Below are 51,809 nucleotides of genomic sequence, written 5' to 3'. Positions count from 1 at the left end.
TATGCACTCAGAGAACAAAGAGAAATGCATTGCACCGATATTTTATCAAATTTAAGAAAATAAACTTAACCTTAACGATTGAATGTACTATAAAAATACGACAATTCCCAAACTGTCCAAACAAACAATTCTAGATCCAATGCAATGACTAATGCAAACTGTCTGTAAGAATCATTGTATTCAATCTCAAATCGGATTCTAAGGTTCACACATCATGAACATAACTTGCATATAAATCAATACTCATTAATCACAGTCAACAAGTAATAAAAAAGTCAATTGACTAACTTACCAAGAATTGCAGCAACAAACTAGTGTGAAGCTGGGTTGGAGTGGGAGCAACAAAATCATAGATCACCAATCCAATTAATCCTTGAAAATTCACAAAGCCAATCCAATTAATCCATGACATTCACAAATCATTTGTTGCTTTTGTTGTCCTTTTTAACACGTAAAAAAGAACCCAACTCGAAGAGATTAGCTAACAATAAGCTGTATAAGCTAACAATAACATTAATTGTATAGGCTATTCCAAGAACAGTGACACTTGATAGGAAAATTGGTAGCAACTTACTTGAATGGCCTATAGCAGAGGTACAAACTTTGACACTCAGAAGCGATGAATTTCAAAATTTCAAGGTCAGGCCAAAAAAGTTATGCCACTATAAATTGGAATAGTTGCATAGGTTATATCTGAAGAAAAAAAATATATATATAAACAAATCACCAATCCAATTAATCCATGACATTCGCAAATCATTTGTTGCTTTTGTTGTCCTTCCCAACATGTAAAAAAGAACCCAACTCAAAGAGATTAGCTAACAATAAGCTAACAATAACATTAATTGTATAGGGTATTCCAAGAACAGTGACACTTGATAAGAAAATTGGTAGCAACTTACTTGAATGGCCTGTAGCAGAGGTACAAACTTTGACACTCAGAAGCAATGAATTTCAAAATTTCAAGGTCAGGCCAAAAAAGTCATGCCACTACAAATTGAAATAGCTGCATAGGTTAGTTATACTTCATTTTATTTTTTATTTAATTGGATAGTATAGTTAGGACAATATCAAGTTGTATTAAATTAAGGGAAGCTGATTCAATGACATGAAATTCAACTTGCCAATGCAAGAGTTGGACATTGTACCTGAGTTTGAGATAGATAGGGAAGCCTTGGAAAAGACAGCCCAATCCAATAAGGAGTACAAGTTGACCTGCAAAGTTTCAAAACAAAAACAAATTTTAGAAAATACAAAATTAAAGCTTATGTTTAGTTCACCACATCATTTACTTTCAGACTTGAGATGCAATAACATAAATGTAGGCCACAAAAGACCTAAATGTTAGAGTTGGTTATGACCTTATCAAATAGAACAATACAAAAACCAATGCCAGATGGCATAAACAAGATAGATTAACATAGATACTTTCTATTATATTAGAGCATAACAATTGAAGATTTGCCAAATTTATCATCATATAACATTGTTTCTGATCAAAAGCAGAAATATTGCTACTACAATAAGTCTAGCACATCAACCTGGTTAACTACATAGAACCAGGCAGTGAGAAATCTTCTTATTATGAAAAGTGAGAACTACAAATTTGTATTGTCCAACCATATATAAATTATTAAAATTAAAAGTTCCACTAAAAGATTTCATGCTTTTTTTCTTAAAAACAACATTCAAATATGATCTATTAGTCTATCTTTATGGTTTTCATTTCTCACAATAAGAAGAGTTCTCATTTGATATGCTCCATGTATATATATAACCCCTAATTACCCTTTAAAGTTTTCAATAAATATATAGTATTTGTTCTATGTTTCTCTTTGGATGATGACATGTGCTAGCTAAAAATGGCATGAACTTGGACAAGTTCACCTTGAAGAAAAAATAGTCTCTCCACTGGCCTTTTTTTAGCATGTAGAAATAGGTATGATATATGAGTTTGATCTTGAATGGGATGCTCAAGATTATTGTGAAGTTAGTTAAGGCTGAAGACAATCTTGTGTGGAACAAGCAAAGACTCAATATTAATGAAGAAGAAAATGGATGCAAAAGGGGAAAAAAATTAAACTTTGATTAATTGGTCTCAACATTACTAGGAAAAATACATTATCTTGTTAAATTCAAGGTCCATTTTCCTTCATTAGTTGGCTACAAAGTTCTGAAAAAAGAGTCAAGAGGGAGTGAAGGAAAGATTGATAACATTTGGGAAAGAAAAGGAGGAGGAGCAAGGAAATGAAAAAAATCCATAAAACTATACTTGTGTTCAAGCTAAATTATAGATAATGTATGTAGTGTTCTCTCTCTCTCCTCCTTTCTCTCTAACACTTGTGCATTGGATAGGGGTTTGTAAAAAATTGATTGAGCCAGTATTTAGATATAATACTAAACTGGCTGAGTGCTACACTACATTGTTTTTTTTTTGTAACATGGCACTATAACTCACTCAATGTCATCACCTTCAATGTGATATTGGAAATTTGCCAATAGCCAAATTAGTACCTAAAAGATATAGGATTGGTTACTCCTAAAACATTATGGAAATTCTTAATGTGTAGTTTTTATTCAAATTAATCCCATGTTTCAAATTTTGGAGACTAATTTGTTAGATGGTATGCATATTCAAATATTAAATTGACAATTAAATGCATATTTAAAGAGATTCATAGATTTGATAATACTTTTTTTTTATAATTAAGTTAGCATATAGCTGCTTAGGGAAACATGAATGATAAAAACATACAACAAATGCAAAAAGTGAGTTTCTATTAGCTTGAATATCTTTTGTTTTTAGTCAAAATGATGTCATATTAATTTGTGTGCTAACAAACATTAAAGGGGGAGGGGGGTTGAGTTTATTAGTTTAAGTAATGAGTCATTAAATTCCAAGTCACAAAACCAATTACACCTGAGTTAATGACGATTAAGTGTCATCAGTTTGGTTTAATTTTTTTACACATATAAATTAAACCAAATCCACTTGATTTGATTTAGTATTTAGGTTTATTCAATTGATCCAAATTGATACACAACCCCAGTTTCTAAACATAATTTTAGTGCATACCAAATTTTTTAAAACCAAAACTTGAACTAGGAATGAAATGATGACATTCTAAGACGGTGTCAGAATTCTAAGACGGTTTTAAGTAAACATTGTCATAGAATACCATTATTCAAAGTTGGTTTTTAAGTAAAAACTGTCGTTGAATGGTACCTTTCTAGGATGGTGTTTAATTAAAAACCATCATAGAATGGTCTCATTCAAAGATAATCTTTAGATAAAAAAAACATCTCAGAATTGTTGACTATTCTAAGAGGGTTGTTAATTGACTATCGTCGAAAGTCTTTGCTTTCAACGACGGCTTCAAAGACAGTGCACAACCGACATAGAAAGTTAGTAATAACCGACGTAGAATGCGATTTCTGCACTAGTGTTATTAAGTAGGGTCTAGAGAAGAAAGACGTCTACGACCAACCGTACTCATGTAAGAAGAGAACATTTGAATTGAGCTATAGTTCAATTTGAAAACAATTTAAGACTTGTTAGATGAAAAAAATAGTTTAGTTTAATAAAAAATTTACATCAACTAATTTAATTATCAAAGCTCAAATAGGGTGGTTGCAAATGTTTCAATTTTTGTTTTTTGAATATAAACTTCAAAACAAAACGTGTTTGACCAAAGTGAAGTAAATTTGTTTTTATTTTTTTAACCCAATTTTAAAAACCTTTAACTTAATTTTTTTTTTAAAAACTCATTTTGATTATTTAGTCATAAAGATAACTTATTTGGCTCCCCTATATCTTTAAAACGACCTATTGGTTATCATCACTATCATTGTCATTACCTTTAGTCACCACTATTATGATTATTCAACTATTGTTGCCACCACCATATATAGTCTTCTACACCACTATCACCATTGGTTGCCACCGTCATCATTGTCACTACCACCACTATCGTGACTAAACATTTTTGCAATTATCATCATTGCTTCCATTATTTCCTTTGTCCTCGTTATTGCCATATCATTACCATGCCCCAATCAATTATTACCATCATTGTCATTAGGGGTAAAACTAAAATAGGTTAGGCTTTAATAGGGTTAAGACTAACCTTCATTAAGAAGACAAAGCTTAAGCCTGATCTCTTTAGATGTCGTAGGTCTTGTTTAAAGTCCTGACCTAGCCTATAGATGAATTTGGCCTAGCCAGTAACCCTTTACCTATATGAATGACCATTTTTCCATTTTATTTATTTCAAGGACTAATTTCAATGCCCATTACAAAATCAAGGACTAAATTGATTTAGGGATTATTTTTTCATTTTATTAATTTTGGGAACCAATTTTACTTATCATTATAATTTCAGAAACTAAATTGGTTATTTACTTTTAAATATTGGGTGAAAGACTGACAAACAAACCAAAACCAAATAATTACAATGCCTAATTTGCGTAGTTGAAGCCTATGGGATCAAAATTGCGCAATTGTGATACCTTAGGGATCAAAAGTACAATTAAGTCTAACTAATATAGTTTCATTTCTCATTTAAAATTCATAATAAATAAATGTTTTTAATATATAAATCCTCTATCTATATTGTTTTTGAAAGGCAATCCTGTATCTGTGTAAATTAGAATAAATATCTTGAATAGGAATGTTCTTAGGAGTTATTCTTTAATAATAGTATTTTTGGAATTTTTCTTTGATGAGTATTTTTAGGATTTTATTAATTTTTTTTATCTCTTTTAATCTATAATTTCTATCTATATTTTTTAAAAATTAGCAATAGTTAAAAGTAACCATGTGTCACAATTTAAGTTGTTTTATCATAAATCTAAAATCTAACTTATATGTTCAAAAATATTTATTTATTACAAATTTTATTTATAAGATATATATATATATATATATATATATATATATATATATATATATTCAAAATCACTTATTTATGATAAATTTAGTTATATAAATAAAATTTATCTTGTGTATTATAAATTAAATTACTAGCTATATTATAATTATTAGAATTCATAAAAAATACATATATTCAATTATATAAAAATTATATTTAAAATTTATAATGAACAGTTTAAATTGTGATATAAGATTATTTTTTAATTATTGGCTGATTCTTTTTTTAAAAAAAAAACTATTGAAATTCAGTTTAAACATATAAATAATAAAAAAAGGATTGAAAGTAATAAATAGTTAGGAAGATCACATATAGATGGCGAGAAAGTAATTTGATATAGCTGAGATGGGAAATTTTGTCTACTTATAAAGGCAACATATGAAGGATGAAAATCACCTATCATTTTCCTGTATCACTTCCTTGTCTCCTTACTCATGTTGATGTGTATTTCTTAATTGACTTGTCGTATTTTAATTGGGGGACAAGGGAGTGGGATAGGAAAATGGGACAAATGATTTTTATCCGTATATGAAATGCACATTAGAAAAAGAGAAGAGAGAAAGAATCAAGAGAGAGAGAAAGAGAAAGAGAAAAGAAAAAATATTAAAATTATTTAATTGAAAATAACTTTTCAATTTGTGTATTTTAATTTATAGTATAAAAGTACATTGTCACAATCTTTGTATGCTGAATGTGACCCAGTACTTGTTGCAAAGTGGATGACTATTCCCGACATGGGTTATGTTATTTCTAGAAGACATAATGTTGTATTGGTTCACTTATTTAGGCTGCAAAGTGTTGTAGTTTGAAGGATATCACAAAGGCCAAGTTCCACATTGCTTAGGATAGTTTTGGCTCATGTGTTTATGTGCAATTTTGTGATATGTGCTTCCAAAGTGGCTAACAAGAGACAAAAGTCTTGTGTGCATGATCTCAGGCCACGTGGGCTTATTGTAGTCCAAGTCCACCGTTTCGCCCCCCTCTGCCCGTGCAATAATGGGCTATGTTTTTGGTTAATTAAATAAATTCCTTCTGAGAAAATATCTTTTTAGCTTACCTTAAATATATTTTTGTAGTGAGATATAAATCGATTTGGCATCTGTGACACCCTCTACCTTGACATACATATTTATATAATATCATACATGAAAATGCAGAATTAATTAAAGAGATTTTATTTAATAAACATAAAAGAGTTCACATGGATAAAAGGTTCACATCCATGTTAATCATCAATTTAAAAAGTTATCAAATAAGGGTATGAAAACATTTTCAGCTCAAAACAAAGCCGTTGAAGTTTACAAAAAAAATCAAGTTAAGTAGTAGAATAAAGTAAAGTAAAGTGACATGTTTTAAATATCATGCAATTAAAATAGAAACACATACCCCAATATCACACCCTATCAAAGCATTATGTCCTGATGTCCTTTAGCATGAGGTTCCTTAAAGCAATCCACTTAGTCATCTGCTCCCACGAACACAATATTTGAGATCATCATAGGATCCAAACACAACCAACACACGAGGAGTGAGTTATCACATTCCTAAACAAGTAGACAGGCAGAAATGAAGGCACATATATATAGTATAAGTATAACAAGATCAACTTAGCATAACTCACATCATTTTACCACTCCTTGTGTAACATCACTTGTCCCAAGGAATGTTGGATCAAGTGGCCTCGGAATAATTAAGAAGGGGGAGGGGGCTTGAATTAATTATGAACGTGTCTTGACTAATTAAAAATTTATCCTTCTTAATGTTACTAGATTCAATTAGGCTTTTACTACTAAGTTAACCAAGTAAAGAACAAAAATAGAAACTTAACCAAAAGTAAAAGCGATAGTTAAAAATACACAGCGGAAATTAAAGAGTGTAGGGAAGAAGAAGACAAACACAAGATTTATACTGGTTCGGTCACAAATCGTGCCTACATCCTGTCCCCAAGCAACCTGCGGTTCTTGAGATTTCTTTCAACCTTGTAAAAACCTTTACAAGCCAAAGATCCACAAGGGATGTACCCTCCCTTGTTCTCTTTGAAAAACAAAGTGGATGTACCCTCCACTTGAACTGATCCACAAGAGATGTACCCTCTCTTGTTCTCAGTATAATAATCCCCAAGTAGATGTACCCTCTACTTGTACCATAAAGGACATACCCTCCAATGTGTTGGGACAAAGAATTCTTAGGCGGTTAGTCCTTTGAATCTTTGTAAGGGGAAACAAAAGATATCTCAGGCGGTTAGTCCTTTGAAATCTTTTGCTTAAGGGGAAGGAAAGAATCAAAAGAATTCTCAGGTGGTTAGTCCTTTAAATCTTTTGTAAGGGAGAAGAGAGACACAAAAGAATTCAGGCGGTTGGTCCTTCTGTTCTTTTGGCAAAGGGAGAAGAGAGACACAAAAGAATTCAGGCGGTTAGTCCTTCTATTCTTTTGGCAAAGGAAGAAGAGAATGAAAAAGATGAATAACACAAGTTTTTGAACAAAGAACTTTTCTTGGAAGAGAAAGTGTTGAACAAAAACTTTTTAGAAAGATGAAGAGAAATGAATTGGAACGTTCTGTTGAAAGTGTTGAAAGAGATGAAAGAAGATATTGAAAGATTTTTTTAAAAAATTCATGTCATGGTCACATATTTATAATCTCTTGATGACTCAAGTTAAAGTTTGTGACTCTTGACAATTTCTTTAAAACTAGTCACCTTTTAAAAATTGTGACTCTTTTGAAAACTAGTCACTTAAAAAGTTGTGACTTTTGAAAAAATCTTCAGAAACAAGTCACTTGAAGAATTGTGACTTTTGGAAATTTATTTTTCGAAATCAGTCATTGATAATCGATTACCATTAAGATGTAATCGATTACACATCAACAGACATGACTCCTCAGTTTAAATTTTGAAAATCAAAATATTTAGAAGCTCTGGTAATCGATTACACAAGTTTAAAATGATTTGAAAATGTTTAAACACAAGTTGTGACTCTTGAAATTTGAAATCTAACGTTTTTAAACACTGGTAATCGATTACTACCTTCTGGTAATCGATTACCAGAGAGTAAAACTCTTTGGTAATGATTTTGTGAAAACTTCTTATGCTACTCAATGTTTTGGAAAACTTTTTTAGTACTTATCTTGATTGAGTCTTCTCTTGATTCTTGAATCTTGAGTCTTGAATCTTGAATCTTGATTTTGATTATTCTTGAATCTTTGGATCTTGATTCTTGAAACTTGTTTGACTCTTGATTCTTTGGTATCATCAAAATAATCTTGGAAGGCATTGCTTCCACAATCTCCCCCTTTTTGATAATGACAATCCTGAAATCAAGAGAATACATACTAGTTTTGTTCTATCATTTACTCATCTTTTTCTCCTTCTTTCTTTTTGAATTTATGCTTAATTTTAAAGCTTTGAAAATATAATCTTGATTTCTAAAATACCCATTTTCTCTCCCCCTTTGGCAACATCAAAAAGGCCAAAGTTCGTTGTAACATAAAATTATACATAAATGGATAAACATACAAGAAATGTATTCATACAAGAAAAAAGGAGAAACTAAACTAAAAAAAAACCAAACAAGATAATAAATTGTCCACAAATCATAATAAAAGCATATGTATCAAATAAGTCATAAGACATCATAACATAAAATAAATCATTTGTCTAAGTCACTAACATCTAGAAGTCTTAATTCTCTTCTAATGGTGTAGAAAGAATCTTTGGGTAGTGGTTTTGTGAAGATGCCTGCGAGTTGATTTTTGGTATCTACAAATTCTAGAACACAGTCACCTTTTAGGACATGATCTCTAAGAAAATGATGCCTAATTTCTATGTGCTTGGTTCTAGAGTGGAGGACTGGGTTCTTAGATATATTTATGGCACTTGTGTTGTCACATTTTATGGGAATATGGTCTAATACAATCCCATAATTAGAAAGTCATTGTTTCATATCAATCATGTAAACATTATTTTCTCTTAAACCTATATGCTCAATATCTTTATCATGCTTATGCTTGATAACACATTTTTTAGAATAAAAAAAACTTTATATCTGAAAAATTTACATAAAAATAAATATATATAACATAATGGATTTAAAAAAAAAACTTCATGAATGACTCTTAAGCAAGTAATTCACATATCATATTAAAAATCATGCAAGAATCATAGACATCATCAAATATTTGTTTTATAAAAATAAATTTCTTTAAGAAAGAAAATAACTCAATCAAACATATAAGCACATACTCATAATAGCAATCAATCAAGACAAACAAATAAAATTTCGTTAGTCATCATACAACAAGTTAATTGAGAAGAAAATTTCAACCAACTTAATTTAAAAGAGAATGGTTTTGATGTTACCTTTTTCATGATTCAAGTGCCTAGATCTTTGAAGATGGAAGTCAATCTTTTGTTTTTCTTACTTAAACTTCTTGAGATATGTTTTCATCACTTTCATAGTCCTTAGATAGAAGGTTGATCTCCTTCTCCGAACCATCGGATGAGTCATTGTCATCCCAAACAATATACGCCTTCTTGGATCTTCTTTCTTCATGGCTTTTCTTTTCATTTTTTTCTGTCCATGATTCATTTGTGGGGCAGTGTACCTTTATGTGACCGGGTCGATTACACTTATAGAATTTAAGTGTTGGGGAACCTTCTTGACATTTCTTCCCATTGTCGAAGTTATTGCGTCTCTCCATTCTTCTACTTTTGACAAATTTATGAAACTTCTTCACAAAGAGTGAGAAGTCCTCTTCATCATCAGATTCTTCTTCTTCTTCTTGCATTGAGGAGGAGGCTTTGAGTGCTATGCTTCTTTTCCTTTTGTCGGTCTCTTCATTTTGTTTGAGACGTTGAAGTTCCATTTCATGTTCCTACAGTTTGCCAAAAAGAGTGGCAAGAGACATAGAAGAAAGATCTTTACTTTCAGAAATGGCGGTTACCTTGGGCTGCCATTCCCTACTTAAGCATCTCAAAACTTTATTAATTAAATCTTCATTAGGAAAGGTTTTTCCTAAGGACGTAAGGTGATTGACTATTGATCGAGGTCGTACCCAAATCAAATAAACATTAGAATGCAGTAACTAGGAAATGATCCTAGGTCGTTTCCCAACGAGCAATGACTAACCAAATGTTCATAATATGCTTCGTTATAATAGTAACTATTGAGGGGGGGGGGGGGTGTTTGTTTTGTGAAATTAAGAACAAGCATATTGAAATACAAAATTAATAGTATTAAAAACGTGTTGTTTCCTCTGATTCAGAAGCCATTCTCTTATCCTAGGTTATGAGGATTTTACCCCTAGCAGTTAACCACTTAATCCAATCCTAATTTAATTTACTAAGCGAAAATCAACTTAGGGTTGTCAATATGTGATTAAGCAACACATACACCAATTAACCACTTGTTCATTAAGCACGAACGTAATTTAAGCACAGTAGCAATTAATCGAACACGAAGCGTGCACAGATTAACAAAACGCATGTGGGTTAATTGGTGAAGGAAAAACCGATAGGAGAGCAACATCAAAAACAGAACCTCAAAGAGAGTTATGCTTCATCCTCAGAGGGGAACAACACTAGAAATTTAGCCTTCCATAAGTTCAACAAAAGCAGATAACATAAATGAAACTAGAGGCAGGAACGTAAATGAAGCTAAAGGCATAAAACGTAAATGAAGCTAAAGGCAGAAGAAGGAACAAAAATGAAATTGCAATTAGAAGCAGAAAATGGAAACTGCATTCACGTGAACAGTAATACAAAAAGTAAAAACGTAAAACCCTAAAACTCCATGCACTCCGCTTGGGTATTTTCTCCTCCAGAAATAGAATAATCTCCTCACGAATCCCAAGGCTGCTATTTATAAAGGTCACTCAAAGTCACTAGGCCTAATTACATTATTCTGGCCCAAAACGAAATAAAGACTGAACAACATAAAATAAAATTGCAATCTCCTAATTAGAAATTAACTAAGGTAAACGTTGCTTTATTTGCCCTCTTTAAGTCCACAACCAAAATTCGGATTAAGTTCAATGCTTCATTAATTCATGAAATTAGATTAAAAACATCAAATTAGCTGAATGAGCCCAAATAATAAAACTGCCTAATTAATTTGACAATTAAGACTAATCAGTAATTTAAATGGTGCAGAAAGGGTTAAGAAAATGGGATAAAATAATGACACATCAAATTCCCCCATACTTAGCCTTTTGCACTCCTGGGCAAAATGAAACAAAGAACAAAATCCAAAGATATCAAAGAGAGACAAACAAAAACATTTACATATTTCTCAATGAGCGTCAAGGAATGAAAGGAATCGGTAATATCTAACATCTAACATGAAGAGATCCAAAGAGTCAAGACATTCATGAAAATCATCCAAGCAACCCAATCATGGAAAAATAGTTAATCAGCTTAAGAATGAAAAGTGATAAAGCCTCACAAGATATACACTCTATCTCTCAAGTGTCTAGGCTACTATTTACCCTCAAAGCACCCATGAAAACCAACACCACATAAACTTGGCAAGATTCTAAAATTGACAATCAACCCATAAACACAAGCACATGAGGATCAAAAGGTCTTTTAAGGTTGTAATGGGGCCAAGGACAAGGTAGGGAAAGATATGGAATAAGTAGCTAAATCCCAAAGGAATAGAGGAGCAATGGGGAATAAGTGCACATTAAGAAAAAAAATAAGAAAACCTAAAGATAAAATTTAAACATAAAGAGTAGAACCAAGAGTCTCATCATTCTTTTTCCATTTAAGATCTTATTCACTTAACTTTATTGCTTTTCTTTTTCTTTTTCTAATTGATTCAACTTGATTTTTTTTTTTTGCAGCATAGCATTTGAGAAATAGCATATCATTCAGCATGTCCAACATTTAACCAATATACAATGTACATCAAGTATGACCCAAAATACATCATGAAGTATAGCCAACAAAACATGTTATCTAACAAACCCCCCCCCCCCCCCCCCACTTATTCCCAAAACAATTCCTTAAGGTTAAGGTGAGATCATGGTTTTTCACTTAAGGCTTGTAATGAGCTTCAAAACAAAGAAAGGGAAACATAGGCTCAAAGGGCTATCAAAGGAATTAATTCAAGGTAAGTCCATTTGGCTAGAGGCTTATAAGAACAAAATTGCCTAAATCATTTCCAAATATGCATGTGAATTAGGAAGCATCAACAAGAATCAAGCCAAGGCTATTGTGCAAGCAATCAATGGGGCAAAACACACCAAATTATTATGATGATGGCTCAAATTCTCACAAAGGTGAACTTATCACTTTCAAATTGAGCTTTCAAAACTATCATGAAATGTAGAGGAAAAACAAGGATTTCAAATCACAAAATGTCAAGAGACTTTTATTTTCAAAACAATTACCCATTACTTGAACATAACCTATAATTCAAAGAAAAACATGCAATGTTGTACATACAAACAGAATTGACCTAAAATATTAAACTAGAAACCCAACAAAACTAACAAAATTAACAAAGTTAACACAACTAACAAAATTAACAAAACCAACAAAACTAGCAAAACCAAAGAACATTCCCCCTATACTTAAACAACACATTGTCCTCAATGTAGCACAATTAAAAGATTAAAAGTAATTAAACCATCAAATAGAATCGGACAAATATAATAAAAGTAAAGAAGGAGATAGGAAAAGAAGAACTCCCTAAGTCATGGTGGAGGAAAAGTAGGGTTGAGTAAGGAAGTCTCTTCCACCACTATGTCCACTAAAGAAGGGTTCGTGAGGAATGGCTTAAGTCGGTGTCCATTGACCTTGAAGCTCTTGTTTGTGGAGTCGCTTTTGATCTCAACTGTACCATAAGGAAAAACATTAGTAACAACAAAAGGACCAATCCACTTAGACCTCAACTTACCACTCATGAGTCCAAGCCTAGAATTATACAATAACACTTTTTGCCCAACCATGAAGTCCTTCTTAATTATCATGCTATCATGGAACTTCTTGGTCTTTTCTTTGTAGAACTTGGCATTCTCATAGGCTTCTAGGCGGATCTCATCTAACTCACTCAGTTGCAACTTTCTTTCCTCACCAGCTTCATCCATAGAGAAGTTGTAGGTCTTCACTGCCCAGTATGCTTTGTGCTCAATCTCCAATAGAAGATGACATGTCTTTCCAAAGATAACCCGATAAGGAAACATTCCTATGGGTGCTTTGTAGGCAGTCCTATGTGCCCAAAGAGCATCATCAAGCCTGGTACTCCAATCTTTCCTGCTTGGCTGCACAATCTTCTCTAAAATTCTCTTGATCTCCCTGTTAGAAATTTCTGCCTGTCCATTGGTTTGGGGGTGGTATGGTGTGGATACTCTATGTACAACCCCATACTTTTTAAGCAAGGCATGCATTGATTTGTTGCAAAAATGGGTTCCTTGATCACTAACAATTGCTTTAGGTACTCCAAACCCGCAAAACAGATTAGATCTGACAAAATCTACAACAACCTTAGCATCATTAGTTCTAGTGGGCTTGGCTTCCACCCATTTTGAAACATAATCAACTGCAAGGAGAATATAAACATAACCAAAAGAGACAGGAAATGGGCCCATGAAATCTATGCCCCAGATATCAAACACCTCACAGAATAGCATGGGTTGCTGAGGCATTTGTTGTCGCCATGTAAGTGCACTTCCTACTTTCTGACACTGCTCACAAGTGCTACAAATCTTCCACGCATCTTTAAAGATGGTGGGCCAATAAAAGCCACAGTCAAACACTTTGCGAGCTGTCCTTTGAACACCCAGATGACCTCCCGGTGCGGAAGAATGACAGAACTGTAGGACTGAGTCAGTCTCATGATTTGGAATGCATCATCTAATGACCTGATCACTGCACAATTTCCACAAGTAGGGGTCATCCCAAATAAAATGCTTAGCATCACTTTTAATTTTATCTTTCTTAGCCTTAGATGCTAAGGAAGGAAAAACAGAAGCAACTAAATAATTTACAATGTTAGCAAACCAGGGAGTAGAAAAAGAATCAGAAATACTATACAATATATACAAATGATCATCTGGGAAATCATCCCGAATGGGTGAGTCCTCATTAGACACACGTTCGATCCGACTCAAATGATCAACAACTAAATTTTGTGCTCCGCTCCTATCACGGATCTCCAAGTCAAACTCTTGGAGCCAGAGCATCCATCGGATCAACCTAGGCTTTGAATCAGCCTTCTTCAACAAGTACTTTAGAGCTGCATGGTCAGTATAAACAATAATGCAAGTACCAAGCAAATAAGAATGAAATTTTTCAAGAGCAAAAACTATGGCTAGTAGCTCTTTCTCAGTAGTAGTATAATTCGCTTGGGCAACATCTAAAGTCCTAGAAGCATAATATATCACCCTAGGCAATTTATCAATTTTCTGAGCAAGGACAACCCCCAATGCATAATTTGATTCATCACACATAAGCTCAAAAGGGGCTATCCAGTCGGGTGCCTGGATGATGGGAGTGGTAGTTAGTTCTCTTTTGAGGCAATGAAAAGCCTCTTTGCATTTATCATTAAAGTCAAACTCCACCTCCTTTTGCAACAAGTTGGATAGAGGAAGGGCTACTTTGCTAAAATCTCTTATAAAGTGCCAGTAGAATCCTGCATGACCAAGAAAAGACCATACCTCTCGCACGCAAGATGGGTAAGGAAATTGTGAAATAACAAAAATTTTTGCAGGATCTACTTCAATGCCCTTATTGGAAATAATGTGGCCTAAAACTATACCTTGCTCAACCATAAAATGACATTTTTCAATATTTAGAACAAGGTTAGTTTCAATGCATCTATTCAAAACCTTTTCCAGACTATCCAGGCAAACATCAAAAGAGGATCCATATACTGTGAAATCATCCATAAACACCTCTATGCAATTTTCTAAAAAATCACTGAAAATACTGATCATGCACCGTTGGAAAGTACCAGGGGCATTGCATAGGCCGAAAGGCATCCTCCTATAGGCAAAAGTGCTGAAGGGGCATGTGAATGTGGTTTTTTCCTGATCCTCAGGAGCAATAGTGATTTGCATATAACCAGAAAAACCATCAAGGAAACAGTAGTGAGATTTACCTGCCAGGCGTTCAAGCATCTGGTCAATGAATGGCATGGGAAAATGGTCCTTTTAGGTAACCTGGTTCAGCCTCCTATAGTCGATGCAGACTCTCCAACTGCTCTGCACCCGAGTAGGAATCAACTCCTCCTTCTCATTTTTTATCACGGTGAGGCCGGTTTTCTTCGGGACTACCTGGACGGGACTCACCCATTGGCTGTCGGAGATAGGATAAATGATTCCAGCTTGCAAAAGCTTGGTTACCTTTTTCTTCACTACATCAAGAATCACCAGGTTGAGTCTTCTCTGTGGCTGTCTTACTAGTTTAGCCCCATCCTCTAAATTTATCCGATGCATACATATGGATGGGATAATACCAGGAATGTATGCCAGGGTCCAGCCTATAGCCTTCTTATGCTTCTTGAGAACTAATAACAACTTCTCCTCTTACTCATCAGCAAGGGAGCTCGATATAATTACTGGAAAACTTTTGCTATCATCCAAGTAAGCATATTTTAAATTTGATGGCAGAGGCTTCAATTTTGGTGTGGGCAGCTGGATAGTGGTAGAAAGAGATGGTTTCTCAGCCTGTACCTCATAAAGAAAGTCAGAGGTATATGTACTTCCTGAAACATGGTTAGTTCTATCTGACTCCAAAAAATCAATCTCAAGAGGTAAAACATCACCAGACATCTAATCACTATCAAATTTAGATTCACTCTTAGCATCAAATTTAGACATATGATCAAGTACAAATTCAGATTCAATGCATGAAGAGTGACATAGATGCAGATTAGAATGAAGATCAGTCATGTATTCATCAACAATATGGTCAATTATTTCAGCACGAAATACAGAAAGATCTTTAGATGGGTGTTTCATAGCATTAAGAATATTAAAATGAATAGTTATATCACCAAACTCCATAGATAGTGTGCCTACATATACATCTATATTAGTTCTAGCAGTTTTCATAAAAGGTCTGCCTAGAATGATGGGAACTGATCCTTGAGAAAATCCCTCCTCCATATTCAAAACATAAAAATCAACAGGGAAAATCAGTTCACTAACTCTAACTAAGACATCCTCTATGAAACCAGCAGGATAGGCAACACTTCTATTAGTTAAATGAATCATCGCATCAATTGACTGCAAGGGACCAAGAGATAGAGAATTATAAATAGACAGAGGTATAACACTAACAGAAGCTCATAAATCTAGCATGACATTATCAAACTTATTGTTCCCTATAATACAAGGTATCCAGAATGTACCTGGATCTTTGCATTTTTCAGGGATTTGGGGAACAGATTTACCAATCAATGCGGAGACATTTCTACCCATACTAATTCTTTCACTTCCTTTAAGCTTCCGCTTATGAGTGCACAGCTCTTTCAAGAATTTAGCATATCTTGGAATTTACTTTATTGCATCCAGCAGAGGTATGTTTACCTCTACTTATCTAAATGTTTCCAAGATCTCCTTCTCTGCCTCTTCCATTTTTTTGTTGGGAATTGCTCTTGGAGGGAATGGAAGAGGGATATGCTGCTTCTGTAAGTCAGAATTACCAGTAGAAGATTCACCTGCATAGAAATTGTTAGGCATTTTACTTTTTAAATGTTTGTCATCATCTTTTTCTGGAGTAGAGTGAAGTTGGGCAGGTTCATTTGCGGATGAGGAAGATGCTACTGGTTGAGGTCCTTGATATTGCTTTCCCGACCTCGATGTAATGACACTCACATTTTTGGGGTTCTGGACAGATTGAGAAGGTAATCTGTCAGAATTCTGGGACTATTGTGGATTTAACTGTGTAGCCAATTGTCTCATCTGATTAGTTAAGCTCTGAATGGAGGCTCTGGTCTCTTGTTGAAACTGCATGTTTTGCATAGTCATTTGCCTCACAAGTTCTTCAAGGGAAGGTTGCGGAGGAGCCTCAACTGTTTGTTGTTTCTGGGGCTGTTGCTGTTGCTGCTATTGTTGTTGTTGTTGCTGCTGGATTGGTGGAGGAACATATGGTCTGCTTGGGCCAACAACATTCTGAAAATAAGGTTGTTGTTGTTGCTGTTGTTGTGAAGGACTCGACCATCTAAGGTTGGGATGATTCCTTCACCCGGGATTGTACCTGTTGCTAGAGAGGTCATAATTGTTCTGTTGTGGCTGATTTTGCTACTGAGGTTGAGGAGGTCTATTGTAGATGTTTGCAGCATAAGCTTCAGGCTTTTCAATTGCTCCAGATTGTTGCACGGAAGGGCAAAGGTCTGTATGGTGGTCGGCAGAGGAGCATAAACCACAAAGTCTTGCGACAGGTACAGATTTTTTATTCATGGCCAGTTGGGTTACCAGGTTAACCAAGGCATCTAGTTTACCTTCAATCTTCTTAGTTTCAGATGATGCAAATGAGTTTGTGGCTACCTCATGCACTCCTCTAATGACTATAGCATCATTTCTGGCGCTAAACTGTTGGGAGTTGGAAGCCATCTTCTCAATTAAATTCCTGGCTTCAGCAGGGGTCATGTCTCCAAGGGCTCCACCATTGTCAACATCTATCATACTTCTCTCCATGTTACTGAGTCCTTCATAAAAATATTGGAGAAGAAGTTGCTCATAAATCTGGTGGTGAGGGCAATTGGCGCATAGTTTTTTAAATCTCTCCCAATATTCATATAGGCTCTCTCCACTGAGTTGCCTGATACCTGAAATATCCTTTCTGATGGCCGTGGTCCTGGAAGCAGGGAAATTTTTTTCTAAGAATACTCTCTTGAGGTCTTCCCAGCTCGTGATGGACCTTGGAGCAAGGTAATATAGCCAGTCTTTTGCCACTCCCTCTAAAGAATGAGGAAAAGCCTTCAGAAATATGTGATCCTCCTGGACATCTGGGGGTTTCATGGTGGAGAAGACAATATGGAATTCTTTCAGATGTTTATGCGGGTCTTCACCTGCAAGGCCATGAAACTTTGGAAGCAAATGGATCAGTCCAATTTTAAGAACATATGGGACATCCTCATCAGGGTATTCGATGCATAAGCTTTCGTAGGTGAAATCAGGTGCAGCCATTTCCCTTAGAGTCCTCTCACGGGGTGGAGGTTGAGCCATATTTTCAGAATGTTCAAAATCAGAATGTTCAAAATTATAATGCTCAAAATCAAGATGTTCAAAATTACCAACAACAGAATGCTCAGACTCACTAGTAACAGAATGCTCAAGATGCACACTATGCCTAACTAATCTATGAAATGTTCTATCTATTTTAGGATCAAAGGATCGTAAGTCACCTGGATTGCCTCTAGTCATGCACTATATGCAGCGGTTCATGTGTTTCTCAGACATGGCAAAAGAGGTGGGTTAAAACTACGGCTATACTCAAACAATATCCAAATAAGCTGAAATTTTGTGAGCAACACCCTAAAATCATGAAAAGATAACACAAAAATTTTTAGACAAAAATTCAAAGTCTAACTATGGAAACTACCTAAGGAAAGATTAGAAAAATAGAACAATAAAACTTGAAAAATAAAAAAAAAACTAGTAAATAGGCGATTTTGGCTAGTTAGAGACCTCAACCGAGCTTTGTTGGGTTGCCATAATATAGGATAATTTTTTCTACCCCAAATACATATATAATAATAGTCATTCTGATACCCGGAGCAAAAGTTATGGCCGTTTGAAGTTTGGCTAAACACAAGTTCTCAAATTTTTTTGAATCTCTCAAATTTAGCCAAACCAAGTGTTCCTGGTATTTTTCACACAAAATATGAGTCAAAAGAACCTACCTCACCAAAATTCAACCAAAAATAACAACCTTAACTATCAAAACAAAAATCGCCAATTAAATTGTAAACAATTGTTGCTAATTCAGTCGATATGTAATGATGTGTGAACAGTAACACATAATCAGTCTCTAATCCTGTCACTAAGCACTATTCATAGCAAAACATAAAACTGAAACAGGGGGAGCGCTGAACAAGGGGTCTACTAAATTGCAAAACAGAACATCAAATAAAACAGAACAACGCCCTAACCAAACACACTAATACAACACTAACACAACACGAACACACTAAACAAAAGAATTAAACGTAAAAAACTAAACATAAAGCACTAGCTATTATGAACTTTTGGACCACTGCTCCCCGGCAACGACGCCAAATTTGATCGAGGTCATACCCGAATCAAATAAACATTAGAATGCAGTAACTAGGAAGTGATCCTAGGTCGTTTTCCAACGAGCAATGACTAACCAAATGTTCATAATATGCTTCGCTATAACAGTAACTATTGAGGGGGGGTGTTTGTTTTGTGAAATTAAGAACAAGCAGATTGGAATACAAAATTAATAGTATTAAAAATGTGTTGTTTCCTCTGATTCAGAAGCCATTCTCTTATCCTAGGTTATGAGGATTTTACCCCTAGCAGTTAACAACTTAATCCAACCCTAATTTAATTTACTAAGCGAAAATCAACTTAGGGTTTTCAATATGTGATTAAGCAACACATACACCAATTAACCCCTTGTTCATTAAGCACGAACATAATTTAAGCACAGTGGCAATTAATCGAACAAAAAGTGATGCAATCTTACCCCCCAAGGGCATTGGATAGAAGACTCCAAGAAGATTGGGCCAAAGATGCAAGAGAAGGCCCTAGGGTTCTCATGAGCCTTAGGGTAGATTTCTGAGCCAATGGGCCAAGGTTGGGTCCAACTATCTTTGTACATATTAGACTAGGATGTCATTATATTTGGTCCTTGTATTTAGGACTTCATATTGTAGGTAGGGTACCCTAGAAATATAGGATTTTTCAGCCCTAGTATTTTAGGGCACCTAGACTAGTTTTTGTATTAGGGGTAGTTTTGTAATTTCACATGCACTAAGTGGATATTTGATGTGTGTGGTTGGAAATAAATTTAATTGAATTGGTAGAAGCCCAATCCAATTAAATTTTAGAGGGGGAGGTGAGCATTTGCTTACTACACCCCATTGCCACATCATATAGTCACACTTTGTGCATGTCCTTCATGCTTTTCATGCCTCATGACACCTAAGCACACTTAGTGGAGAATCTTGGAATTGATCTTGGATTAGTGGGCTGAACCATAACTAAAATTCACTAATCATAATTAGTGAAATTTTGGCTCCACAAATTCAATTTCAAATTCAAGTGAAATTTGAATTTCCCTCCAATTTTGTGTGACACTTAGGCGATAAATAGAGGTCATGTGTGTGCATTTTTTTCAACTTTGATCATTTGAATATTAACTTCAGATTTCAGAGCTCTTTTAGAGCACAAAATTTCGTGCTCTTCTCTCCCTCTCCCTTCATTCATCTCCTTCTTCCTCCAAGCTCTTATCCATGGCCTCCTATGGTGGTGAGCTTCTTCTAGACTCATCTTCTCCTTGAAGTGGAGTCTCCTCTCTCTCTTCCTTCTCCATTCCGCTGCCATTCATCTTCCAAGGAGCAAAGGAATCCATTAATGAAGAAGATCCTAGGCCTACAAGCTCCAATGGAGCTTACATCACAAAGCGTGCACAGATTAACAGAATGCATGTGGGTTAATTGGTGAAGGGAAAACCGATAGGAGAGCAACATTAAAAACAGAACCTCAAAGAGAGTTATGCTTCATCCTTAGAGGGGAACAACACTAGAAATTTAGCCTTCCATAAGTTCAACAAAAGCAGATAACATAAATGAAACTAGAGGCAGAAACGTAAATGAAGCTAAAGGCATAAAACGTAAATGAAGCTAAAGGCAGAAGAAGGAAAAAAAATGAAATTGCAATTAGAAGCAGAAAATAGAAAATGCATTCACGTGAACAGTAATACAAAACGTAAAAACGTAAAACCCTAAAACTCCATGCACTCCGCTTAGGTATTTTCTCCTCCAGAAATAGAATAATCTCCTCACGAATCCCAAGGCTGCTATTTATAAAGGTCACTCAAAGTCACTGGGCCTAATTACATTATTCTGGCCCAAAATGAAATAAAGACTGAACAACATAAAATAAAATTGCTATCTCCTAATTAGAAATTAACTAAGGTAAACGTTGCTTTATTTGCCCTCTTTAAGTTCACAACCAAAATTCGGATTAAGTTCAATGTTTCATTAATTCCTGAAATTAGATTAAAAACATCAAATTAGCTGAATGAGCCCAAATAATAAAACTACCTAATTAATTTGACAATTAAGACTAATCAGTAATTAAAATGGTGCATAAAGGGTTAAGAAAATGGGATAAAATAATGACACATCAACTATGTGTGTGACTCTTTTCTGTATGCTTTGGATGTTCTCATTAGTGTTCATCCTAAATAATTCATATTCATGTTTAAGGGTATTGACTCTAGATCTTTTCACATCAATGGTGCCTTCATGTGTAAGTTGGAGTGTATCCCACATCTCCTTGGCATTTGAACAATTTGACACTCTAAAATATTCATCAATTCCTAGGGCAGAAGTGATAATGTTTTTGGCTTTAAGATTGTATTGAATTTTTCTCCTATCTTCCTCAGACCATTGATCTCTAGGTTTTTCTAAAGCACTCACATTGGTTTCACTAGTACTTTCATTTACTATGGTAGGGATGAAAGGTCCTAACTCTATTGCTTCCCAAATGTTGTAGTCTATGGCTTGAATGAAAATTTGCATACGGGTTTTCCAATAGTAGTAACCCTCACCATTAAAGATAGGTGGCCTATGGATGGAGTTTTCTTTCGGAAACATAAAATTTGAGGAGGCCATGAATCTTGAAGTTGCGAATCTTGTTGGATCAAGTGGCCTCGGAATAATTAAGAAGGGGAAGTTGAATTAATTATGAACGTGTCTTGACTAATTAAAAATCTATCCTTCTTAATGTTACTAGATTCAATTAGGCTTTTACAACTAAGTTAACCAAGTAAAGAACAAAAATAGAAACTTAACCAAAAGTAAAAGTGATAATTAAAAATACACAGTGGATATTAAAGAGTGTAAGGAAGAAGAAGACAAACACAAGATTTATATTGGTTCGGCCACAAATCGTGCCTACATCCAATCCCCAAGCAACCTGTGGTTCTTGAGATTTCTTTCAACCTTGTAAAAACCTTTAAAAGCCAAAGATCCACAAGGGATGTACCCTCCCTTATTCTCTTTGAAAAACCAAGTAGATGTACCCTCCACTTGAACTGATCCACAAGAGATGTACCCTCTCTTGTTCTCAGTATAACAATCCCCAAGTAGATGTACCCTTTACTTGTACCACAAAGGATGTACCCTCCAATATGTTGGGACAAAGAATTCTTAGGCGGTTAGTCCTTTGAATCTTTGTAAGGGGAAACAAAAGATTTCTCAGGCAGTTATTCCTTTGAAATCTTTTGCTTAAGGGGAAGGGAAGAATTAAAAAAATTCTCAGGCGGTTAGTCCTTTGAATCTTTTGTAAGGGAGAAGAGAGACACAAAAGAATTCAGGTGGTTAGTCATTCTATTCTTTTGGCAAATGAAGAAGAGAATGAAAAAGATGAATAACACAAGTTTTTGAACAAAGAACTTATCTTGGAAGAGAAAATGTTGAACAAAAACTTTTTAGAAAGATGAAGAGAAATGAATTGGAACGTTCTGTTGAAAGTGTTGAAAGAGATGAAAGAAGATATTGAAAGATTTTTTTTTTAAAATTCATGCCATGGTCACATATTTATAATCTCTTGATGACTCAATTTAAAGTTTGTGACTCTTGACAATTTCTTTAAAAGTAGTCACCTTTTAAAAATTGTGACTCTTTTGAAAACTAGTCACTTAAAAAGTTGTGACTTTTGAAAAAATCTTCAGAAACAAGTCACTTGAAGAATTGTGACTTTTGGAAATTTATTTTTTGAAATCAGTCACTGGTAATCGATTACCATTAAGATGTAATCGATTACACATCAACAGATGTGACTCCTCAGTTTAAATTTTGAAAATCAAAACTTTTAGAAGCTCTGGTAATCGATTACAAGTATTGTGTAATCGATTACACAAGTTTAAAATGATTTGAAAATGTTTAAACACAAGTTGTGACTCTTGAAATTTGAAATCTAACATTTTAAAACACTGGTAGTTGACTACTACCTTTTGGTAATCGATTACCAGAGAGTAAAACTCTTTAGTAATGAATTTGTGAAAACTTCTTGTGCTACTCAATGTTTTGGAAAACTTTTTTAGTATCTATCTTGATTGAGTCTTCTCTTGATTCTTGAATCTTGAGTCTTGAATCTTAATCTTGATTATTCTTGAATCTTTAGATCTTGATTCTTGAAACTTGTTTGACTCTTGATTCTTTGGCATCATCAAAATAATCTTGGAAGGCATTGCTTCCACAAGGAATTAATCACAAAATTACATTTCACACCTTCACATTAATCACGTGTTCAGAACAATAAATCTCAAGTACAACATAACATCTCACACTCACACAATTCCTTACCCATCATCACATAGCAAGTCACAATTATCATCACACAAATGTTATGCAATAGATACATTAAGACTCAATCCTATATGCAATGTGGTACCATGTTAGTGAAAAACAATATCAGGGCGCTTAGGAGTACATAACAAGATATACCATACAATGAGTATGTCAGGTCATTCACTATGTGAAATCATAAGGTGATCAGCTAGGGTCACTCTGTTTTGTGAGAATGCTCCAACCATATGGGATCAACATAGGCTTAAAGGAACACTCAAACCGAGTGTACTTACCCCCAAGACCTAGACTCTAAAGAATCTGTAAAGACCTCATCTTCCTGATTCAGGTCCAACCCCTAAAACAACTTTTGCATGCAGACACTGCTCATGAATTATACAATACCCATGACCTTACACTTATTTTCAAACACATTTAACACAATGCGCTACAATTTAACACCTCAGGTTCCTAACTTAGAACCCTACACTTTCCTTTTAACACCTCGCGCATTGCGCTACAATTTAACACCTCGGGTTCTTAACTTGGAACCCTACATTTTCCTTTTAACATCTCACACATAAACATTTTCCTTAAGGTAAACACTAGTTGAGTTATTGTATAATTCACAACTCAAAACACTTATCATATCAAGTATTAACCACACACTTATTCACCATCACATGTTTGCGTGTATCTTACAAATTAACACATTCAATTTATCCCTTACACACAATTGCATGATCCCAATATAACAATTTATCACGATAATCTAGTAAATCTTGTCCAAAACACAAACAAATTATACAAAAATGATTCTCACAATATGGAGAGTCTCTAGCAATTCCTAAGATTCCTCATGCTTTTTCTCTGGTTGCTCTGCTAAGGTTTCCAAGCGTTAGAGAGAAGGAGAAGGGATTGAAGCCTCTATTTCAATGTCTTTGTGCTAGGGACATTTATCTCTCCTAGATATTATTTCACAAATTCCAACGATGAGAATATGAGGAAATAAGTTCCAAACCTGGTGTTCAAATTTCACGATGATTGAACAGTTAAAGAGTCTGCGATCATAGTTCTAATGGGACAAATTTGAATATATGCGAGAAAAGAAAGTTACGTGTGAGGGACATTTCTCTTACAGAAAATATTATTTCACAAATCCCAACTGTGGGAATGTGCAAAAATAAGTTCCAAACCTGGTGTTCAAATTTGACAATGATCTAACAGTTAACAAGCTTGTGATCGTAGTTTTACTGGGACAGGTTTGGATATATGCGGGAAAAAGAGAGGGTTTTGGAAGAGGAAGAACGAAAAACGAATTTGAAAGGAACAGAGAGCATAGATGTAGAAGCATATATGATATGAAGTTTTGATTATGCCAAAGATAAGTGCTTCTCAAGTTTGATCCAAGAGTCACAACTCTTCAGAAAATAACTCCCAAGAGTCACAACTCTTCAGAAAATAACTTCCAAGAGTCACATCTGTTCAAGAGATTTTTGAATGACCATCAAAGGCCTATAAATAGGTGACTTGGGGTACGAAATTCCTCAGAGAGTTTTTCTGAATTGAAAATGTCTTATCCTCTCAAAAAGATTCCTTGGTCAAACACTTGCATATTCAATAAGGAATCTTGATTGATCTTCAATTGTAATATCCTTCTCTTAAAGAGAGAAACTTCTTCTTCTTCTTATTCAAAGAGATTGATTAAGAGACCTAGGGTCTCTTAAGTTGTAAGGATTCTTGAATACAAGGGAAGGGTCATCCCTGTGTGGTTCAAACTTTGTAAAAGGATTTTTACAAAGAGAGTGGAAAATCTCAAGTGGGTTGCTTGAGGACTGGACGTAGGCACGGGAAGTGGCCGAACCAGTATAAATCGAGTTTGCATTTCTCTCTTCCCTTATCTCTTTTATTTTATTGCAATCAGTTTTGTTTTGCATGGTTAAAGAACTTTATTAAATTGATTATTGCTTCTTCTGCTGCATTCTGGGCCTATCACTTAGAAGGAGGATTAAAAGTTTGTTAGTGGGAAATTAATTCACCCCCTCTTAAGTTATTAAGGCCGCTGGTCCAACAATAGAGACATATCATAAAATGTAAAAAATGACCTAACATGTCTCTATTCACAACTAGGGTACTCTCAGCCTATTTATTTACTCTATTTTATTATTTTATAAAAAAGAACTATATTTTACTCTTTATCAAATGAATAAATAAAACATTATTTTTTTTATTTTCTAAAAACACTTATTTATTTTATTTACCTTTAAAACATTGTTTTAATTAATAAAACTATTTCTCCTTATTTATTTAATTACAAAAGTCTTTATTTTCTAAAACTCTAATTATTTTTAAATAAAATCCTTTTTAATTTATTTTATGAAAAATGGGGTGTTACAACATCAGTACATAAATTATGGGATTCTTTTACCGTTTTAATCAATGATTTTATTACCAAATCAATTATTGCATTAATTTTGGATTAAATTACCATTTTTTATAAATGTGTTTTAATGTCAATTTAATTCTCTAATTCCATTTTCCTTTTCCGTGCTCCCTTCTCACACTATATATCACACTTCTAACATTGTCTAAAATCATCACAACAATATTCTCTTCTTTCTTTCTCATTTTCTTTTCTCTGTTCCTGGGGTTTGAACTTTTGCCCTTGCCAGTTTCTGTAGCTTTGCTTGGTTGAGAGGTTGTTCTTATATCCTAGGAGACTTGCGTAGGATTGATACCACAGATAAATCCTTGAGGGCAGTGTTACCACATGCCTTAGGAAGATATAGTTCGTGACCTTCAGCATTGGTTCCAACACAAAGTTAAACCTTTTTTCACTTAGGAATCCCAAACTAGCTATGTCCTGTGTCATTGCAATTGGATTTGTCAATGGAAATCACTTTGTGTAGATATATATTATCCTCTAAAGATACCATTTACTTTTGTAAACTAATATTGATTTATTCGCTAACTTCGTCTTTTGTATGATCATGTAGCTCTTTTTAAAGGATAATTATCCATTACCTCCTGTTGTACCACAATGGAAAAGATACTGCACACCCAAAGCCCATTCATGGGAAAAGCCTTACATGAAATAGATGCAAGCTTTCAACTCAATACAATTTTATTTATCTAGAGAATCTTACTATGTAAGAGACATTTCTATAGATTGAAATAATTTTAAAAGTTGAACGCGTATCCAATTAATTTTATGGATGTGTATCTCAATATGTAGTAGACATTTTTATGAAATTTGGTTTAATACATAAGTTATTTCTATCTATCAAACTATTAAAAAAATGTATAACAAAAGTATGATTTCATTGTACATTATGCAATGAAATCATACTTCCATTGTACATGCTTAATTGACTCCCACATGTACAACAAAATTGTAGTTTCGTTGTGCACTTTTTCTCAAATCTAGTAACACAACAAAATCACAATTCTGCTGTGCTAGTGGGGGTGCGAAGTGTACAATGAAATCATGATTTTGTTGCACAACGCTTTTTGCCTCTACTAGTGCAACAAAAGTGTATTTTCGTTGTGCATTGTGGAGGAAGGTATTTTTGAAATTTGGGAATGCTAGTAAGGGCCAATAGCAACCCTCCTACCAATTTCATAAGCTCATTTATTTAACAAACCAACTCAACAACTTCTTAGCAATTGCTTTATGCACCCTTTTTATTTGCTTGGTGCACCTCCAAATTTTTAATATTTCCTTCTTATCATTCCTCTCCCAAGCAAACCCTACCTGCCTCTCCCCTAAACCTCCATGACCACTGCACCACCACCCACCCTGCCACACGCATCACTATGACCAACAAACTTTTATGTTACACCACACCCACCATTGCACCATACCACCCTCACTTAGTTTTGGATTGAGTAATTTGTAATATAAATGTATTATGGATTGATTAATCCAGAATACATTTGTTTTATAGATTACTGAATTCGTAATACATTTGTATGTATTATTTGCATGCATATGTGGATCGATTTGCACATATACCTATTTATATATTATACCTATTGTATATTACTCCTTTGTTTTCAAACAATATAGTAACATTTTTATATGACAAAAATTTGGCAATTTGCAATTGACAAAGAGGCATAGTGTCAAGACACAACTGCACAATGTATACTCATAGAAATCAATTTATATTAATGTTATCTTCAATGTTCAGTCCTATGCAAGAATAAGAAGATCACCATCTCTTATAACATATATGTCTTCAATTTCAGCTCCTTCTTTGCTTAATATTCTGGTGGCAGAGTAATCAAACTTTTCAGCACCAATATGTAGCAATTCTTCAAGGGATTTTGGCAGAAAAATAAGCTTTTTGGCATGTTCACCTTTCTTTGGACAACTAAGAGTTACTCTGGCTAGTAATTCTTCCCTACTAATGTGACTACTTTGAGATGCGGTTGTGGAGTCTTTTTTATCTAAAAACGAAATCAAAACTGAAATTCAATGTTCTAAAATAAAAAGTAGTATTTAATGCCCTTGATCTCAACAATGAAATGAACTTCATAAATCATGAGTTCATGATAGTCATGTTTCCATTATTTAAGTTTAATTGAATTACCTCTCTAACATAAATATGAAAATGCACTTATTGGTATTAAAATTGTTTTTGTCAAAGCTGTGAAAATAAATCTTTTTTACTCTCAAAATAACTTATCTATTTATTTGTATGCTGGTTTCTCTCCTTATTGGTTGAAATGTCATTGGTACCAAATAACATTAGTGTTGACTATATATTTTAGTGGTATAAAACTACTACAATTTTTTCAGCAATGATAAATTGTTATAAAAAATGGTATAAGGACTAAAAGGTACAATTTTCTTATATAAGGGTTAAAACTTAATGGAAGCAAACTACAACGACCAAGTGAGTAGTTTAACCTATATCAAACCATTCTTGTATTTGATTAATGCAACACAAAAATTTGTTACTTTCTTTGCTTTAACCACTTAAAACCATGACATGCAAGTTAAAAAAAAAACATTAAATTAAAAAGATAAATTGAATATTTACCATAATTTGCATTTGACATTATCCCAAAAAAGGAATTATGGAAAGGGCTAACTCTTCTTCTTTGATGATTATCAAACCATGTTGGTTCTTCATTAGGTGGCTTGCTTCCCTGGGGAATGCCTGGTATAGTGGGTTCACTTTGATACCTTTCAAAAAAGGATGTTGTAGGAATAGCATGTGGTGTTTTCTTGTGTCCAACTTTCTTGAATACATTTATTATTTCTTCGTGGCATTGTTGATCTGCTAAAAACCTTGGAGTCCAGCCACTACCATCTTGTTTATCAATGTCTGCTCCATGCTCTAGAAGGAACTTCACTATTTCAACATTTCCTTCACACACTGCAGCATGGAGTGCTGTGGTTCCATTGCTCGTGGACTGTGTCACGTCCCCTCCACATTGAACAATATGCTTGAGTAATTCTAAGTTATTTTGCTCAACACCAACGCATGCAAGAGAACCTACATCACCAGATGATATATCTGCACCATTGTCTATAAGAAGTTTCATCACAGAATCATGCCCACCCTTGATTGCTTCCCATAGTGGGACATTTCCATCTAAGTCTGTATATATAAGAGTAGTTAAAAGAATATACCAATAAGAACAAATACCAATACTAACATACATAACTCCTACATGAAAAAAAGTTGTTTCTAATAAAACCAAAAGGTGTGCTAGACAAAATGATAATTTAGCACTGAAATTTTGTTTCAACAAAGATTAATTGAGTGATGAATTCGTTCTACATGGACAAAGTAATTCATTTCATGTGTTGAATGTGAACTAAAGGACGTTATTGTCATTAAATAAAAGTTTAAGGTCAAACAGGCTTTACAAATGGAAAGTATTATCTTTTGATAATTTAAAATGAGGAAAAAGCTACTATATTATTCATTGTGTGACATTCCAATGCTGAATGCTTCCATCATTTTTTTTCTTCTCTTATTTTTAGCATTTATGTTTGGAAAGGTGTTGACAAATTATTTTTTTTTTTTAATTTTTATTTTCAGTAGTAATTGAACTTTCAAAAGGCCTTAACAATACCTTTGATGTTGGGATTAGCCCCATGCTCTAGAAGCAAAGCTACACAATGGTCTCTGCCTTTGGAAGCTGTAATATGCTGTTACATGTGAAAGTAGAGTTGTAAGAGTCTAGTATAGTAACATGTATAAAATATAAACATATGTGTATGTGTTCAAAATAAAGGAAATAATATTTACTAACCAATGCTGTCTTTCCATTCTTATCTGGTTCATTTGGATCTGAACCCTTCTTTAGCAGTTGTTGCAACAACATATCATCACCTCTGCTAGCTGCAAACAATAAACTAATAGGCAAATCCATTTTTCCTCTGGCCAACATTGCTTCTGTTTCTGCCAAGATTCCTTTCATCAATGGATCCTCTGATTCATGTAAATTCTATACCAAAGAATAAAGCATATCAAAATAACTTAGATGATCTCCTCCATGGGAAACAAGTAGTTTGATGGCTTCAAAAGATGATTTGTGATTCTAATGACATTCATACAATCTCACTTTCACACTTAGAAATTGTTGGGAAATCAATGCCCACTGTTGGAAAATCAACGCTCCCACAAATAAGATTACTCACACTCACAAAGGATCTTAAGAACATAACAAAGATTACACCGTAGAAAAAAATAACAAACACAAGAATTTAACGTGATTCGACACTTCTTGCCTACGTTCACAGAATCGTCTCAAAAAGTATTTTACTATAACAAAAATGATTACAAGATTGTAACCCATTCCAAATAGTATATCATTCTACAAACTCGAGTACCCCACTCAATGGTTACAAGAAACGATAACACCCTCACACAAAGACACTTTTCTCTCAACAAAGTGACTTTGTTTCACAATCTTTCTTCTCACACACTCTCTCTTCATGTGTTGTTTTTCCACTAAATCTCTTATCTATTTATAGTGAAGATTGCCACCAACTATAATAAATAAGTTCTCTTGGAAGTTAAAACAAAAACAACTTCTAATGCATTTATTCAACTAAGGTTCATTTAGTAAAATGCAATTAATCTTTCACTTTGCATTTAAACCACCTAAATCTTAGTGATACAAAAATTCAATTCCCAATGTGCATGCACCTTATCTTTTGGCTTGAAACTCTACAGAAACTATTCTCCATATAACACAATAAGGGGACGCTTCGTTTGATCAAGTATTTTCTATTTTCATTTCCTATTTTCATTTTCACATCTTCAAGATTTAGAAAATATGTTTGTTTTAATTGTCTATTTTTTATTTTCCAAAATCTTTGAATCTGGAACATGAAAACTCCATCCCTCCTCACCTGCACACTAAAATCATCCTTATTAAATCCTACGCATTAACCAACACCGTCACCACCTCGAAACTTCATCGATCAATCATGACTCATGATCCCATCTCCTTCACCCTTGTGCGTAGTTTCTCCACCATTAATTGATCATTGTCTTCACCACAAACCTCAGTTACCCACCCTCATCGGACCTTTCTTTCACATAGCACAGCCACCACCCACACACAGTGGCATTTTCACGCATAAGGGCCCTTTTCCCTTTGCATTTCTAGCCCCTTGTTGCTGCCAGTACAATACTTCAGAGTTTCAAAAGAGAAAGGCAAAAGTTGTATTGTTGTTAAAATTACATGTTGTGCACTGTGTTTTCATTTTTTAGAAAACACCTTTATTTCATTTTCAATTTTAGAGTTTATTTCCAAAATATTTTCAATGAGAATGTTTTCATATTTTTGGTACTATTTTCTATTTTCATAAAACGACCAAACCAAGCAACCCCTAAAATATCTTATACATCAATACTAGTTAGTAGTCATGTAAAAATTTTTTACCAATCATGATCTTCTAATATGTAGTACTTCACTGTCACTTTTACAAAAATCACCTTCAACGACACTAATTCAAAGACGATTTTTTAAAACCGTTGTCACCATAAATGTGGCATTTTTATAAATAATTGAAACTATTCAACTGATGGTTTTATAAAATCGTCTTTGAAAGTTAGTGTTCAACGACGATTTTTGAGAAATCATATTTGAAATTCCTTCGCATTTACACTTTCATTACCTTTCACACGTGCTCTCTCAATCTCTCACGTAGCTCTCTCACTCTCACACTGATCCAACTCCACCACAAGTCAGAGAATCCGCAGATTTGGCCAAAGAATCTGTAGATCTGACATCCAAAGTTTTAAATACACTATCCCCTCCCACCTCCTCGATCGTGTGTATTGTGAACATCACTGCCACGGTCATCGTCACTAGAGTCCAGTGCTAGCTTTTGGAGCACTGTGCCAAATTATGTCGTGCCGCTCATCGTCGATTCAGATTCACAATGCTAAAAACCTGTCATAATTAGATTCACAGTTTTTATAAATCGGTCTTTGCAATCGACAATCTCTTTCTTTTCTTTTCGTGTTTAGGGATTTAGTCTGATTCCTCTGTGTTTCTTGTTATTGTGCAGGCATTACTTGCGTTTTCTTTGAATCTGATTTTGTTACTATTACCAAATCCAAAGAGGCTGCGTGGGATTTCCTCAAGCTTGAAATATTTGTCACCGATATGTATTGTTATCTTTCTTAATTCTATAATACTATATTTGTGTGATTTAAAACAAAATCAATAAATCATATACAAAACCTTCAAGTCCCTTTTCATACTAAATTAGCGATCCGTTTTCTAGTTCCTCCTTTTTTATATGGATAAGCTATATTATAGTTTGAAACTTGAACGGATCCAATTGGAAGAAATATGTTGTCGTATATAATAGTTGGAGCAAGTAGAATCTTAAAAAGAAAATAGCCAAGAAAAGTGAAAAGAAACTACATCAATTGTTATAAAATACTGTAGTTTTTTTGGCAAAGATAAGTAAGATATGTCTTTTTGAACATATCTTACTTATCTATTTGTGTGAATACAATTCTTCTGCATGTTTTGATATTTTACTTTACTAATGTGCTTTTATGGCCTCGGTGTTTTTAAATTTTCCTTGTCTATTTGTGTGAATATAGTTCTTCTGCATCCCTATGGCAAAATTATAATCTCTATGTATCTTAAACTATTTATTGCAGGGCTTGCTATGGTGTTTTAGAATTTGTGATGGAAAGTGGGGCCAAAGGATGCGAGGTTTGTTTATGGACTCCTAATATTGTATTGCATCATGTAATGGTTTGGTTGTTATTGTTGTTTGACCTGAGTAGGTCATTACTAGTGGAAAACTGAGAGCTCTGAGAGCCAAGTCCATGAAATTCAAGGATGGATACATGATTTCTTTTGGACAACCAGTCAAGGATTATATTGACTCAGTAGTGAGACACGTGCTACTAAGATAGGTTTGATTTTTTTTTTCTTCATAGCCACCTGATAGATTTTCATGTTGTTGGCTCATTTTCTTTCTTCATGGATTAATATTGCTAAATGCTAATAGGTTTTTCTTCATTTTCCTATAGGGTGCTCTTGGTATCAAGGTTAAGATCATGCTTGATTGGGATCCTAAAGGGAATCAGAGTCCTAAAACTCCCTTTCCTGATCTTGTCACGATCCACACTCCAAAGGAGGAAGAATACAAGTAGCCTCCAGCTGTATTGGCAAATGATATTGAGGTGGTTCCTGTTGCTTGAAATGTTTTTGATTGCTCTAGAGTAGTAATGGGTAGTACTTGACTTCCTAGTATGCAATCATTGTTGGGAAAGACTAGTTCAAAGTTTTGGTAGTTTCTTGACAGTTTCTGAAAGACTAAAGTACAAAGTATTTAAGCGTAAATTATTTTTTAAAATTATTATTCAACTCCATGTGCTGAGCAGTTCCAATTGTGTTAGTGGTTCATAATGTCATTGGTTTTGGTATGTTTTATTTTCCTTGTTATAATACTGTTAAACAATTTTTGGACGTGCAAGTGAATTGAGATACACATTTATTGGAGCTTTTTTTTTCATGTTTCCAATAATTGTGACTTTGCAAAATGGTCCAAATGCCTTGGATTTATCTATGTCTTACTCATGGAGTACATAGGAAGTTTGAGAAGGCCAAGTTTGATTAGCTTGTCAGCGAGATTTTATGTGATTTAGATTTCTCTGCCACCAAGCATGGCAGACTTTTATAACTTTCTGGCTGCTCAAACTGATTTGTTTTTGTAATATTTGAACAGTGAAAGCTTGTGCAAAGATTAAAGAGTAAAGTCTGTGGATCTACATCCAACAAAACCATGGTAATGCCTTATCCTTGGTTGTGTTTTGTGATTTTATCACTGGAATTATTTTAAGATATGAAGCTAAATTTATAACCAGCTTTATAATTTGCTACTCATTATAATTTGGTATCTCTTAGTATGGCATGTATAAGGATAGTTTTTGAACATTTGTCACAAATGGCGGTATGTTACATGGGAATACTGCTTATGTTATTCTTTTACTATGGAGTTTAGAAAGATAATTAAATAGTAGATACTTGAACTTTAGTTTGGTTTAGTTATCACTTTTGGCTCTGCTTCATAACATATAGTACAAAATGTTTCTTTTATTATTATTATTATATGTTTAGATGTTCTCTTTTACATCAAATAACTTAATAAAATGGCTGCTTTGGTCAGAATTCATGAACAAATTTATTGATTATGTTCTTCTTTCATACTAAAATTACATAAGTGACAAATATTGTTGGGGGCTCAATTGGCTGGAGAAGATATCTTGATCATCTTATCAGTTCACTATGTCATGATAAAGATATATCTAGCATGGAACTTCTTCTCTTACAGGTGATTTTTGGTCTCTAAAATTATGAGTATATTTGCACGAATCGTTGACTAAGTAAATACTTCATGTAGAGAACAAACAGAAGGAGAAGAGAAGAAATTTTTTACGTGTCACTCTAATTTAGTTTTGCAAGAGAAGAAAGATTTTGTAGTTGAACCTTTTGAAATAAAGATACAGGGTGTAACCATATATTCATTGATCTTTTTTTATAACAATTCATAGGCCTTTGAGTCATTATATTCTTTGAACATGCTATTAGTGGTCTTAGTACTTTGTTTGTTTCAGATTCTACGAATTGGTTTCTATGAGATTGTCAAATTACATATGCCACCTTATGCTGTTGTTGATGAGGATTTTTATTGGTTGAATTTAAATTTTTTTTAATGTTGTCTACTGCTAGAGATATTTTTTATGCTTGTGTGTGATTATTGGTTTGAAATTTAACCTATATGTTGTGTTAGAGACTATAAGACATTTTGGTCCATTTTTTTACCATGTATGTTTTCCATCACAATATTAATTGGTACTAGCTTGTAATGCTATAATTGCAGCTGCTTGACAGTTCATGTTCAAGAAAGAGAGCTTGCATCAGGGAATAGTCTTCGTGGTTATATCCACTTAGTTGACTTGGCAGGAAGCTATAAAGGTAACAGGTAAAGGATGTGTAAAGGTCATCTTTTTACTACACCAGAACAGTGGGAACAACTTTGTCTTGAAGTTAGAAGTGTTGATGTTTTCAGAATTCAGCTTCTTTCCTTGGTGTTTTTTTTTTGGTTTTATCTACTCTTAGTTCTCAGTCACGGCTTAGTTATTCTGAAGAATAATGAAGTTGTCATTTGGCAATCCTTAATTATGAAAATGAGGAAGCATTTGTGTCTCCTTCCTAAACCATTCTTTTCATTACCTATTAATTTGGTTAGCATTTGTCGGTTTGTTTTTATTTGAGTCTTTTTCTTATAGGAAGCTGTCCCTTAGAGTGCTTCAGCATTCTCCTAATTAGGTTGTCGGTAAAAAGATCTTCAGAATGAAATTGCAGCTTATTTTCCTACTAATTAAGCTACATTTTGTAATATGTATTACTCAGCTTCATGAATATGCTGGTATGAGCTTAATTTATGATTTTCACTACTTACATGTATGATCCATTTGAGTAGCCCATAAATTATTAATGAACTTGAAATGTGGCACATTATACATTTATAGGGTCTTTGTTTGGCAAAATGTTCCCTTGTTGAAAATGAATAGATGGAAAACTAATTTCAAACTTACTGGAGACTAGAGAGTGATATAGTTACAGCTTATCTATTTTGCATATTTGGATGCTCATGGATTTTCGTATTGGTTCTCTATGAGATTGTAATTTATAAATGAGTTTTGTCTTAGTTCCAACATATTCTGTTCAAGCATGTCAAAAATGGCTTACCTTTAACTTCTTAATATGCTAAGTTCTCTTTTGCTCATATTCACACTCCTTGAGTGGTAAAATGTGTTTATTGTTGTGTTTATTGTTGAAGTGAAGATCGAACCTCTAATATTGAGACATAAGTCAGTTTGGTCTGGGGTATACTATAGCAATGCAAGTCACTAGTCAAAATTATTTGAGTGCGTTATTTGTGTTTGCTTACCATTCTACGCACAAACAATAACATAAATATGATAATATGATTGCACAATCATTAATAGAACATCATGCTCGGGATTATAGAACCAGCAAGTCTTTCACTTTTTTTTTTTTCTGGTCACCATGTCAATAATTTATACATTAACATAAGAATCTTAAGACCATTTTGTGTTTGTATTAATATGAAGTCAATAAATGTAGTATATTTGGTTTTATATATCCTTTTGGATAACACACGCAGGTCTTCCACCATATCCACCTTCAAATGTTCATTGTTTTAGAAATCATTTTAAATGTGATTTTTTTAAAATGATTATTATAAAAATTAACAACTTTTAATTACATGGTAAATAGTAAAAAAATATATATGTAATTTATTAGTAGAACATTTTAATTAAATTTTATTTTTATTTTTTTAAATAATTATTATAAAAATTAATAACTTTTAATTACATGGTAATAAACATTAAAAAAAGAAAAAAATAAATATCTAAAAATTATCTTAAAAAATATACATTCTAAGATGATTCTTTAAAAAATCATCATAGAAAGTCTACTTCTTAAGTCGGCCGTCTTAGAATCCTTAATTTTTTTTAATTTTTAAAATAAAAAAATATTCTAAGACAGTTTTTACACAAACCGATATAGAGATCGAGTTTTTAAGACGGTTTAAAAATCGTTGTGAAAAGTGTTAACTTTGTAAGAGGACGGTTTTGAAGACAATTAAAAATTATTGTAGAAATTGTCAAATAACCGATGTAAAAAATCCTATTTGTAATACATCAACAAGATGTTTTCGAGAATTATTTTCCAAATTTATATTCTCTTCTAGTCTTTTTAAGATGCACCTCTGCAAATCTCAAAAAATACATATGTCAAGTAGCAAATAACTAAAAGGCCAAGTGTATCCTTGCTTTGAACACATTCAGATAACATGGTAAAAGATAGCTGATGAAGCTGAGATTTAATAGCTTTTGTCTTCACTAAAAATGAAAACATATCAAATTATGGTCTTTAATAGGAAAATTCAGGGAGGGGTGTAAAAGAGTCCTAATAGCTTGATCTATAGTCCATGCTATTGACCAGGAAAATAAGGAATTAAAACCAAAAGATTGTAACATTTGAAAATAAAATTGACAATCAAAAGGATGTGTATGAAACTAAAGAAGAAGAAAAAACACATTTTTTCTTTAAGTAAATGAATGTAAATACAAAACTAAAACAAGTAGAATAATTTATAGAAAAAATAAAGTTAACAAATCAAAAGATCTCAGTTTTATATACCTGAAGAAAATTGTTTATGATCATTGTTCCATCTCCAACATTTGAATGAACAAGATTTAGAAATGTGGTTCGATTCAAACGCAATATCTGGCTCAACCGCTTGGTCCGAACAGTAAACACTTGTGGCCTATAACATAACACTCCTGTTTCCCCAACTACATCTCCAGGCTTTGCCTCGCCAACAACCTGGTATATAATTGCATACATGTTTTGTTAGTCATAGAATCAAGTCATTTTAAGTGGTCAATCCAATGACATCACATAAAAGAAAGTAATGATCAATCAAAGAATATTTTAAACAAACTTGCCTGCTCTATTCCATTCTTATGAATGATAAGATCCTGTTAGTCAAAAGAAAATGAAAGTTAGTTTGTCATGTTTTTCGTTGAAATTTGTTATTAATTGGAGAAAGGACATTCAAGAAATTACCCATATACAATAAAAGGACAGTCATGGAATAATGTCTTCGTTGCACTTTTAATTTTCTTAGTTTCAATTGAAATAATGCCACTCTCCTTTGTTTTTATTTCTCTTTTACATTAGACTTCTACTTTTGAATCTTAGCAATTTGGAAATATTAAACAATGTTAAATTTATTTGATAATTTACTATATATTCAGATAATTCTTGGCAGAAAAATAGTTATTTTAAATACTACTCAAGAACTTGTGTGTGTGCATGCGCAATACAATACAATATAACTAAGTAAATAAAAATAAAGAGGAGTATAATATCTTACTGCAGCTCCAGTAATGAATATATAAAAGTCTGTTGGTGCTTCATTTTGCAAAATCACATCTTCCTTCGGAGGAAAATACTCAGCCTTCATCTCTGTGACCTTCAAATTTTGATATTTAAGCTTAGTCACATGAAAGAATGTATTCGTTCTAAATAGAAAGAATGACTAGAAGCAAAAATACAAATAATTATTCAAAAACTGCTCTCTTTTTAACATTATATATTATTGGTGTCTCTGGCAAAATGTTTCTCAATTACAAACTAAATTTTATAGATCAAAAGTCTTATTTTAAAATAAATATCGTCCATGTTTCAGATTTTGTTTAACCAAAAAAAGGTTTTCTTCTTTTAACATAATGGGGTCAAGGTTATAGCAAATACAAAAATATTACCAGTTGAAAAAGTAGGTCATTTGACACTCCATGAAATAAGTACACTTTGTCAACAATTGAAAAGAATAGGTAGTGTGAGATGCTAGACTGAATGGCTTTTGGAAGGAAATCAATGATCTCTTGATGTTGTAGTCCTTCTAAATCAGTTCTGTACTTCATAAGCAAATGAGCAAACATTTGTTCTTGTAAACGATTTGGCAAGTGATTCCTACGAGCGAAATTTGAGGCAGATTGTACAGTGTCTCTCTAATGTGTGACAAAGAAACAAACAGTTTCAATTAAAACTATATAATCAATGAACCTCTTTAAAAACAAAAAAAAAAAAGGAAATATGGACTGCATAATGTTTTGAGACTCTGAATTCTCTTTTCTTTCTTTCCCATAAAGCAAGGTTTTTATATTGTGGTCATGGCTTCATCACGATCATTGGTATTGCTGGAAATCTTGGTCACAATTTGGTCGCATTGTGGTTGCAGAGACCTTAGAAACCTTGGCATTGCTACCAAAATCACGATCGTGGACCATCTTCTAAAACCTTGCTTATAAGGCTTAACTACAAATAAAGCACGGTGAATAAGATATACTTACATATCTCTTAGTTCTTTCCGTCCACTGGACTACCATGTTGGTCATGTTGCCTATCAGATATGAGGTGAGTCCAAGATTAAAGAGCATATAAAAAATGTCAAATACCATTTCTTTTGTGTTTACAGGATGTAGATCACCATAACCAACTGATGAAAGGGTCACTATGGACCAATATATTGCTACTACATACTTTCCCCAAAGATTCTGGTCAATGGCATCAGGAACAAGTCCAAGCCACGTAGATTCTGGATTATCCCGTGCAGCAAGAAAATAGAAAAAGCATGCAGCAGCATGCAATGAAAATAGAGTAACCTACAATGGCATGAAATGATGACTAATAAGATAGGTTGTTTTATATTACCAAGGCCATAACTCTACGAGAAATTCACTTGAATATAAGTAAGTACTTACACATGTAAACTTGCAACAGCGCACCAAAAAGTAGCTATATTTCCTGTCCTTTTCTAATCTGGCACATGAAGGTAGAATGTAAACAAAATCACCCTAACTCAAACCAATATGGAACTTGTTTTACACCACTTGTCTTTACATCATTGTTTTATCTTTTCTAAAATGTCAAATCACTTAGAATCTAAGATTACTAATTATTCACATTCTTTTTAGCACACTCACTTTATATTCGTATCTATCTCAAGAAATTATCACATGATCAGGAACATGTGATTCCAACCAATTTTCACATGACATTTATTAATTCTTTTTCTCCAAGGGGAAAGGCTACAGCTAAGACCGGACAAGATGCTTAATATTTACAAGGCTCTGGTAGTTAAAGGCTGAGACTACCGGTCAAGAAATTAATGTGACTTGTGGAGTACAACAATCATTAGGAAATAATCGTTAGAGCTATAGTTATGAGTGCTACAGATGGTCTAATGAGAGGAATGGAAGTGGTTGACAAAAGAAACTCTCTAATTCTTCTAGTCGGCAGGACTACTCTAGAACAAGATCCCATCGTCTCACATCATGTAATAATTTCTGATCTATATATCTCTCTCTTTTCTTTTATATCACATATCCTACCATTATTAACTTCTCAACTTATCTCATTTACATGGGTTTACATCGGGTGTAAACCCCAAACATGAGCTTAAATTGCAACATATGGTCTTTGCATGCAATTACAAGTGTGACTGCAATCCTAATATAAAACCATGACTTAGAAGAGTGAAATACTCATTCCCCCATCAAGAAAAAGCACAAAAGAGACTTTTCAATGAGTGTATAAAAAATAATGTGAAATAATAAAATTTAACCTACATATGAGTTTAATTTGTTGCCTTAGAAAGGTACACACAATTGAGAATAGTTTTCTCGTACTTGGAAGTCTATGTAGGAAGTCTACAATTGAAATATCAGAAGGAAAAGTTTGAGTTTTGACATTACCTTGCAAACATGGCACTCACTCGATGGAGGCGCCAAAGGCGAAGAATATTGAAGTAACTATATATCTTAAGAGAAGGTGGCAAAATTAGAATAACAACTTCATAAGGAATGGTTGCAATGACATCCAAGATCAACCAGGACTTAGCATATCTCAAAGCAATGAGTTTGTGGTCATCAACTAGCAAATATGTGGACTTATCAAGGTAGGCAACGAAGAAGGTGAGAACAATGTCGATGGCAAAAAACCCATTTACAACATTGTCGGTTATAGCCACTGCACCCATTGATTTCTCAAGGAAACCAAATTCAAATGGGCACATCCAAGCAGTGTAGAAAACCAATATCAGCAGAAACTTGTTCCATAGTCTGCAATATCAATTATCATTATAAACAATATTAGGATCAAATAAATAATTAGTGATTTTTGTTGGTTAGGTACTTAAGATTATTTCATCATTTATGTTTTCTGGTATTTCAGTTGAGAATTCTGTTAGTAGGTTCATAGGAATTATTAAAAGTTTTTTCTGAATCTTTTAAGAATAAGAATCATAACATTATTAACTAACAGAATTCTCAACTCAAATGTCAGAAATAATAACTGATATGAAATCTAACAAACAAAAATCATAACTTGTTATTAATTATTTGATCGATCCTAATAAATAGTACCATCATATATAAATGTAAATAATTCCTCTAATCTCTTCTCCTTAGAATTCAATCATAACATTTTTACCCTAGACATGGTTATTTCGAATAGGATGACAATGTAAAAAAAATTATATGGTGAATGTATTCTGAATAAACTCTTATTTAATTCATATCAAAGAAGTTCAACATGTTAAGTTTTTATTTAAAATGATTTTTTTATTTAAATCTAACTAAATAACCAATTCATAGCTTTTTGTATAAATCTTTACTTAGTAATTACTAAAACTGTTTTGGTTGAAAGAAATGATTTTTTTTCCAGAAAGATAGCCATTGAAAATAATAAAAAGCAATTGTTTCATAGAAAAAAATTACTTGCCAAACACGGACTAAAACACGCACAGTAAAACAAAATGCTGTCCTTGTACAATGACAGGTTTTTGCCTAGGAGTTTGTACAAACTACTTAAATTCTTTACCACGAGGCCAATTCTTAGTGGATTAAAACATGCACAATAAATGAAATGATGTTTATTCACTAACAAAGAGATGGTGAGAAAACAACAAAATATTAATCATTAAATCTTACTTGTAACGACGATTATATGGTGAGACAATGTATCGGCGAAGCTTTGGTCTACCGCTGTCATTGCGGACAGCCGTGGCACCGAGAGACGGAAGAAGAATGCCTGTGAGACTATATTGGCTGCCATCTTCTCTTGCTTCATCAATCTCTCTCTTGTCTGCATCATCCTTGTCGTCGTCGTTATAATCACCGCCACACATCCCAAACATCTTCGTCTTCCTTTGCCGGCTTGATGACATTGTTGTTGGATTTTTGTCACACTTATTTCTTGTTAGAGAAAAAGGAGAGACACTGTGTCTCCCCTTCCCCCTTCTTCTCTACAAATAAGAATTCCTAATTAATAACTTCTCTTCTCTTTTCCTTTCCTCCTCGCCCTCTCCCTCCACCTCCTGCTCTTGTTTTCGTTGGTGGGCATAGGTTAATGATGCCATTTTTTATTCTGCGGAATCAATGAATCATAAACTATTATAAATAAAAGTGTCTATTGTTAATGATGAATGTAAATTACCCGTCTGTCATTATATATATGTATGTCCCTTGGCTTAAATCAAAACCCTTTTTCTTCTTTGAAGGATCCAAAAGCTATTTTCTTTGATGCTATTGGTTGATATTATTAGAAATACGTGTTTGTTAATATATATATATATATATATATATATATATATATAGAGAGAGAGAGAGAGAGAGAGAGAGAGAGAGAGAGAGAGAGAGAGAGAGAGAGAGAGAGAGAGATTTCTTGACTCATTGCGTCACCTTAACATGCATGCGCACCTACCCATCGCTTAAATACCAATCCACTCTTCTTCACACTTAATTGGGTCTTCGCACTTGATAGGGCCAATATATCATAGGACTTAATTAGGATATTAACTCATTAATTGGTTATTGATTGAAATAATAAGTTATAATTAGTTGAACTTTATGATGATGTATATATACGTTAAATTTTATAATGAATATATAGATTCTTCATAAAAAAATTATATTAATTTAAAATTATTTTATATTTTGTTTCTATTGATCAAAATTGAGATAATATATAATTTTCAGAATATACTAATATATATATATATATATATATGAGGAAGGATCAAATTATACTAATATATCATTGACAACTATTATATTATTTTTATAACTTGATATATGATTTTTATTGAATTATATTTTCATATTACTAAGATTATTTGTGTCAAATTTTGTCAAAATTAAATAATAATAAAAAAGTAATCAATGATCCATATTTTAGTATATCTTGAAATGTTTATATTATGTCGATTTTAATTTATATAAATGAGGTAATAAATGATTTTGCATTAATATAAAATTTTGCATGTGATATATGTGAAATGAACTTTCAATCCAGTGGTGAATTTTAAGAAAATATTATTTAGTTGAAGGTTATATATTGTGTAACAGTTGTCAAAATTATATCAGTATAATTTAATCTTTGATATATCTATCTATCTATATATATATATAGTAAAGGGATCAAGATATATATTACTAATTTTTAAAATATTATGAAACATATAATAATAAATTTATACCGCATAAAATAATATAAATATATTTATATCTTACATATCTATACTTATACAGAAATAATTATGAAGCATAATAAATATCTTAATGAGTCTCCCTTAAAATTTTGTACTTTTAAATCAATTCTAATTTATAATAAAATATGTCAAAAACAATATGTTAGAGAAGGTATATATAACTAGCAAATAAAGTAGTGATTTAATAAAGGTTGTTGGAATGACGGGTGTAGGTTCCATTACCATCTCCACCGTTAACTAGCATGCTAACATGATGTCTACCGCATGCTAGATTGCTAGTTGTCATATTACCAATCAGTATCTCATTACAATTTAATATTTCAAAGGCTAAAAATTTAACAATTATAATATACCAAAAATGTAATTTGTCTAATTTTAAATTTAAGAAAAACAAAAATTTCCTACCAAATACTCGCTAAATGTCAAACAAAATAGAATAAAGGGAGTGCATATTTTCCGACCCTAGCCTGTTGCAAATGTTAAACACAATATTCTAAAACCAAGACAAAGTAATATAATTGCTCAATGGTTTCAGGTCCCTGATTACAAATTGGAAATAAAAGATTTGTCTTCCTTGCTTTAATTGAATAGTGCGTTTTGGCAAACTTTCAGTAGAAAAAAATTTAGGCAACCTATAAAGATAAAAATATGGAGTATCGAACACAAATTAATATAATTGGATATAAAACATTAATTTAAGAAAAGTGATGTTTGTTACACAACATTATATATATATATATATATATATATATATATATATATATATATATATATATATATTATTTTGTCATTTTCCCATGAATGGAAATTCTGTCAAATTACATTATATATGTATTTTTATTTTTTTGATCCATTTTCGCTTTTAAAAAAATGAGCTTTCCATATATATATATATATATATATATATATATATATATATATATATATATATATATATATATATATATATATGGAAAAGAAACATAGAATAACAGGAGTAATTTAAAAAGATTTATTTCACAACTCAATATAAAACTTCTAAACGAAGTAAAAGATCCACATTCATCAATTAACCAAGTTAAAATTTATTAGTAAGAATATAAAAACATGTTCTGGTTCCAAACAAAGACTGTATCAGTATGACAACTGAAATTCCAATGAGAAATATAAAAGTAAATCATGTTCAACTACATGTCTCAAACTAGCATATGATGAAAACAACATAAAACCCTAAGCCCCGATGTCACATCCTATCAGAGTACTGTATCCCAACGTTCTCTAGCATGAGATTTTTCATAGTCATCCACCTAACCCTTTACTCCCACCAACACAAGGTTTGAGATTATCATAGGATCCAAACACAAGTAGCACACATGGAGTGAGTTATCACATTTTTAGCTAAAAGAGAGGAACGAGACAACATGTAGATATAAATATCATATAAATGAAATGCAACTTACCTAAACATAGCTCACGTTATTTCATCACTTATCGTATAACATCACATCTCAACACAACACGTCTCACATATTTTCATATCATTCATGTACTCAAGGATCAAAACACAATATCACTCAATCAGTCAATAATGATCAATACACAAGCATTATGTAGCAAATATACTAAGACTCAATCCTAGATGTAATGTGGTACCATGTTAGTGAAAAATCTTGTTGAGCGCTCAAGAGTACATGACAAGGCAGACCACACATTGGTAAGTCATGTCACTCTCACTAGGTGAAATCATAGGGAGACCAGTCAAGGTCAAACTATTTTTCGAGAGTGCTCCAACCATGCGGCGACACACAAGGTTAAAGGAGCACATAAACCAAGTGTATTTACCCCCCAAGGTCTAGACTCTGAAGAGTCCGTCACAGCCTCTCCCTCCCGATTCAGGTCCAACCTAGAAAACATTTTAACATGAAAACTCTATCTATGAACTATAGAAACACACGACTCCTCAATTATTCTCAAAATAATTTTAACTCGTCGCACATCAAAGTGATTCAACTCGTCAGGTTCCCCCAGTGGATCCCATCACAATACTCATCATGCAAAACTCGTCGTCCTCAAAGGACCCACAGTCGTGTGATTGTACAGTTCATAGCTCACAATTCAATGCAGACAACATATCAATACACATGTGATCTCACAATTTAACACATACTCAACTTGTCACTTGCACACAGTTCACCACACTTTCATAATCCCAATACAACATGTTATCACGCCTGATGCATCATATACTTATCACACAGTAATAATATTAATATATCTCCATATGATTAATCATCTCATTAAAATTGTGGAAGCAATAACTTCCAAGATTATTTTGATGATGCCAAAGAATCAAGAGTTAAGCAAGTTCCAAAGAATCAGGAGTCAAAAAGCTTCAAGAATCAAGTCTCAAAGAATCAAGATTCAAGAACAATTAAGTTTCAAGATTCAAGATTCAAGAACAATCAAGATCAAGATTCAAGATTCAAGAGAAGTTGATTTCAAGATTCAAGAGAAGTAATCGAAAAGCAACAGTCAAGACTTCACAAGGGAAGTATTTTTCAAAAATCCAAACATAGCACAATTTTGTTTTACAAAAGAGTTTTCTAAAAAAATTTCTAAGTTACCAGAGTATTTACTCTCTGGTAATCGATTACCAGTGACCAAATTTAATTTCAAAATGTTTTTTAACTGATTTGCAACGTTCCAAAATATTTTTCAAATGGTGTAATTGATTACACTATATTGGTAATCGATTACCAGTGTATCTGAACGTTGGAATTCAAATCCAATTGTGAAGAGTCACAACTTTTCATAAAATGCATTGTGTAATCGATTACATGATTATGGTAATCGATTACCAGTGATAAGTTTTGAATAAAAGGTCAAGAGTTGTAACTCTTGACATGATTTTCTCAAGGTTATAACTCTTCCAATGATTTTCTTGACCAGGCATGAAGAGTCTATAAAAGTAAGACCTTGACTTGCATTAAAAAAAAGACTTTTACAACTCTTTAACAATTTTTTAGAACTTCTAAGAATTCCTTTCTACTCATCTATCTTCTTGTTCTTCCTTTGCCAAAAAGCTTTCTAAGTTTTGTTTTTCCAAACCTTGTTTTTTTGTAAGTAAAAATTCGGCAGAAAACAAAAGTGTGCTATCTTTTCTTCTCTTCTCCCTTTGCCAAAAGAATATAAGGACTAACTGTCTGAATTCTTTTGTGTCTCCCTTCTCTCTTTTCAAGAGAATTCAAAGGACTAACCGCCTGAGATATCTTTTGTTTCCCCTTACAAAGATTCAAAGGACTAACCGCCTGAGAATCCTTTGTCTTAACACATTGGAGGGTACATCTTTTGTGGTACAAGTAGAGGGTACATCTACTTGGGTTGTTGTATTGAGAACAAGAGAGGGTACATATCTTGTGGACCAGTTCAAGTGGAGGGTACATCCACTTGGTTGTTCAAAGAGAACAAGGGAGGGTACATCCCTTGTGGATCTTTGCTTGTAAAGGTTTTTACAAGGTTGAAAGAAATCACAAGAACCAGTGGTTGCTTGGGGACTCGATATAGGCACGGGTTGTTGCCGAACTACTATAAATCTTGTGTTTGTCTTCTTCTTCCCTACACTCTTTAATTTCCACTGTGTACTTTTATTTCTGCTTTACTTTGTCTAAGTTATTGCTTTTGTTCTTTACTTTCTAATAACTTAGTAGTAAAGCCTAATTGAATCTAGTAACATTAAGAAGGAAATTTTTAATTATTCAAGACACATTAATAATTAATTCAACCCCCTATTCTTAATTATTCCGAGACCACTTGATCCAACAAAAGCATGCATTTAAAATCATATATGTGCCACTGGAATGTCGGTACCATAGAGATTTTTCTGCACTCTCTCCACCTTCAAATCTAGAACCATTGGCGAACAACTTCACAGTGAAGTATGTCCCCTTCAACGCCAACTTCGACTCGCTAGAATCCTACTCGCTGGACAAAATTGTGTACCAAAGTCGTTCCAACAGGCTCCTTGACATACAACATGACATGGAGGCCTTAGGGCGGTTCAATGGAGTGTACTAGCACGCGATGTTTAACTCGCGTGTGGGGAAGACGACATGGTCATACGGGTTCGGCGTGTGGAGAAAGAAGGTGTGGGTCCTGCCTGAAATTGCCCCGGATAACATCATTTTTGCCTTTGAAGGAAACTCGAACCTCTTCTGCGCCCAGCGATTTAGGAAACATTTCATGGGAATGAACGATTTGTGGGTGAAGCACTTCAGAATCAGCCACACCATAAGTTTTAAGGATCTCGACACTATTTGTCCTACCACACCATCTCTAGTTAAGCCAAGCCCCATCACCCTTCTTTGCCAACTTGATGTGGTTGTCTGCCTCCCTTTGCCTGTGTTCTGCTTCTGCATTGTTTAATGTGATCTAGTATGTTCTTTGTAGTACTATCATGAGATTTGAGTTATTTTCGGTAGGCTTGGGTTGTTTTTTGAGATTTCTGTTGTGGTTATCTCTAGTTTTTTGTGCAGTGGACTTTGTTTGGTCTTTCAATTGTGATTATGGTGTGTTAGTCATCTTTCCTATTCCCATTGATGAATCATACTAGCATGCAGCGACTACTCTTCCCATTAATGATGAAGTTTCCTTTTAGGCTATGGTTTATGGGAACCACTTCATATTTATATTATTTTCTATTTTGTAGAATATTTTTTTTGTAATAAGGTAAAAGCTTAGTAAGCTTTAGATTGGGGGCGTGGTGGAAGATCATCTTAGAATCATTTTGAGTATCTTAGATGTTCTTGACACTAAGATTCAAAATTTTTAATTGTTTGGCTATTATCTTTAGGGGAATTTGCAGTAGTGGATATTCTTGATTGGTATTTGGTATTGATAGAATTCTGTTTTTTTTTTTTTAATTAGTTTGGTTGTCTTCTGAACTACTACAAGTTGTTACTAAGACTGTTCTATTTTATAGTGGCTTTTCTCTATCTTTGGCTTTGTTGGTGGGTGGTGGCTTTGGTATTGCTTCAGCTTGAGGATCCAGATAATAAGGCAGGATCTAATGCTGACTTTCACTTCTCCAACCTTTTGTCTGACCACCCAAACATGAAGGTATGAACATTTATTAACCTTTTTACTTTTAGTTCTATGAGTATATATAATTGATATTTGAACCAATATTTGAAGTTTATCTTTGAATTGATAGTTTGATATATACTTGAAGGAACATTACAAGTTCAAAAGCTTTCATTTCTGATATGATTTAATTTTTTTTCTTTTTGAAGAGATGTCTGCTATGATTTCATTTTCCTTCTTTTTAGGAGATATGACTATGTCCAATTTGGGGTTCCTTTCTATTTGGCAATTACATTAGATACATAATACATTCTTGACATTAAGGCTCTTATTTACGTCCTAATTTGTTTTAGGCACTAATGACTTTGCTTCTTGTTAGTTTATGCTTTTTCATTATAGGCTGTGGTTATTGACAAGGTGGATTCTTTTCTCTTTTGGCCTCATTTAGGACCACGTTCATAGTACCATGTATCTCCTAAATTTTTTCCTCCTCATTGTTTTCCTTGCATCACTGCAAATAAAATGCACTGTATTTTTTCTCTCCTTGTTTCAAGAATAAAGACAATATTCTGTATTGCAAAAATATATCTATTTGAAATCACTTTTCTGCAGTTGCAGAAGTGGCCCCTCAATTTTAGATGACTTTTGGAAATTAGATTTTTGGCTCTATGAACTATCAAAATCCATTTAAACATGGTCTGACTGAAAAATCCCATTAACTGCTTTTTCTACACTTTTTATTTCAGATTTGATTTCCTTTTAATTGTGCAATATTATTCCTCATTAACTAGACATTCAATATTTAACACAAATGCTGATGTGAAACTCTATTATATTTTATGTCAACATATCCATAACAGTGTGACATTCTACTGCACTATTATGCATAAAACCCTGCTAAACCAGCATGTCAGCATTTTTGTTAAACATTCAAGTAAAAATAATAGGAAATGAAATTTGTGGAAAAAAATAAGGAACAAAGTAGAATTTCAATTATGGCAAAGGAACCTCAAGTGCAATTTCAAATTCATAATGATATGTTGACAAGTGGCATGTCCAGGTATATTATAAATTGTGTTGGAAAATAGATGAATTAATTCAAGCTCCTATTTCTAACAAAGAATTCTTACTCCATTTAAGAAAATTGTTTAAGTTAGTCTCTGATTATTTATCTTTTGCATTCAGTGTATGTCAAGGCAATTCCTGCCGCCCAAAAGTTTATCTATATGGAGAACCAATACTTTCTTGGCTCCTCATATAATTGGGATTCTTACAAAGACCTTGTTGAGTATTTAATCTTATGCATCCGTTCAAGTCTTGCAAAAGTAATATTCATTTTGCATGCCTTTGAGTACGTGACACTGGTACCATTTAAAGGTATGAATGAATAAAAAGGTATAGAATGCAGATCTTCGTGGGATAAATTGAAGTGATATATATAATTTATTATTACTCATTTTCAATAGAATTATATTATTTATATTATTTAAATAAAGAAATAATCATAAATGTATGTGTAAATATATTTGGGTAGTTGTAGTCAATTTTTTAATTTTGTTTTTAAATTTAGGAAAATCAATTTAGAATCCTCAATTTTAAATTTTTTTAGAAAAAAAAGGCATTCTAAGACAATTCTGTAAAGAACTGTCTTAGAATGTCTACAAGACGATTTTTGAGAAAACCGTCTTAAAATCCTCAATTTTTTATTTTTTTAAAAAAAGACATTCTAAGACAATTTTTTAAATAACCATCTTTTTGGGAAAATCATATTAAAATCCTCAAATTTTTTTAAAAAAACATTCTAAGATAGTTTTTGACTGAAAATCGTCTTAGAAAGTGACATATAAAGATGGTTGGAAAATCGTGTGACAACGACTTCAAAGATGGTTTGGGAACCGTCATCAAATGTGTTCGAGAACCAACATTGAAAACCTTTTTTCTAGTAGTGCTAGTTATTATTAAAAATTTTCTTAATTCATTTTTGAAATTATGAAATAAAAGAATTAACTTAAGGCATATTGTCCAACTATCCTTTCCCTAAATTGTGAATAACTATGTTGCATTTGCTTTAAAATGTCATTACTTTGAATTTTAAAAAAAATGATAAGTCATATTGAAATAATACCCATTATAAGTAAAATAAGGTGTCTATCAACATCATATCTTCCAATAAGAAATAGTTTAATTTATAAAATAATCGATTTCTATTAAACCAATGCTAAATAATAAAAGCACATTTGTAAATTCTCAATAACACCTCGTTAAACAACTATACTAGACAATTATAATACTTGTTTACAATACTAAATAATAAAATCACTATCACTACTAGAAAATAGACTTTTAACATCGGGTTTTTTCGACTTTGAACATCGATTTTTAACCAATGTTGAAATCACAGATCTTAACGATTTCAATGTTAACATCGGTTTTCAAAAAATTGATGTTAACATACAATACACGACATTGGTTTTTTAGAAAAACCGATGTCACACAATACGCAATAAACCAAAAAATGTAGAATATGCAAAAAAAACAACCTCGATATTTCTAAAAACTGATGTTGTGGTGCATAAATCAACATTTGTTTTTAGAAAAATCGATGTTGTTAGGTGTACAACAACATCGATTTTTCAAAAAAAAAACCGATGTTGTTTTTTGCACAAAACATTGATTTTTAGAAGTTGTTGTTTTTTGCATTTTATTAATATCCTATTTTGTTTTTTTAATATTATCCAAACTTGCAAATTTAAAAACAAATCAATCTAGGCAGGTTCACAGTACAAATTTTTATATTACTATTGAATAATTACTATCAATTATAAAAAATAGTTAAAGAAAACAATAATGTCAATACATAAAATTATCTACTATAATCGAATCTAGTTAAACATAACTATATACAATTATAAAATTCCTTAAACACCTAGTGTTTCATTTTTAATTTTGACATAAAATCTTGTCCACTGAATGTGATTGCCTTTAATCTCTCGAGTTCCAATTGTCTTGGATCAATAAAATACTTCATGATATAATAAAACATAAATTAATAAATATAAATAATAACAAGTCTAACAAACAACATTAGTTTTGAAGTAAGCAATTATCATTTCCCAATTATCCTTGAAACCTCCTACGACTATAGGTGACATCCAATGCATCACATAATAGTCACACTCAGTGCTTTCTCTTTTCTTATTACACCAAATTCAATAAGATATTCAAAGTTAATCGAAAATTAGTGTACACGGTAGTAAAATGTAATTTTTAAGACATCAACCATTGTTTAAATGACTTTAACTGCAATCCATTTAGAAGTAGCCTTGGATTTACTTCCTTGAATATCGTTGAATCCCTTCAAAGCACTGGTTAAGAGAAACATGCATGTATATTGTACAATTTTTAAATATTGATGTCAAATATTTTATGATAAAGTAAATGTCTTACAAAATACAACTGACATGTTAATAATTCATTTCAAGTAGTTGTCGGACTTATTGTGCAGTGAACAGAACCAGATGACAACATTGTCCTTAGGACATATAATGACCAGTTGCAATGTGCACTGTATTGGAGAACATTAATTTATTATAGTGCATGCATTATTTAAATTGATTTGTTTAGTTTTACTTACCCATTCAAGTAGACTCCAAGGTAGACATCTTTCTATGAATTTT

General features: G+C 32.9%; 1 protein-coding gene, 1 non-coding gene and 1 pseudogene across 2 annotated transcripts; 2 read left to right on the top strand and 1 right to left on the bottom strand.

Annotated features, from left to right (window-relative positions):
- Nucleotides 1–17,617: 17,617 nt before the first annotated feature.
- LOC114385533 lies at nt 17,618–17,724 on the top strand. The gene has a single exon (XR_003660903.1). It is a non-coding gene; the product is annotated as a small nucleolar RNA R71 (small nucleolar RNA).
- Nucleotides 17,725–27,526: 9,802 nt separating this feature from the next.
- LOC114385452 (potassium channel AKT1-like) lies at nt 27,527–41,977 on the bottom strand. Its single transcript, XM_028345538.1, has 12 exons — nt 41,516–41,977; nt 40,280–40,645; nt 39,287–39,344; nt 38,876–39,187; nt 38,288–38,533; nt 37,897–37,995; nt 37,466–37,498; nt 37,158–37,343; nt 29,694–29,888; nt 29,514–29,589; nt 28,469–29,032; nt 27,527–27,872 (listed from the first exon to the last, which is right to left on the bottom strand). The coding sequence occupies exons 1-12, from the start codon at nt 41,749–41,751 to the stop codon at nt 27,616–27,618; spliced, it is 2,628 nt and encodes an 875-aa protein (XP_028201339.1). The 5' UTR covers nt 41,752–41,977; the 3' UTR covers nt 27,527–27,615.
- On the top strand, nt 31,494–33,121 carry LOC114385453 (annotated as a pseudogene).
- Nucleotides 41,978–51,809: the final 9,832 nt, after the last annotated feature.

The sequence above is a fragment of the Glycine soja genome, chromosome 14, assembly GCF_004193775.1.
Source record: "Glycine soja cultivar W05 chromosome 14, ASM419377v2, whole genome shotgun sequence".
NCBI lineage: Eukaryota > Viridiplantae > Streptophyta > Magnoliopsida > Fabales > Fabaceae > Glycine > Glycine soja.
Note: the sequence above shows the minus strand (reverse complement) of the source record. Positions and strands in the feature narration are given on the sequence as shown.

What these genes read in the sequence shown, in the direction of transcription:
- LOC114385452 (XM_028345538.1), bottom strand. Translation starts at nt 41,751, where the DNA reads ATGTCATCAAGCCGGCAAAGGAAGACGAAGATGTTTGGGATGTGTGGC. An exon ending in GCTGTTGCAAGTTTACATGT is followed by an intron (nt 39,188 to 39,286) that starts GTAAGTACTTAC and finishes ATGCCATTGTAG; the next exon opens with GTTACTCTATTTTCATTGCA. An exon ending in AGAATGGAAAGACAGCATTG is followed by an intron (nt 29,590 to 29,693) that starts GTTAGTAAATAT and finishes CACATGTAACAG; the next exon opens with CATATTACAGCTTCCAAAGG.